Source organism: Bufo bufo, chromosome 7, assembly GCF_905171765.1.
Source record: "Bufo bufo chromosome 7, aBufBuf1.1, whole genome shotgun sequence".
Lineage (NCBI taxonomy): Eukaryota > Metazoa > Chordata > Amphibia > Anura > Bufonidae > Bufo > Bufo bufo.
The window spans coordinates 180,917,031-180,989,119 of record NC_053395.1 but is presented as its reverse complement, the minus strand read 5'-3'; the positions used below and the strand labels follow the sequence as shown (position 1 = coordinate 180,989,119).

Here is a 72,089-nt window from a genome sequence, read left to right as displayed (position 1 = left end):
AAGTTCCCCCAACTCCTAGAAAACCTACTGATCAGACTGTGCACTGTCCAAGTGGCCTCTTCCTAGGTAATTGGTAATGTGGTCTAGTTGTAGCCCTTTCAAGTCAATGGGGCTGAGCTGCAAGTGCTAGACCATGTACAGCACTGTGCTTGCTAAGCTGTGAGGAGAGTGCAGCACTCACCAGAGCTCCATTGAGCCTCGCAACTTCCCAAAATAGCTGATCGGTGCATGTGCCAGGACTCGGACCTCTGATGTGACAATGCTGGTAATCATTATTTCTCAGATAACCCCCTTAGGCCCCTTGCAGACGAGCGTTCCTCCCACAGCGAGTCCGCATCGCAGCACCCGGCCTGACCTCCCAGCACTGACTGGATTCACATAGCATTATATTGATTTATGATGCTATGTAATCCTTACAGTTCTGGAATTATGCCAGTGTTATCCAATACATTCCAGAACTGTAAGGGTTACATAGCATTATATTGATTTATGATGCTATGTGACAGCGCTGGGAGGTCAGGCCGGGAGCTGTGTTGCGGACTCTGCAGGAGAAACGCTCATCTGCAAGGGGCCTTAATGTTCAGTCCCTGTAATTGGTCAGACCAGGAATGGCTAACCTATGGCTCTCCAGGTGTTGCAAAACTACAATCCCTGACTGCCTACAGCAGGGCATGGTGGGAATTGTAGTTTTACAACAGCTGGAGAGCCGCAGGTTGACCAACCCTGCTATAGGATAGCCCAGTGATGGGCAAACTGCGGCTCTCCAGCTGTTGCAGAACTACAACTCCCAGCATGCAAAGACTGCCTACAGCAGGGCATGGTGGGAGTTGTAGTTTTTCAACAGCTGGAGAGCCGCAGTTTGCCTATCACTGCAATAGCCTAATTCCAGGTAGCCAGTGTGGCTAGAAATTTTCTACACCCCCTTTTTTTTTTTTTTTTTTTTTTTTTTTTTTTTGGGGGGGGAGGTTTTCCCAGAAGTGTCTAGAGGTATTGTGTAGCTACTACATAATCATTCTTGTATCGATTGTCCCTTTTATTGGCGACTAAGAAACCAAGTTTGTATTGATTACGGCTATGTATTTAGGCTACTTTCACACACTTGTTTTGGGTGGATCCTTCATGGATCTGCAAAAACTGATCCGTTACAATAATACAACTGCATGCATCTGTCATGAATGATTGTATTATCTAACCTAGCCAAGAAGGATCCGTGAATTCCATTGAAAGTCAATAGGAGACAGATCCATTTTCTATTGTCAGAGAAAATGGATATGTCCCGTTTGGCTCGGTTTCGTCAAGCAGACAGCAAAACGCTGCAGGCAGCATTTGGTCTCCGCCTTCAGAGCGGAATGGAGACTGATCGGAGGCAAACTGATGCATTCTGAGCGGATCCTTTTCCGATAAGAATGCATTAGGGCCAAACTGATCCGTTTTAGGCAGTTTGTGAGAGCCCATGACGAATCTCGCAACCGTAAAGCCAAAACGAGTGTGAAAGTAGCCATAGATGTGTATGAACAGTGGCCATATTCATGTGGTAAAATACCTGTGACATGGTAATAATGTGCACACACTACAGCTATAATCTTATCTATCATATGAAGGTGCCTTATACCATGGAAACGCCCTGGGACCCTAGAGGAGCATCTGGATCTCTTCAGCTGAACAGTGGTAAGTCTAGGACAAGGATATCCAACCTGTGGCCTTCCAGATGTTAAACTACAACTCCCACCATTTCCTGCTGTAGGCTGCCCGGGCATGCTGGGAGTTGTAGTTGTGCAACAGCAAAGATCAGTTACACCAGCTGAACCGTAGCTAGTTGGATGGCACCTAGTAAAGATCCCTCTGCTCTAAATGTAATCCAGCTGTTCACAAGAACTACTGTGCAGTCATGTGAAACCTAGGTTCTACAAGTCAGTACCTATAGGTGATGCTTACCTTTAATTTTCCTAAAGCTGTTTTTTTTAACTAGTCACAGATCACAGCAGTGCCGGCAGAGAGTCCAAGACTCTCCTCCATCTCCATTGCTTCAGGCTGCTGCATCCTTCCACAGCAGAGCTGCTTTTTTCTGTAGTGAATTTGAGTTCACATAACATGCCAGCCAGCTGTTGGCCTTTGCTGGGTAGGATGTGGTACTTAACCAAACTGGCTGCTTATGTAGATTGATTAAAGAGGACTGGTCACCACTCCTAATATGCCTGTTTTAATGGCTACATGCATGCCCTATGTAACAACCATTCTGGAACATTTATTCTTATGGCTCTGTTCCATTCCATTATTATTCCTGCTATGAGTTTTGAATAAATTGCTGCAAGTCTGCAGTAAAGGTAAAGAGGGGTTTTAACCAATTGGGGGATCTACCTGCACAGTCTGACAATGGCAGCACTGACTGGATAGAGTGAGACTGCTGGGACCCCCCAAAAAAGGTTCAGAAGGCCCTTGAATATGTTCTTTTATTCTGCCAAGTGACCAGGAGGCGGAGCTTCACTGAAGTGCTGTCTGTTTAGACCTTCACAGCCCCTCCCCTCTGCTCTGACTACCAGAAGACCAGTACTTCTGGCACTCAGAGGGGAGGAGCAGTGAAGCAGGTCACTGCAGAGAGCACTTCACATTACAGCTCCACCTTCTGGGCACTTGCAGGAACAACCTGACAGAATAAAACCTTGTGTTCACACCACTCCTGGTAATAAAAGCTTGACAACCAAAAAAGTTTGTTCTCCCCAGCCCCTTACTAGTGCTGTCAGCAGTTTAGCATGGTCAAAAGTGCTGACTGCCTCCCTTTAATATAATTGTATATCTGACCTAATATTATCGGTTATATGCAGCTCGGTGACATTGCTCTTCTAATCTGTGTATTGCCAAGTTAAATTTTTTTTCTTTTCCCTCCTATAGTTTTAAGAGACTGAATTTTACACGGCTAGAATGGGGCGAAAGAAGAAACTAATTCATTGTATTTGGAAGCTGGATGTAGATTGATTTATGCCTTTGGTTCTCAACTGTAAATCCAGAAATAAATTCTTTTTTATATCAAACTTTTTCGAAAATTTCTTGGTACATAATGCTTTATAGGCATTTGCCTTACTTTCCTCATTTTCTTGCAGCAGCACTGTAGGACAGTTCACCCGGTAAAGTCTGCATTCTGAGCCTAGTATTTATGGATACATTTTCTAGGTCATATCACGAACATGTACATCTGGTAACTCTCTCAATGATTGTTTAGGTGAGAATGAATGTCAGAAATAAAATGTGTGAAATCAAGGAAAAGTTCTTGAAGTGCAAAGCATTGTAATCTTTGTATGGTGCCTTACACAAGATTCCTAGTAATTTGATGAATTGATAATTTATAGTCTTTACACTAAAGTAAAGCTAGGTCTTGGGGTTCACATCTGCAGCCTGGTTTCTGTTATAAACAAACCCTGGATCTGTCCATGAACATCATTTTAATGGAAAAAAATTCCATATGTGCTCCATTTCTGGCTTTTTTTTAAAAATTTTGGTTTAGGCTTGTTTGCCACTTTCTAAAAGCGAGAAAAGGGGGTGGGGCTTAGCAATGTCTGCCACATTTACTATAACTTTCACCAGAAAGTGGTCAGAAGCTATAGCTGAAGTCTGTCAGCCGGTAGTTAGAGCACAGTAGTTCAAAAATGTGCCTGATTTTAAAGGGGTTGTCCATTTTCACCCAGGCAGCCACCCTGACTTGAGCATTGGAGAAGTTCATGTTCTGATGCCCTCCTTTGCCCTGCGCTAAGTCGTGCAGAGCAAAGGCATTTTCAGCAGTTCCGGTGACTAACTGGGCTCTCCATGGGGCTGCCAGGAAGCCTGTTGATGTCACCGGCACTGACGGGCGGGCTTTAGCGCTGCCCTAGCCAAACGTAATCTCCAAACCCAAAAAACCTTGGTGGAATTTTTTTTTGGTTTTCATTTTCCAATAGAAGACATGGTAAATTAAATGGTGCCATTAAAAAAAAATGCATCTTGTCCCACAAAAAACAAACCCTCATGGGTTTGTGAACAGAAAACTTATGGCTATCGGAAGGGGGGGGAATAAAAATCAAAAACGAAAATAGGCCCAATCCTTAAGGGGTTAAAGGGAACCTGTCATGAAAATGCAACCTAAGCTACAAGCGCCCCATTATAGAGCAGGAGGAGCTGAGCCTACAGAGTCAATCACTGATGGGACCACCTTCTTGACTTCAAAGCCCAGAATAAGCAAGAATTTAAATGAATAAAATATAAGTTTTGCTGAATCTTTTCTCATAAAACTATATATCAATCTGCTCAGCTCCTCCTGCTCTATAACATGTCTGCAGCTCAGACACTATGCTCAACAAGACAAGTCATTGCACCTGCTACTTACAAAGAAATGCGCTTCGTGATGAAGTAATTCATCACAAAGAAAATTTCTATGAAATTCAGCGAGGCAGCTGAATCGAATGTTTGTAAACTTTGCTCAACACTAGTGCCTGCATTCTAGAGAAACGCTTGTTTCCATAGCATCATCACGACGGCATACAAGGAGATTGACCTCTGTAGGGGCAGGAACAGAGAAAGGTTAAATACCCTCCTCCAACACCAGTGTTTCCTGTCCCTACAGAGGACAGTGCAGAGAAAGGTCTCCCTGTATGCAGGGAGATGAAGCTAAGGAAATGGAATTTATTATAATTTTTTTTTCGTTACCTTGGAAAATCGCCGGCATCCTGCATGGCGTCCCCCTGCCCTCTCGCGGTCCAGCACTAACGCTGGGCAGGGGGTATAGGGCTCTATCTCGTCCCGGTAATTCTGGGGCCTGTTCTCTGGACAGACTCCCTACTGAAGCGGCAGCTGGGTTGCACGCCGGCGCATGGAGCGCATGTTTATGATGTCACGGCCTGCGACCCGGAAGTGACGTTGCGGCGGCAGCGTGGGGCCCAGCTTAAACCTGAGGCCTGAACTCGGGTAAACGCTCCCAGGATCGGTCCCCACTGGTTGCGGTACCCTTGCCTGCAGAAGAGGACGACTGTCTGCATCGGAGCGGTCTCCTAGAGCTGAGCCACCGACGCTGCTTCCCCCCCTCTCCTGCTGTAATAGCTTGCTTCTGCCGGCCTCCGACACCCCCCCCCATCTTGCTCTCTCTCTCCCTCTAGTGGTCATACCCTTATGCCCTGCCTTCTCCTCTTTTAGGCTAAAGAAGCCCCGAAAAAGATCAGGAAATCACTCAAATGCATCTCCTGTAATAGCAGACTTCCTGACTACTACCCCAAAAAATTGTGCAAGCTTTGTATTTCAAATATTGTACGAGATGAAGCACCCTCTTTAAAAGAGGAATTAAAAAACATGATTCAGGAAGAGATTCGTTCATCCCTGGCCCACCTGTCCACTAATCCTCCCCCCCCCCGACTTGCCGCAACCTAAGAGGAAGCGGGCTAGATCTCCATCCCCTTCGGACCTAGAAGTTATTGCGGATGAAAGTGCCCACTCCGTTAGGTCATGGGAAGAGGGGGAGAGAGTCTCTGACTCAGACTCAGTGGATGACGGTCGTAGATATTACTTTTCTACGGAAGAAATGTCCGACCTATTGGAGGGAGTAAGGTCGACCATGGGGGTGGAGGAAGTGCCACGTACCCATTCGGTACAAGAAAAAATGTTTGGGGGCCTAAGAGTTAAGAAAACTCGTGTGTTTCCCATCAATGAGAGTATTAGGGATATGGTCCTTGATGAGTGTGCAGACCCAGAAAGACGACGGAGTCCCGGCTGCGTTCAAAAATAGGTTACTGTTTGATCCAGAGGAGTCTAAAATTTTCAATGAAATTCTCAAGATCGATGTACAGGTTGCCAAAGTGAACAAGAAAACATCCCTTCCATTTGAGGATGCCTCCCAACTTAAAGATTCGATGGATCGTAAAGCGGACAGTCTTCTCAGGAAATCCTGGGAGGCGTCCATGTTTAATATTAAAACCAATATTGCGGCTACCTCAGTCGCCAGATCCATGTATCTTTGGTTGGGAGAATTAGAAACTCCTATTAAAGATAAAGCATCTAGGGAGCAAATCCTTAATTCTCTCCCTCTTTTAAAATCCGCCACGGCCTTCCTGGCGGATGCCTCTGCCGAATCAGTTCGATTCTCCGCCAGAGATGCAGCGCTTTCCAATGCAGCCAGAAGAGCCCTCTGGCTGAAGTGCTGGTCGGGGGACAAGACGTCTAAGTTAAAGCTTTGTTCTATACCCTTTTCTGGAGAATGTGTTTGGCCCGGTGCTAGATAAAATTCTAGAGAAGGCCGCGGACAAAAAGAAGGGGTTTCCGGAAGATCGCCCCTCCAGACGCCGGTATCCTTTTCGCTCCTCCTCGGGTCAAGAAAAAAGCTACAGGGGGAAAGGGAAATCAGGGGGTTGGAGCTATCCAAAAGGGGGAAGAGGTCAATCCTCCCACCAAAAATCCTCCGATAAGCAATGACGCCGGAGAGGGGGGAAGACTCTCAAAATTCCTGGGGTCATGGGAATCTATCTCCCAGAACCCCTGGATTTCCAAGGTAGTCGGGGCAGGCTACCAAATAGAGTGGTCTTCAAGACCCAAATTTTCACTGACACGGTTCCAAACGAACCTTTGGCAAGGAGTCCAGAAACTTCATCAAATGAACGTAATCTCACCGGTCCCGCCTCCAGAAAGAGGCAGGGGTTTCTATTCAACTCTATTTCTAATCAGGAAGAAAGAAGGCACTTTTCGGTGCCTGAAACAGGTTCATTCGTTATCAGAAATTCAGGATGGAGACCCTAGCATCTACAATCCCTCTGCTAAGCAAAGACGTCTTCATGTGCACAATAGACCTGCGAGACGCTTATTACCACATTCCCATTCACACCAACTCAGAGTTTTCTCCGGTTTGCAATCCAGGATATATCAGGGAACGTCCATCACTACCAGTTCAGGGCCCTTCCCTTCGGGATTTCATCTGCCCCGAGAATATTTACCAAAGTAGTGGTAGAGATGGTCTCCGTCCGAAGAAAGGGACTTATGATAATCCCTTATTTGGACGATTTCCTCCTGGTCAGTGAAAGTCTCAGCCAAATCAATTCGAATCTGAGGTTCTTTCTCTCCATCCTAGACGACCTGGGGTGGATCGTGAACAAAGAAAAGTCCGTCCTCACCCCCTCAAGGGAAGTTCGATTCTTAGGTATGATCCTAGACTCCCGAAAGCAAGCAGTATTCCTACCTCGGGACAAAATATCAGTTCTCCAACAAAAGATCAGATCCTTTCAGAAAAGCAGATCTTGCTCTATCAGAGAGGCGATGAGTCTGCTGGGCCTGCTAACATCTTGTATTCCGGCAGTTCCCTGCTGTCAAATACACTTCAGACCCCTTCAGTCCTGGATCCTGAGTGTCTGGAACAGGTGCCAATCCTCTCTAGATCATCGAGTAATTCCACCAACACGGATTCTGCAGTCCCTAAATTGGTGGAAAAACCACGGGAACTTATCACGGGGAAATCCCTGGCAGAAGACTCCCCAGGTTCAGGTAATAACAGACGCAAGTCTGTCCGGCTGGGGCGCAAAGGTGGGGGATCGTATGTTCCAGGGCACTTGGCCAGATTCGATCAGATCCCAGTCATCAAACTTCAGGGAACTGAGGGCAGTCTGGGAGGCGTTGAAGGTAGCAGAGGAAATGTTGTGTCATCATCACATAAAAGTGCTTTCGGACAACACTACGGCTATTGCCTACATCTCCCATCAAGGGGGAACACGGTCCGTAACCCTACAAGCACTGACAACAAAAATCTTTGCTTGGACAGAACAGAAGGTGGCCTCTATATCGGCAGTTCATCTGAAGGGAATACTAAATCAGGAAGCGGATTTTCTCAGCCGCCACAGGATCGATCATACAGAATGGTCTCAAGTCCAGAAATATTCGGGCTAGTAGTAAGGAAATGGGGGATACCCGACGTGGATCTGTTTGCCACCAGGGAAAACTCAAAGGTGGAAACATTCTGTTCCCTAAACCCCAGGGACAGACCTCATGCCTTAGACGCCTTCGCCATCCGTTGGCATTGAAATCTGTGCTATGCCTTCCCTCCACTTCCTCTAATTCCGAAGGTGGTACAAAAAATTCTCCAGGACAAGGCCACGGTGATCGTGATCGCTCCCCTTTGGCCAAAGAGAAGTTGGTTCTCATCTCTCCAAAAATTTTCTCTACAGGATCCATGGCCCCTTCCTGTGCGGGGGGATCTACTCCAGCAGGGTCCAGTTCTACACCCAAACCCGCAGTTTCTGAAATTGGCAGCTTGGATCCTGAGTCCCAAACCCTGAAACTTCAGGGCCTGTCAGACGAAGTTATTGCTACTTTGAAAGCCTCCAGAAAGAATGTAACGTCAGCAATTTACCTTAAGATCTGGAAACGTTTTTGTTCCTGGAGTGGGGACGAATCGCCACATTTGCATAAACCCAACATCCAAAGAATACTGGATTTCCTACAGCAAGGTCTGGACCTGGGACTTAGACCCTCTACCTTGAAGGTCCAAATCTCAGCCCTAGGTTGTTTCTTTGACCAAGATATAGCCGGCCATCGTTGGATCAAAAGATTCATTAAGGCAGCGGCGAGGCTCCGCCCAACGATCACCGCCCGTGTCCCTTCCTGGGATCTGAACATCGTTCTTACAGGCCTTACTTTACCACCCTTTGAACTAGGGGTGGGCGATATAGACGATATAGGCGATATGCGATATAAATTTGTGCCACGATATGGATTTTGAGCATATCGCCTATATCGCCGGACCGCGATATGATCCTGAGCCGGCACAGTGGAGAAGGAGAGAGTCCCTCCCTCCCCACTGTGCGCGGCTGCCGCTGACCACCAATGACAAAAGAGGAGGAGGGGAGGGACTGACAGTAAATCATTGAGTTTTCACGATCTCAGTGAGCGCGTGAAAACTCAAATCCGATGGTATATTCTAACCCCCAGGCGTTCCCATGGTGACAGGGACGCTTGCCTGGGGGTTAGAACATACAGGGCCACGCCGCTGACAGTAGAACATTTAAAAACTAATCAGTAACTTTAACTTTATTAATTGGTGATCTCTTTACTGTATACCTTACTAGGTCTTAGCTCCGGTAACTAGTGATGTCCGGTTCATGAACGAATCGTTCATTTGAATCGATTCAGTTCAGTGAACCGGAGGAGTCGATTCACTTGAATGATCCGATCTGTTTGAACCGGCTCTCAGTCCCAGCACACAGACACTGCAGACAGAGACGCTCAGCTCAGCTCACGCTGGCAGCAGGAGCCTGAGGGAGGGACTGGGGAGGAGTCAGTAATATGATCTTAGAGTGGAAGAGCTGCTTCTGCCAGCCCCACCCCTCCCCGCCCACCAACCAATCACCGACCAGAGCTGAGGGGGCGAGGCCAGCACAGCACACTGCAGCTCTGACTCGAGTCCCCGGAGTAGTGCAGGGTCAGGGAGTCTAAAGGAATCGAATGAGTCACAAAAATCTAAAGATCCGACTCAGTCAGTGACTCATTCGATTCATTGAGTTAGAAGAGCCGTGAGTCAGACTGTAGAACAGGTCACACTGAGGCTGTCGGCTCTTGTTGCAGCAGTGATAAGGAGCAGAGATAAGAGAAGGGACAGATGACACAGAGTTTAGATTACAGGATGAATTAAATTAACCCTTTAGAATCAAATTGGCTTCTCAGGAGATATATATGTTAAAGGCATATATAGGCAGTACTACTGAATGAGATGCCTTTAACATATATATCTCCTGAGAAGCCAATTTGATTTGTGGGATCTGTGGATGGCACCGTTTGGGGGGGGGGGGGGGGGGGGGGGAATCTGTGGATGGCACCGTTTAGGGGAGGGGGGGGGATCTGTGGATGGCACCGTTTAGGGGGGGGGGATCTGTGGATGGCACCGTTTAGGGGAGGGGGGGGATCTGTGGATGGCACCGTTTAGGGGAGGGGGGGGATCTGTGGATGGCACCGTTTAGGGGAGGGGGGGGATCTGTGGATGGCACCGTTTAGGGGAGGGGGGGGATCTGTGGATGGCACCGTTTAGGGGAGGGGGGGGGATCTGTGGATGGCACCGTTTAGGGGAGGGGGGGTGGATCTGTGGATGGCACCGTTTAGGGGAGGGGGGGTGGATCTGTGGATGGCACCGTTTAGGGGAGGGGGGGTGGATCTGTGGATGGCACCATTTAGGGGAGGGGGATCAGCTCCCTGCTGTTGTGTGCACAAAGCACAGGGCAGCAGGGAGAGTGTAAAGTCCTATTCACCCTAATAGAGCTCTGTTAGGGTGAATATGACAAGGGTTCTACGTTCTAGCCCTTAAGGAGACTAATAGTTATTAAATAAAAAGTAAAAAAAAGTTTAAACACGCCCCCCCAAATATAGAAAACAATATATCGCAATATATATCGCATATCGCACATGCTTAAAATTATATCGCAATATAGATTTTAGGCCATATCGCCCACCCCTACTTTGAACCCATGTCTGACTGTCCAATAAAATTATGGTCCTTGAAAACGGCCTTCTTAATTGCAATAACTTCGGCCCGCAGAGTAGGAGAATTGCAAGCCCTATCAATCAGGGAACCCTACCTCCGTATTCTAGATGATAGAATTATTCTCCGTCTGGATTCTGGATTTCTCCCCAAAGTTGTATCCAATTTTCATCGGAGCCAGGAAGTTACCCTACCTTCTTTTTGCCAACACCCCTCTAATGACAAAGAATCCGCATTTCACTCTCTGGACGTTAGACGGGCAGTCCTAAACTATATCGCTGTGACGGAAAAGTTTAGGAAATCTGACAATTTATTAGTTCTTTTTGGAGGAAGATTTAAGGGCCAAAAAGCCTCCCGGTCCTCTATAGCTAGATGGCTCAAAGAAGCCATTAGTCTTTTTTACCAAATACAAAATCTTACATGTCCAGTCCACATTAGGGCCCATTCCACTCGGGCCATGTCTTCCTCTCAGGCGGAGAGAGCTGGGGCTTCTCTGGAGGAAATCTGTCGTGCTGCCACTTGGTCCAGCATTCATACCTTTATAAGACACTATCGCCTGGATCTTTCCAGATCATCTGATCTGTCCTTCAGGCGGAAAGTCCTCCAGGCTGTAGCCCCCCCATAACTGATATATTTTTTATATCTCCTTGTATGCCGTCGTGATGATGCTATGGAAAAAACTGAATTAGTCTTACCGGTAATTCTGTTTCCATAAGATCATCACAACGGCACGTTATTCCCTCCCTATGATTTAAATCGTTTGACCTAGTGGGTCCCTAGAAGGTATGGAGTAATACCTTTTTTCACTGTTTTCCACCTCTGTGTTGCTCTGTGTGATTTTGGAAACACTGGTGTTGGTGGTGGGAGGAGGGTATTTAACCTTTCTCTGTTCCTGCCCCTACAGAGGTCAGGGGTCAATCTCCTTGTATGCCGTCGTGATGATCTCATGGAAACAGAATTACCGGTAAGACTAATTCCGTTTTTTTTCTGATATGGAGATTAACGGCTTGGTGCAACAAGGGCATCACCATTGCACGGAAAGCCACGCTCCTTCTTGCTAGCCGCCCCCAGCTTTGACAGGGCCAGGCTGTGGTGACATCATTTTGCCTGCCCCTGTACTCTTGCACCTGTATGTTTGCTTTGGTGAGTATTAGACTCCTCCTGCCTGAGAAGCATGACGCCTGTACTTTTGTAACTGGTGTAAGCTGGCTATAGACATCAGATTTTTTTTTTTCTTTGTTTCAAAAAGTCAGGACGTGACGATGTTCCTCATGTCTTCCATCAGTAAAAGTGGAGGCTAGATTTCAACCCGTCTTGACCAGTTACAGGAGTTGTCCCACTTCAGCAAATGGCATTTATCATGTAGAGACCGTAAAAGCCACTTGCTAATGTATTGTGATTGTCCATATTGCTTCCTTTGCTGGCGTGATCCAATTTCCCATCACATTATACACTTCTTGTTTCCATGGTTACGGTGACCCTGTAATCCAGCAGTGGTGGTTGTGCTTGCACACTGTAGAAAAAAACCACCAGCCTTTATAATGGCTGGGACCATAGGAGCACACACAGGTCTGCACTTTTTCCTATAGTCTGCACACACGACCACTGATGCAGGATTTTAAGGGTGTCGTAACCATGGAAGCGAGCAGTGTATAGCGTGATGGGAAAATTAATCCAGCCAGCAAAGGAGGCAATATAGACAATCACAATACATTAGTAAATGCCTTGTATTAACTTTCTCTACGTAATAAATACCATTTGCTGAAGTGAGACAACCCCAAAAACTGGTCCCAGCGCCGTATCACAGCAAATGCTGATTGTTAGATACTTGCATAACTAAAGTTGAGCTCTCATGCTGGCTTTTACAGTTTTTTTTTTTTTAACCCCTTAAGGACTCAGCCCTATTTCACCTTAAAGGGAGTCTGTCACCACATTTGGGCATATTAGACTGATCAAATAGTGTTATATGTGCCACCCAGAACTTAAAAACGGTACCTTTGATGTATGTAGCTAAAAAGACTAACCGGAAGGGAGTCTATATGCTTTTTACCATCCACATGTCACCCCTGGTGGCCTGAATCCATGAGATCAGTACATGGCCTCACCACATATTACTAAATTATATAGCTAAGACTACTACATGCTTATACAAATATGGAACTCATGTTATTAATGTAAAGAGGTCCTGTCTCCTCCCCTGACATGTCTATTAGATCTATTACGGTCCGCAAAAACGGGGTCCGTAGGTCCGTGATCCGTGACCGTTTTTTCGTCCGTGGGTCTTCCTTGATTTTTGGAGGATCCACGGACATGAAAAAAAAGTCGTTTTGGTGTCCGCCAGGCCGTGCGGAGCCAAACGGATCCGTCCTGAATTACAATGCAAGTCAATGGGGACGGATCCGTTTGACGTTGACACAATATGGTGCAATTGCAAACGGATCCGTCCCCCATTGACTTTCAATGTAAAGTCAGGAGTCCCTTTTATACCATCGGATCGGAGTTTTCTCCAATCCGATGGTATATTTTAACTTGAAGCGTCCCCATCACCATGGGAACGCCTCTATGTTAGAATATACTGTCGGATATGAGTTAGATCGTGAAACTCAAATCCGACAGTATATTCTAACACAGAGGCGTTCCCATGGTGATGGGGACGCTTCAGGTTAGAATATACTAAAAGAACTGTGTACATGACTGCCCCCTGCTGCCTGGCAGGTGCTGCCAGGCAGCAGGGGGCAGACCCCCCCCTGTTCTTAACTCATTGGTGGCCAGTGCGGCCGCCCCCCCCTCCCCCCCTGTAGTTAACTCTTTGTTGAACAGTGCGGCCGGCCCCCCTCCCTCCCCTGTAGTTAACTCTTTGTTGTCCAGTGCGGCCGGCCCCCCTCCCCCCCCTCCCCTGTAGTTAACTCGTTGGTGGCCAGTGGGCCCTCCCTCTCCTAATTAAAATCTCCCCCCCTATCATTGGTGGCAGCGGAGAGTACCGATCGGAGTCCCAGTTTAACTGCCTCCGGACCGCCTAACGCAGGATCGCGTTCCGGAGGCGGCAGCCCTGCGCACAGTCACGCATATATGCGTCATCTCGCGAGACGCGAGATTTCCTGTGAACGCGCGCACACAGGCGCGCGCGCTCACAGGATCGGAAGGTAAGCGAGTGGATCTCCAGCCTGCCAGCAGCGATCGTTCGCTGGCAGGCTGGAGATGTGATTTTTTAAACCCCTAACAGGTATATTAGACGCTGTTTTGATAACAGCGTCTAATATACCTGGTCCTCTGGTGGTCCCCTTTGTTTGGATCGACCACCAGAGGACACAGGTAGCTCAGTAAAGTAGCACCAAACACCACTACACTACACCCCCCCTGTCACTTATTAACCCCTTATGAACCCCTGATCACCCCATATAGACTCCCTGATCACCCCCCTGTCATTGATCACCCCCCTGTAAGGCTCTATTCAGATGTCCGTATGATTTTTACGGATCCACTGATACATGGATCGGATCTGCAAAACACATACGGACATCTGAATGGAGCCTTACAGGGGGGTGATCACCCCATATAGACTCCCTGATCCCCCCCCTGTCATTGATCACCCCCCTGTCATTGATCACCCCCCTGTCATTGATCACCCCCCTGTAAGGCTGCATTCAGATGTCCGTATGATTTTTACGGATCCACTGATACATGGATCGGATCCGCAAAACACATACGGACATCTGAATGGAGCCTTATAGGGGGGTGATCAATGACAGGGGGGTGATCACCCCATATAGACTCCCTGATCACCCCCCTGTCATTGATCACCCCCCTGTCATTGATCACCCCCCTGTAAGGCTCCATTCAGACATTTTTTTGGCCCAAGTTAGCGGAATTTTTATTTTTTTTTCTTACAAAGTCTCATATTCCACTAACTTGTGTCAAAAAATAAAATCTCACATGAACTCACCATAACCCTCACGGAATCCAAATGCGTAAAAATTTTTTGACATTTATATTCCAGACTTCTTCTCACGCTTTAGGGTCCCTAGAATGCCAGGGCAGTATAAATACCCCACATGTGACCCCATTTCGGAAAGAAGACACCCCAAAGTATTCCGTGAGGGGCATATTGAGTCCATGAAAGATTGAAATTTTTGTCCCAAGTTAGCGGAAAGGGAGACTTTGTGAGAAAAAAAATATCAATTTCCGCTAACTTGTGCCAAAAAAAAAAAAAAATTCTATGAACTCGCCATGCCCCTCATTAAATACCTTGGGGTGTCTTCTTTCCAAAATGGGGTCACATGTGGGGTATTTATACTGCCCTGGAGTTCTAGGGGCCCTAAAGTGTGAGAAGAAGTCTGGGATCCAAATGTCTAAAAATGCCCTCATAAAATGAATGTGGGCCCCTTTGCGCATCTAGGCTGCAAAAAAGTGTCACACATGTGGTATCGCCGTACTCAGGAGAAGTTGGGCAATGTGTTTTGGGGTGTCATTTTACATATACCCATGCTGGGTGAGATAAATATCTTGGTCAAATGCCAACTTTGTATAAAAAATGGGAAAAGTTGTCTTTTGCCGAGATATTTCTCTCACCCAGCATGAGTATATGTAAAAAGACACCCCAAAACACATTGCCCAACTTCTCCTGAATACGGCGATACCACATGTGTGACACTTTTTTGCAGCCTAGGTGGGCAAAGGGGCCCACATTCCAAAGAGTACCTTTAGGATTTCACAGGTCATTTACCTACTTACCACACATTAGGGCCCCTGGAAAATGCCAGGGCAGTATAACTACCCCACAAGTGACCCCATTTTGGAAAGAAGACACCCCAAGGTATTCCGTGAGGGGCATGACGAGTTCCTAGAATTTTATATTTTTTGTCACAAGTTAGCGGAAAATGATGATTTTTTATTTTATTTTTTTCCTTACAAAGTCTCATATTCCACTAACTTGTGACAAAAAATAAAAACTTCCATGAACTCACTATGCCCATCACGAAATACCTTGGGGTGTCTTCTTTCCAAAATGGGGTCACTTGTGGGGTAGTTATACTGCCCTGGCATTTTAGGGGCCGAATGCGTGAGAAGTGGTTTGAAATCAAAATCTGTAAAAAATGGCCGGTGAAATCCGAAAGGTGCTCTTTGGAATGTGGGCCCCTTTGCCCACCTAGGCTGCAAAAAAGTCTCACACATGTGGTATCGCTGTACTCAGGAGTAGTTGGGCAATGTGTTTTGGGGTGTCATTTTACATATACCCATGCTGGGTGAGAGAAATATCTTGGCAAAAGACAACTTTTCCCATTTTTTTTATACAAAGTTGGCATTTGACCAAGACCCCAAAACACATTGCCCAACTACTCCTGAGTACGGAGATACCACATGTGTGACACTTTTTTGCAGCCTAGGTGGGCAAAGGGGCCCACATTCCAAAGAGCACCTTTCGGATTTCACCGGCCATTTTTTACAGATTTTGATTTCAAAGTACTTACCACTCATTTGGGCCCCTAGAATGCCAGGGCAGTATAACTACCCCACAAGTGACCCCATTTTGGAAAGAAGACACCCCAAGGTATTCGCTGATGGGCATAGCGAGTTCATGGAAGTTTTTATTTTTTGTCACAAGTTAGTGGAATATGAGACTTTGTAAGAAAAATAAATGAAAAATAAAAATCATCATTTTCCGCTGACTTGTGACAAAAAATAAAAAGTTCTATGAACTCACTATGCCCATCAGCGAATACCTTAGGGTGTCTACTTTCCGAAATGGGGTCATTTGTGGGGTGTTTGTACTGTCTGGCCATTGTAGAACCTCAGGAAACATGACAGGTGCTCAGAAAGTCAGAGCTGCTTCAAAAAGCGGAAATTCACATTTTTGTACCATAGTTTGTAAACTTTTACCCAAACCATTTTTTTTTTATCAAAGACATGTAGAACAATAAATTTAGAGCAAAATTTATATATGGATGTCGTTTTTTTTGCAAAATTTTACAACTGAAAGTGAAAAATGTCATTTTTTTGCAAAAAAAATCGTTAAATTTCGATTAATAACAAAAAAAGTAAAAATGTCAGCAGCAATGAAATACTACCAAATGAAAGCTCTATTAGTGAAAAGAAAAGGAGGTAAAATTCATTTGGGTGGGAAGTTGCATGACCGAGCAATAAACGGTGAAAGTAGGGTAGGTCAGAAGTGTAAAAAGTGGCCTGGTCTTTAAGGGTGTTTAAGCTATAGGGGCTGAGGTGGTTAATCGCTGGGGCTCTGATCGGTAACCATGGCAACCAGGACGCTACTGCAGTCCCGGTTGCCATGGTTACTTAGCAATTTGTAGAAGCATTATACTTACCTGCGAGCTGGGATGTCTGTGTCCGGCCGGGAGCTCCTCCTACTAGTAAGTGACAGGTCTGTGCGGCGCATTGCTTAATGATCTGTCACTTACCAGTAGGAGGAGCTCCCGGCTGGACACAGACATCGCAGCTCGCAGGTAAGTATAATGCTTCTACAAATTGCTAAGTAACCATGGCAACCGGGACTGCAGTAGCGTCCTGGTTGCCATGGTTACCGATCGGAGCCCCAGCGATTAAACTGGGACTCCAATCGGTACTCTCCGCTGCCACCAATGATAGGGGGGGGGAGATTTTAATTAGGAGGGAGGGGGGAGGGCCCACTGGCCACCAACGAGTTAACTACAGGGGAGGGAGTGGGGGGCCGGCCGCACTGGACAACAAAGAGTTAACTACGAATTTGACCGCGCAGCTGCAGTGGAAAAGGACAGAGGAGGGGAGTAAATGGGCGGGCAGAGGCACACGGAGGGCGGGGTTATGAGCCGTTGAGGAGGTGCTGCCTGGGGCTCGGAGGATTGAGACGCCGCCCAGTGCACTTGAGAGGGCTCATTTACATAATCTTAAAAGTTCATTTTCGGCTAAAGGAAAACTCAGTTACATACATCAAAGGTACCGTTTTTAAGTTCTGGGTGGCACATATAACACTATTTGATCAGTCTAATATGCCCAAATGTGGTGACAGACTCCCTTTAAAGACCCAGCCATTTTTTGCAAATCTGACTAGTGTCACTTTAAGTGGTGATAACTTTAAAACACTTTGACTTATCCAGGCCATTCTGAGATAGTTTTTTCATTACATATTGTACTTCATGACACTGGTAAAATGAAGTCAAAAAAATTTTTTTTTATTTATATAAAAAAAATACCAAATTTACCAAAAATTTTTAAAAAATTGCACATTTCCAAGTTTGAATTTCTCTACTTCTATAATACATAGTAATGCCTCCAAAAATAGTTATTACTTTACATTCCCCATATGTCTACTTCATGTTTGGATCATTTTGGGAATGATATTTTATTTTTGGGGATGTTACAAGGCTTAGAAATTTAGAAGCAAATCTTGAAATTTTTCACAAATTTTCAAAAACCAAATTTTTAGGGACCAGTTCAGTTCAGGTCTGAAGTCACTTTGCGAGGCTTACATAATAGAAACCACCCAAAAATGACCCCATTCTAGAAACTACACCCCTCAAGGTATTCAAAACTGATTTTACAAACTTTGTTAACCCTTTAGGTGTTCCACAAGAATTAATGGAAAATAGAGAGACAATTTCAAAATTTCACTTTTTGGGCAGATTTTCCATTTTAATATTTTTTTTCCAGTTACAAAGCAAGGGTTAACAGCCAAACCAAACTCAATATTTATGGCCCAGATTCTGTAGTTTACAGAAACGCCCCATATGTGGTCGTAAACCGTTGTACAGGCACACGGCAGGGCGCAGAAGGAAAGGAATGCCATACGGTTTTTGGAAGGCAGATTTTGCTGGACTGTTTTTTTTTGACACCATGTCCCATTTGAAGCCCCCCTGATGCACCCCTAGAGTAGAAACTCCAAAAAAGTGACCCCATTTTAGAAACTACGGGATAGGGTGGCAGTGTTGTCGGTACTAGTTTAGGGTACATATGATTTTTGGTTGCTCTATATTACACTTTTTGTGAGGCAAGGTAACAAGAAATAGCTGTTTTGGCACCATTTTTAATTTTTGTTATTTACAACATTCATCTGATAGGTTAGATCATGTGATATTTTTATAGACCAGGTTGTCACGGATGCGGCGATACCTAATATGTATACCGTACTTTTTTTTTAAATGTAAGTTTTACAATGATTTCTTTTTTGAAACAAAAAAAAAATCATGTTTTAGTGTTTCCATAGTCTGAGAGCCATAATTTTTTCACTCTTTGGGCGATTAGGGTATGATTTTTGCGGGATGAGATGACTGTTTTATTGGCACTATTTTGTGCGTGTGACTTTTTGATCGCTTGCTATTACACTTTTTGTGATGTAAGGTGACAAAAAATTGTTTATTTAGCACAGTTTTTATTTAGATTTTTTTTTACGGTGTTCATCTGAGGGGTTAGGTCATGTGATATTTTTATAGAGCCGGTCGATACGGACGCGGCAATACCTAATATGTATACTTTTTTATTTATTTATGTAAGTTTTACACAATAACAGCTTTTTTAAAACAAAAAAAAATGATGTTTAAGTGTCTCCATATTCTGAGCCATAGTTTTTTTATTTTTTGGGCGATTGTCTCAGGTAGGGGCTCATTTTTTGCGGGATGAGGTGACGGTTAGATTGGTACTATTTTGGTGAGCAAACGCCTTTTTGATCGCTTGCTGTTGTACTTTGTGATGTAAGGTGACAAAAAAATGGTTTATTTAGCACAGTTTTTATTTTTTATTTTTTACGGTGTTCATCTGAGGGGTTAGGTCATGTGATATGTTTATAGAGCGCGGCGATACCTAATATGTATACTTTTTTTTTCTCCCTATTTTTTACCAATTTTTTTTTACTTTATTTGGGGAAAATGACTTATTTTTACTTGAAACTTTAAATTTTTTGGGGGAAAACTTTATTTTTTCAACTTTTCTTTTCACTTTATTGTTTGTCCCACTTTGAGACTTGAACTTTTGGGGGTCTAATCCTTTACAATGCATTCCAATACTTCTGTATTAGAATGCATTGGCTGTATGAGTAATACTGTGTGCATCACGCTGCCTTCCATGCCATCGGGTCCCCCCTACAGCCGCATGGGGACCCGATGGCACGCCCGATCACCGCCGCAAGCACAGGTAAAAGCCGCAAACCGCAGGTCTGAATTGACCTTAAGGACTCGGGAAACATGCCGTACCGGTACATCCTAAGTCCTTAAGGGTTTAAAGGAAAAATGCCAACTCTATGGGAAATATGAAACGCAGGACACAAGCTTTTTTTTTTTTTTACTGATGTTTTTGTTAATTAGGTGCTGGTTTGGGGGTCTCTAGGATATGCTTATGGTTTATGCCAGGGATGCTTAACCTGTGGCTCTCCAGCTGTTGTAAAACTACAACTCCCACCATGCCCTGCGGCAGGCTCTGATAGCTGTAGACTGTCTGGGAATGTTGGGAGTTGTAGTTTTGCAACAGCTGGAGGGCCGCTGGTTGAGCATGCCTGGTTTATGCAGTTTCTATGGCATTTTGTTGAGTTAGTGCAGAATTCACTACAAGGCCTCCATACTCAACTACGACTGTTGTAAGATCTCAAACAGAGCCTGGGTTCATCACTAAAGATGATACGGTTCCAGTCTGTAGCAGTCCAGGTTTTCTTGTTTACGACACCAGTGCACCAGGAGACAGTTGGCTGGCTGTCAATGGCAGGACATCAAATTTCTATTTGCTAAGTACCTACATATAAATTTATTAAAAATATATTGTGGCTCTCCCGTATCTGGTTTACGGTTAAGGTGCTCTGTTTTTTGGATGAATCACCTATTCATCCCATATGGCATGCACGTATTCAAAGTTCTAAATAAAAACAGGCACTAACCCTCTGGTATAATATAGAATTAATACTTTACTCAATATAATGGTTCACTATCAATTACATATGTGCACATAAAATTTAAAATGCAATACTATAAAATACAATACAAAACAATCTAATGTCGGATAGGTCCTATCTATATATTGGTCAATTCCCACTTGCTACTTGATAAATACTTTGGGGATAGATCTTGTGGTACAATAGACCTGGTGTCTCAATAGTGTTATAAAGTGCTGTCTCATTCACATATAACAGTGCAAATACATTCGTGTTATTCACCCCACATGCGGTGTCATGTGAGTATAGTGTGTCCCAATTATGATCATCAAGTGGAGAGCATTTGAAAAAGGTTTTTGTAAAAGTGAAAAAACTTTTAAAAATTTGGAGAAGTAAAAAATCTCCTGTAGTGTTCAAATTTCGATGAAGTGTCATATACCGCAATTTCTTTCCATATCCCCAATCAGTGGGCTTGTTTATTATTGCCTCTAAGGGTTAGGTATAATGGATATAGGGTTTGCGTCTGGGGCGTCCCCCTGATGTGCTCCCTCTTACCTTGCCCTTTGATTCGCTGTCCAGATGTCTTACTCCAAGTTCCGACCTCCGATTTTTCCGCATTCCACGTGATCACTTGTTTGCGTGTCACCGTCCCGGCAGATCTCGCGCTGTCTCGCGATAGGGAAAACCAGGTGATCGTGGTTGCACTTCAATACATGTGCACGTACGGAAGTCCGTCTTTGTAATAACCAATGCTGTTATTAGTTAATCTTTATGTGGATATTAGTTAAAGGGACAAGTGTGGAAGAAAAAGGTGCACAAGCAGCAGGGATGACCGCAGCCTGGAGAGGATTGTCAGGAAAAGGCCATTCCATTGTGGTACACCTGTCGCAGTGAATTATGTATTTTTATATTTTCATCCACACACCACTACATCTTGTGTAGGATGCCATTGTGGTGCATGTGCTCCGCTGCCGACATCCTCCATTGTATGCATTTTTGCTGGGGATTGCTGTTAGCAACGGATCAAATTCGGAGGAATTGCTCCCCCGGTTATAAACACGCTACAGTGTTTGGGGTTTTTGAGCATTTCCTCCCATGGCCACTTTATTTCAGTTAAAATTAGAATATTACATGAAATCAATAAAAAAGGATGTTAAATAGAAAAATGTAGGACCGCTGAAAAGTATGATCATGCATATGTTCTCAGTACTTGGTGTGGGCCCCTTTTGCATCAATTACTGCCTCAATGCGGTGTGGCATGGATGCTATCAGCCTATGGCACTGCTGAGGTGTTATGGAAGATCAGGATGCTTCAGCCTTCAGCTCTTCTGCATTGTTTGGTCTCATGTCTCATCTTTCTCTTGGCAATGCCCCATAGATTCTCTATGGGTCAGGTCAGGTGAGTTTGCTGGCCAATCAAGCACAGAAATCCCATGGTCATTTAACCAGGTACTTTTGGCAGTGTGGGCAGGTGCCAAGTCCTGCTGGAAAATGAAGTCACCATATCCATAAAGCTCGTCTGCGGAAGGAAGCATGAAGTGCTCCAAAATCTCCTGGTAGATGGCTGCATTGACTCTGGACTTAATGAAGCACAGTGGACCAACACCAGCAGATGACATGGCTCCCCAAATCAGCACAGACTGGAAACTTCCTACTGGACTTCAAGCATCTTGCATTGTGTGCCTCTCCATTCTTCCTCCAGACTCTGGGTCCTTGGTTTCCAAATGAGATGCAAAAGTTGCTCTCCTTAGAAAATAGGACTTTGGACCACTGAGCAATAGACCAGTTCTTTTTTTCTTTAGCCCCTAGCCCAGTTAAGACGCTTCTGACGTTTGTTATTCAGCAGAGGCTATATGACATGTCCAGATCCATATGTGTGTGGTGGCTCTTGATGCACTAACTCCAGCCTCAGTCCACTCCTTGTGAAAGTCCCCAACACTTTTGAATGGCCTTTTCCTGACGATCCTCTCCAGGCTGCGGTCATCCCTGCTGCTTGTGCACCTTTTTCTTCCACACTTGTCCCTTCCACATAACTTTCTTTTAATTTGCTTTGATACAGCAGTTTGGGAACATCCAACTTCTTTTGCAATTACCTTTTGAGGCTTTCCCTCCTTATGGAGGGTGTCAGTGATGGTTTTCTGCACAACTGTCAGGTCAGCAGTCTTTCCCATGATTGTGATTCCTACTGAACCAGACTGAGAGACCATGTAAAGGCTCAGGCACCCTTTGCTCAGGGGGTATGGATTAATTAGCTGATTAGAGTGTGACACTTTGAGCCTAGAATATTGAACCTTTTCACAATATTCTAATTTTCTGAGATTGTGAATTTGGGGTTTTCATAAGCTGTAAGCCATAATCATCCAATTTTTTAACAAATAAAGGCTTGAAATATCTCGCTTTGCATGTAATGAGTCTATCTCCTATATTAGTTTCACCTTTTAAGTTGCATTACTGAAATAAATGAACTTTTGCATGATATTCTAATTTTTCGAGTTTCGCCTGTAACCACTGCTTCCAGCACCTCCAAACTGCTGGGTCAGAATGGCCTAGATGGCGGGCAATTCATCAAAGCGACCATCCTTCTTTCAGTACAATTCTGCGCCCCCTCTCAGCTGGGCAAAAATGTCTTCAGGTGTGCTGTAGAGGCATGTCTAGCAGTCACTGATCTCTAAGAGGTAAACTACTCAGAAGTAGCCTCTGAGAGCCTTTTTATAGGGCAGCGGGGGGGGGGGGCACTTTTACTCCTTTTTGAGTCTAATCAGACCACACCAGTAATCATTTACATATATATGCCTTGATAGGATTGGTTTTGAAAGCCTACCTGTGCAGACCTGTATAAAGTTCCCAGAAGAACAGGGCAGAGATTTCTTGGGCTTATTCACGTCAGTGAATCATGACAGACCTGTGCAGTCCTTGCTCTCTATGGGCAGCACACATATGCATTATTCGATACTGTCCCCCGAGTTTAGACGGCTGATATGAAGCCTTATCTCTGACCTCCTGACCTCATAAACACTTATTTAAAGGGGTTGTCTCGCTTCAAGCAAATTACATTTATCATGTAGACAAATTTAATACAAGGAACTTACTAATGTATTAGGATTGTCCGTATTGCTGCTTATGCTGGCTAGATCATTTTTTTTCATCACATTATATACTGCTGGTTTCCATGGTTACGACCAACCAGCGGCAGCGGCCGTGCTTGCACACTATAGAAAAAAGTGCTGAACTTTGCAAACTCCCTCGGTCTCGGCCAGTGCTTGTTCCTATATAATGCAAACACAGGCACCTCTGCTGGATTACAGGGTGGTCATGACCATGGATACAGGCAGTATATAATGTGATAGAAAAATGAATCTAATCAGCAAAGGAGGCAATATGGACAATCACAATACATCAGTAAGTGCCTTGAATTAACTATCTTTACGTAATAAATGCCATTTGCTAAAGCAAGACAACCCCTTTAGATAAGTGTTTATGAGCTCAGGAGATCAGAGATGAGGCTTCATATCAGCCGTCCTCTGACTGAACTCAGGAGGGACATTATCAATAATGCATGTGTGCGCTGAACAAGGACTACACACTGACGTGAATAAGCCCTAAACCAAGGAAATATATCTGCCTTGTTCTTCTGGGAACTTTATACAGGTCGGCTTACAAAACCAGTCCTATCATGGCCAATAGTGCAGCAGTGTGAGCCTGAGGCCACGCTTGTGTGTCTACCTTCTACATCATCTGTATGGCCCTTTAAATGACTGTGTACAGACTCCGCTCATGAACTTCCAGTAATGAAGAAATCTGAAAAAGGTTTTATGTGGTGTCACTATATTCACAGTATTTATGGTGTTTAATGTGCAAGATATTTACATAAAATTAAGAGTTACGCACAATGTGATTCTTGTGCATTTTGTGTATATTGGTTGAAGCCTGAGAGGATCTTCTTGCACAGGTATGAAGTGGAGCCCTCACCTTTTGGAAATTGATTGTGTTTTGTATCAAAAGTGCAACAATTACATCCAAGTGTTTTGGTTTTTTTACTGATTGGTGTGGGTCCAACACCCAGGACCCCTGCCGATCAGCTGTATGAGAAGGCAGTAGTGCCAGGGCCTTCTCTCAGCTCACCAAGCACAGCGCCGTACATTGTATAGTGGCTGTGCTTGGTATTGCAGCTCAGCTCCATTCACTTCTATGAGGCTGAGCTGTGCCTAGGACATGTGACCAATGAACATGATGTTGCATGGCCTAAGAAAAGCCGGAGAAGGCTGCGGCGCTACTGCGAGGTTGGTGCCTTCTCAAACGGCTGATCTGCGGGGGGTCCCTAGTTTGGGACCCACATTAATCAGATATTGATGACCTATCCAGAGGAAAGATCATCAGTAAAAAAAATTACTTGGAAAACCCTTTTAAAGGGGTTGTCTGAGATAATTACAAATTTCCCCCATGCCACAGAATGCCTTAAAAAAGAAAAAGGCATACAGCACGTGTCCACCGCAGCCATTGTCCTCGTAGGTCACGCACCGTATACCTGCACGTCCAGGGGCGGATTGGCCATAGACTCTACAGGGAAATTTCCCTGGGGACCACCCAAGTCCTCCTCTCTGCCGCTGACCCGGTACTCCTAAGCCCCCCGCAGCCCGCTCCATAGACAACTGGAGGAGGAGGACAGAGGATGGTAGCTATTGATTGCCACCACAGAGGGCCAGATTTTGGGGCAAAATATTGTGCTGCACTGTGTTGTTTGGTTCTGCTGGGATGGTATTTTGCACTGTGGTGACCCTGTCTACTTGTGTTGTCCCGCCTTCTAGATCGGCCTACAACATGGGGCCACTTTTTTTCTTTTCCAGGGCCACTTTAAGTTCCCAGTCTGCCCCTCTGCACGTCACTGCTGAAGTCTGTAAAACCGGAGCAGAACAGAGGGGATGGCGCTGGAGAAAGTATATCATGTTATTGCATTAATAAAGCATTCTGAAGTGTGGGGCAAATGCAGATTCTTGGGTAGTGGGGAAGAAGATGCAAGTTGTTGCTTTAGGATCAGTGGGCGACGAAGCATCCAGAAGTGCTGGTGTAAAACAGATTTATGTAAGCATTTTATTCCAACACGCACACAGCCATTTCACGCTTGTCTTCAGGTTAGGAAACGAGAGGCCTTTCCTAGGTGAGGAGTAGTCACAGCTCATGCCTTGAGGGGCCCCTTTGCCACACATGGTAGGCCCAAGATCTTTAAGTTGCCTCTTTGTAGATGTCATTATAAAAATAGTACTGGCTGCCCCATGGAAACTTAGATCATTATCAAGGAGGCAATGTAATGTGTATAATGATATGTATGAAAGGAGGTGCCCATTGACCGATACTGGTATGTTTTTTTTTTTGTTTGTTTTTTGAGGGGAGTTGTCCTTGATATCCTGACAGATTTCTGTGCGTTTCTCCCCCATATCCGCACAACCAGCGTTTTTTCATGCAGTTTTGCCGCAGATCTCACCCTGTTTTAGGAGATGCTTCTTCTACAATTCTGGAACTTCCTTTCTTAGAACTCTGCATTGTGCCTTTACACTGTTAGGGTATGGACGCAAAGTGTGCCCACCATGAGACAGAGTGCCACACAGTTGTGCAAGCTGCATGGGGATCGTATAAACTGATTTGAACCATATTGCTTACTTAGGTTTCACTGTTGAACAGTTCAGACAACCGTATGCTGTCCGCAAAAATGCGGATCTGTTTTTTTTTGCGGACAGTTCAGCATGTCCGCAAAAAAACTGATTGCATTCAGTTTTTTTGCTGATCCATAGACTTCAACAAGGCCATTTCCTGATTTTCACTGACAAGTATAGGACAGGTTTATTTTTTTTTTTCTGAGCCGTGTAATGGAAGAAAAGGGCCCCATAGAAGTGAAGGGGACAGCCTCTAATCCGCAAAAAAACGGATCTGCATTTTTGCGGACAGCATACGGCCGTCTGAATGAGCCCTTAATCAGTGAAAATGATTTCATGGCAGGAGCATCCTGACCGTGGCACAGCCGCACTGTGCGGTCATACCCTTACTCCTGTTACTTTGGAAAAATTCAGTTTTTATTTGAGCCAAATCCAGAGGTGGATTTGTAAGGTATAGGAAGTATAAATGAAGGACTAGTACTTCTCCTTCCTGCTGGATCGACTTTAGATCAAAGTGCATAAAAAAACTGCAGTGGCATTTTTCAGAAATTAGGGTGCGGCTAAATGGCGACACTGGTCGTGGCCTGTTTCGCCGAGTAGCAGTGATCCCATAGAAATGAATGGGATCCACGTGGCAGTCTCAAGAAATCCGGCCGTGTTGGATTTCTTGCAACAGGCGCAGCGATTCCATTCATTTCTATGGGCTCACCGCTACTCTGCGATCCTGGCCGCGACAGCACCCCCGCGTAGCCCTAGCCTGTGTGTGGAACTGTCAAGGTGAATGGTGGTTTGTTAATTTATTCATACAATTCCAGGAGGAATAACAAACAGCACAACACAGAGTACTAAGAAAAGATGCTTCAGGATTGTTTGATAGCAAATACAAATATTTCCTAAAGCAGACGTGTTAGGACTGGCAGATCACCTTTAATAATTTTATAAAGGTAGAAATAGACTAATTAAATAAGTAAAGGGAACTCCAAACAAAAGTGATTCTATTGAGATCTGTCAGGCTTTTTTTTTTATATTCTTCTTGCTGAGTGAATGGGAGATGGACTGTGTTACTCATACATCAACCAGGATTTCCTGTATGACGACACTACCTGGACTAAAACACATGGGAGTACAATATATATGAACAATTAGTAGATATCTTGGAAATGGCTCACTAGCCCCACAACCATAAGAGGTGCACAATCTGATGAATTCACCCTTCAAATTGTGTAACTGTTAATATGGGATTGGCACACTCAAACATGCAGAGCCCCACGGAGTTGGAACAATTTATTATAACTGTGCTTGATAAAATATAGTGAATAAAATACAAATATGATAAAATGCAGATATGATAAAATGCAAGTGTAATAAAATTGGATTAAACAATAGTAGTAGTTACTTCTATATTGTTCAGATAGACTTATTACAGATACTGAGGTACACAAGTATCCTAAATAAGTATAATGCTCTGAGTATTAATAATAATGCATGGGTTATGACTACTATTCTTCTAGACCTGAAATTTCAATATCTGGATGGTAGACAGTATATAATCAGTATACATTTAATTGCAGATCTCTGGTGATTTTCGCAACAAAATATCGACATAAGAAAATGTCGAGTGCCAAATCTAGGCGTATATATGATTTTTGGAAGCATGATGCCAAAGGGGCTAAACTCAGAGCTTGAAATTTTCGGCTTCTTATAGATAATGGGTCGTCCACCCGTACGTTCACAGAGAGTCACATGCCAGGCTTTTTATCAGCACTGTGACTCTCTCTGGACAGCGGGTGTACGTCCCTCGATTCCTCTCTGAATGTGTCAGACATATCACCATTTGACCTAATTATGAAGTCAATGTTTAGAAAGTTAATGTTTTGAAGGATAGATCTAGAAATTGCCTTATAACTTAAATTTTAAATGCTATTTTAAGAAAATATGACATGCAGTTGACTCAGTAGCAAAAAACGCAACAAATATCGAAAAAACGCATAAATAGAGAAAAAAACGCATCATAGGAAAAAACGCATAAAAACCGCAACTAAAAATCGCATGTATAAAAACACTTGAAAATTTATAAAATCACATTGTTTATGAACTTTGGAACGATCATGGACAGCTAAACAAGAATAATATCTTCAAAAAAGAAGTATACATGAGGAAGATCCACACTGGGGAAATCCATATTCCTTTTCTTTCATGATACTGCTTTCCCATGATACCTTTTTTTCACAAGATCATCGTAGGGTATAAAAACCCACCATTTACTTGTAGGGGGTGATGCCACTGAGGAAGGGGAGAGTTATCCCCGAAACGCGTCTGGCGAAAGTTTCACCCCGGAAAGACTTGAACCCCGATTGCACAGTGCACTGTTAAATCCAAAAGGACAGCGAGGATTCGACCAAGACGCTTCACATTTACCTGCCTTTAATCAGCTGAAAGCCATCATTGGGAATATACCCCATGCGAAACCAAGAGTAAATAGACGCCGACATAGTAAAGACCGGGACGCCGGTCTAAAGTCGGAAGCAACAACTACTCCGAAAAACCAGCGAAAAAAAAGGACAGGTAAGCCCACAAGTGTGGGTTATTGGTACTGACTCCAAACCTATATCTTGCAAAGAAATATTAACACAGTTTCTACATAGAGAACTATTGCATGTGATCTTGCATAAGACTTTTCTAGTGTTGTTTTTCGAATGCGAATATAATCTAAACCTTGTGTGGAAAAATCTTTCCGAATTTTTTTTCCGGTAATCCTTGAAAATTCAAACAAGGATTTATGCGAAGATTCCTATGAGAAATTGAGTACACAACAGCCAGGAAACGCATGGACTGTAATGATAAAGAGTGCGATTTATTTGCATGTCGATATTTTGTTGCGAAAATCACCAGAGATCTGCAATTGAATGTATACTGATTATATACTGTCTACCATCCAGATATTGAAATTGCAGGTCTAGAAGAATAGTAGTCATAACCCATGCATTATTATTAATACTCAGAGCATTATACTTATTTAGGATACTTGTGTACCTCAGTATCTGTAATAAGTCTATCTGAACAATATAGAAGTAACTACTACTATTGTTTAATCCAATTTTATTACACTTGCATTTTATCATATCTGCATTTTATCATATTTGTATTTTATTCACTATATTTTATAAAGCAGTTATAATAAATTGTTCCAACTCCGTGGGGCTCTGCATGTTTGAGTGTGCCAATCCCATATTAACATATATGAACAATTGTTGGGCTAGGGCAGGCATCCTCAAACTGCGGCCCTCCAGCTGTTGCAAAACTACAACACCCAGCATGCCCGAACAGCCTACAGGTATCAGCCTACGGCAGGGCATTGTGGAAGTTGTAGTTTTACAACAGCTGGAGGGCCACAGTTTGAGGATGCCTGGGCTAGGGGGAGGAAATGATTGTAAATCTATCCAGCCAAAAAGACTGTAGAAGCTATCGAGCCTCCCAATAACAGGGGCTTATTAGTAGGAGGCTGGGTATTTTTGGGGCTCCATAGCCCTTTTGTTGGGTATATTGTAGAAATTCATGCACTCGATGCAGAAACAACCCCATTCAGATGACTGAAACTGATTTTCAGTCGCTGAATTTTCTATGACATCTGCTGTGTCTTTTGCCTAGTTCTATGATATAGAAATATAGGGGGTAATCTACTATTCTGAAATCCACCTAAATTAGTTATTTCATGCACCGTTGCGCCGCGATCTGCGACTTCTCCCTGCTCGCGCCAGGTCTAAAATTATGGGAGTGGGCCAGAAGACCAGTCTCATTCATCATTTTCTACGCCTGTTTTAGGCATAGAAAATAGTTTAAATGTAAGGAAGCTGTCTTACATTCAGAACTGGCGCTGCCTGCCCCTCATCATAACTTTGGCAAAACCACCGCCGGCTATGGGCCTTTATTAAGACCGACATCTAAAACGCCGATCTTAATAAATTTGCCCCATAGACTAGTGATATAGACCAGGGACACACATATGCTAAATATCTTATTAATCACAGACAACAGTCATAAGTTGATACGCTTTATTCATGGTTGTTGGACTTGCGTAAAGGAAACAATATAAAAAAAAATCTTGCAAATAAAAATTGTTAAAAAAAAGTTAAAGAAAATTAAGCCTTTTTTTTTTTTTTTATAAAATAACACCCTGCGGCTACAAATGTGGCTGGAAACGAGTGATGCTGTGTGCAGTACGTTTGTTTTTGGTATATCTGTTAACAAATAAAATATGACTTTTTTTTTATATTTATATAAATAGAATGTATTGTAATATTTACAGTTATCTAGAAGACAAGAAAGAAAGACAAGGGTGCATTTGCTCCCGTGTGAACGAAACCTTAGAACAAAATGGTTTGTTGACACTTAGGGTAACGCTCCATGGCGTCCACGATTTGCAGTACAAATCGCTGTAAAACTGCAATATGGGGGAAATCCCAGTTGCCTTAATGAGTGATGAAAGGCCCGCCTTTCTATAATAAAGCCCAGCCAAACTGTTTACCTTAAATCTAGAAGTAGAGACATCTCCACCTATCACTGACTTTTTATAAATGCTACCCATTATACAGTATACAATAGTAAAGCAAGCCTGCAGACCTAGAAATCTTCTAAAATCAGGTATTTCAGATTAAAAGGAACATAGCCACACATACAGTGGAGAGCGCACACACAATCAAATAGATGAAAAGTTAAAACAAGGTTAGGGTAGGTTCACACCTCTGTTTAACCGATTCGGCAGACGGCAGCCTGCCGAAGCTCACCCGCTCTGGCCTGCTGGACACTGCCGTTCACAGCCGGACCCCATTGACTATAAAGGGATCCAGACGCTTTACGGAAAAATGCCAGCTTTTGGCCAGACAAGTACCGTTACAAGCAGCGGTTTTTGTCCAGCCGAAAACTGGCATGATCCCCGCCGGATCCCATTACAACGCGCAACAATGATTTTGCTACTGAGAGAAAAACGTGATTTATACTAAAATGAGCGCGCCGATTTCAAATATGAACTGAGAATTTTCCTGACACGTCTAGATTTTAACCCCTTAAGGACCCTGGGATTTTCCATTTTTGCATTTTTCACTCCCCGCCTTCCCATAGTCCTAACTTTTTTATTTTTCCATTCACATAGGACTTATTTTTTGCGGGACAAGTTGTACTTTCTAATGGCACCATTTACGGTTGCATACCATGTAGTAGGAAGCGGGAAATAAAATTCCAAATGGGGTACAATTGGGGATAAACGCAATTTTGATAAAGGTTTTTATTTGTATTTTTTTTTTACACTGTACACTATACGGTAAAATTGACCTGTTATCTTCATTCTCCAGGTCAGTACGGTTACAACGTTTTAATACTGAAAAAAAACAAAACATTGTAATTTCTTTTTTTTTATAACCATATTCTGACCCCTATAACTTTTTGGTAGTTATGTGTACGGGGCTATGTGAGAGCTCATTTTTTGAGGGATGATCTGTTCTTTTCAGTGATACCAATTTGAAGTGTGTGCAACTTTCCGATCACTTTTTATAAAAAGAATTATTGGGTAGTTGAAGTGACAAAAAATGTCAAATTGGCTGTTTTTATTTTTTTTTCCCCATTACGCCATTTGCCGAATGCCATTGTTATATTTTAATAGTATGGGCATTTTCGCACGTGGCAATGCCCATGATGTTTATTTTTTTTTATTGTTTAAGTATTTTTATTTTAAGGAAAGGGGGGGGGGGTGATTTGAAATTTGAGGTTTTTTTATATTTGCTAAAACTTATTTTTACTTTTTTAAAGACACCTTGGGGGACAATAACTGGCAATCATTATTGCAAATTGTGTTCATTGATGTCTATATAGACACCATTGAACACTTCATTTGCACTATACCAATACAATGCTGCCACCTAGTGGCCTGTATTGGTATAGTCATCTAATAGGTGCCGAAGCCTGCTTGAGGTTCCCCGATCTCAGCCAGGGAACGCTGTTACCATCTGGACTGCGCAGATGCCGTGGTCACATTTGACCACGGCATCTGAAAGTTTAAATGTATGCGATCAGCCGCTGATCGCATACATGTGCCGTGGGTCTATAATATTTAAAATAGCAGAAACCCGGCGGCTATGGCGCTCGCTGCATGTGCAAGCAAGCGGGCGCCATGTTTGGGGACCGGACTTCCACCGTACATGTACAGCGGAGGTCCTTAAAGGGTTAAGTACATGCAAAGCCTATTCAGTTATAATATTAATACATTATATTGGAGATATTCCAATGGACATGTCCAGACGTACTCAGGCTGATGTCAGCAGTAAGTATATAAGGCAAGCTGGACAGATTTTGATAAAGTGATCTGTTATAGTGCTATCAGTTTTGAAACTTAAGATGGATAAACGCAAATGTGTTAACGATCCAGACAATTTCTGCTACATATGTGGCAAATACACCACTTATGATCAGCGCAAGAATCTGACAAAGCGAGTGCGTCTTGCAGCTTGGGATGCATTTGTGCTAGTAGTGCAGATCTTCCTTGGGAACAGACAAGCTGCAAACTATGCTGAATTAGTAGACAACCTGCTTACAGCATATGAACAACTTGGCTGCCGAATGTCATTGAAAGTGCATTTCTTACATTCCCATCTTGACTTTTTCCCACCCAATTTGGGACACATAAATGACAAACATGGAGAGCGGTTCCATAAATATATTTCTACAATGGAGAACAGTTATTAGGACTGCTGGAATCCCAACATGAATGGGGCGGGGGGACGGGGGACTACTGCTGGTTTTACCAACAGGAAAATATGACCGTTCACAAACGCCTGAAGCACTTTTAACAGTACTGGGCCTTGTTCAAGTAAGACTTTTAAATAGAAAAACGAGACTTTCAAATTTTGTTATTCCATTACATTTTCATACACTGTTTACTACACAAACTTTGATGTAGATCGGGTAATTGTTGGAGTAAAACTCGTTCTGTTCAAAATTATTCAATGCTTTCCAAGTGCTTAATTCATTTAGGCATACTTATGCATAGCAAAATTTTGTGACGTGTTACAACAATTCTGACTTCAGATTTGTAATCCGCACACTCGATTTAGTATAGAACAAATGTTTTTTGCCCAGTAGCAGACAAAAAGTTTTTTGTTGTTGCGTGGTAATAGTCAATGGGGTCTGGCGGTGAACGGCAGTATCTGGCCAGGCCAGATCCTATGAGCTCCAGTAGGCCGTTCTCTGCCAAATCAGTTAAACGGAGGTGTAATCCTACCCTTACTGGTACTTAAAATGCCCATCTTTGTTTTACACGGAAGCAAGCAATTTGCTCTCTTGGTAAAACTTTACATTTTCACTCCTAATCCTTCTGCCTAAAGCACAACTTGTCGACGTGCCAGCTGCCACATTTTCTCTATCCTTAAGCAGTTAATTTTAGAGCAGGTATTTTTTTTACAACAATATTTCATTATTGTTACTGCATGTAAGTGCTACAGGCCAAAAATGTTCAGTTCTATAGTGCTGCCTATATTACAACCCGTTTCCCCGCTCTATAGAAGCATAGGATTTAAAATAAAAAATCTAGATTCTAGATCTCTTCCTTCTTAATCTCAATCTTATTGGCTTTTGGGACAAGGAAGACATTGCCATCTTTTGTTTGCTGAAGGGAGTACTCATGAAGAGAGTACGGATTGCCATCCTCGTCACGTAGTTTGCTGAAGACGTCCATGTACAAGGTTCCGAGTTGCTTTTTCAGTAGGCGAAGGCTGTCGTTATATTCACCATTCTCGGCAAGCAACTTCTCTTTCTCATACTTCAGCTTGTCTAGATCACTTTCCAACTCCACAATGTTCTCCATTTTCCTCTTCCGGCAGTTTTGAGCTGCTACTTTATTTTTGCCTCTTCTGCGTATGTCTCGAATGAGAGCAAGCTGAGCCTCGTTGAATTGATGCTTGGACATTAAGACGTTGAAGTCATCCACAGGAAGATTCACAATTTTATCCACAGAGAATGGTACGTTCAGAGCTTTCGCTCTTTGCTCGTCTCTACTGAAACGAGCTTCCTGCTGGCTTACTGACTTATCTTTTGTAAAAGGAGTCTTACTTTGGTCAGGTTTAACGGGGAGATCTTTTTCTGGTGGATTCTGAGCTTCTATGTCAAAGCATGTGTCCAATGGTACAAAGGGCGAGAGTGCATAGAATGCATCTTCTGTAAAGGGCATCGAGAATTTCTCCGACGGATTCTGTTGTACGTCTTCAGTTTTGCTATCCATATCTTCCATTTCAGAGTCACTGTAACCATAATGCGCATCTCCGTAAATGGAGGAACCCATGGACTGGCCAGGTGATGCCGAACAAGGGCTTGTGTTAATGGAGATCCCTGAATCGGAATCATTAAATTCTGCTGGACTGTTCCCTTTAAAGGCTTTACACAATGATAAGTCTGTGATATCAACAGGTTCGTTTACAATTTGAGTGAATGGTTGGCCTGAATTGTCTGGCAAAGGCACGTTGGTCACTTTGGGATCAATAAGGGTAAATATATCATCACAAAATGATTCTACATTGAATGTTGAATTTGTGTTTACTGTGGGTACATTAGAGGCAAAAGGACCTACAAAGTCATTAGCGAAAACAGGAGCGGCGTCCTCTACTGGTTTTTCAATGTTCACCAATGGATTGTGGAACATGTAGTTGTTTGAGGTTTCCAACATGGCATCTGAATTCGAATACAAGCTCAGGTCAACAAGGTTGTCAATCTGATTGCCGAGGCACTGCAAAAAGAAAGGCGAAAAGATGTTAAATGGTAATATTTTCAGATCTTTTCAGCTATAAGAACAAGCCACATATGGAGATGTGTTAAGTGTTGCATTCAGCTATAGTATACATTCCTTTAAACCAGGCATCCTCAAACTGCGGCCCTCCAGCTGTTGCAGAACTACAACTCCCAGCATGCCCGAACAGCCTACAGGTATCAGTCTACAGAAGGGCATAGTGGGAGTTGTATTTTTACAACAGCTGGAGGGCCGCAGTTTGAGGATACATGCTTTAAACCCACCTTATAAATAAAATGATGACGCCTACAATAAATATTCAGCAAAGTCTGCATAATAAGGTAACCTTTTCTGGATGCTACATGATAAACAACCTACATACATTGTGTGGCTTAATGTATTCTTACGTAAACCAATTGGCTACTTGAACACAAATGTCTGTCTAAGCACAGTGATGTCCAACTGGAGGACCTGAAGTTTGGTCCCAAGAGAATGCAAACACAGAGTGCTGCTGCCAGGATAAGGACTAGGTGTAAAAGACTTTGTCCTGGCCCTGGGTGAATGCAATGTGTGACCTTTTGTTGGAGTCCAAGGCAGCATTTGAGACACCCCCCCCCCCCCCCCCCCCCAGTGTATTGGGTTGACCACTACTTGTCTAGCCCATGAGATTACATCCAATAATAGATGTGCTGCTTTTCACCACAGTGGACCTGGACACAGGATATGTAACATACATCTTTAAGGACATATGTGGCATCCATTAAAGAACAGCACGTATACTAATACTGCGATTACCATGATAAGTTTCCCAAAGTCAAATGGTGCTTCCCTACATAGACACAAAAGAACGGAAAAAGTTACCTGTAGCTCTGGGATGGACAGCAGTTCTTCCCATGCTTGCTCCATTTCTTGCAGGTTTTCTGGACTGGCTGTAGAGTTTTGCAAACTGTCTGGAGCAGGGTGTTGTTCTGTGGTGAGAAAGCTCTGGCTGGTATCGATCTGAGCATCTGGTGCCATTGCTATTTGGAAGGTGGTTTCAGGGTTCTGGAAATGAATAAGAAATCATATGTTTAGTCTAGGAGCATGATTTCATACACTCTCAGAGAGAGCCCTAACGTTGTGGGCACTGGCCTAGGATACCCTAAACCCTGTCATGTTTTATCTGAGCACTCCAGTTCAGAGTCCTCTGCTGATCATGGAAACAGTCTGAAAAGAGCAACCAGAGCATTCATTGCAATCAAGAAGGCAGCAGTCACATGATTAAACTATGTGACCACTGACCGCCGCCCTGGGCGCATCCTCTTATGCGCTTGTGCTGAAAGCATTCAAGCGCAGATATATTTAGCGGCTTGCTTTCTGCCCTGGGCAGCGGTCACGTGGGTAGGATATATGACTGCTGCCATCTTGATTGCCATTGATGCAGCAACAGCCAGCATACACGGTTTACGGACCAGATCCACTTATTTTCCCTTTAAAGAGAGTCTGCCAGTAGTTTTGACTCCTCAGAACTGCTGACTGCACTATATGGACGACGTGCATACCTGGTGTTATGGTCATAGAGGTTGTATAACTGAGAAATTTCTTGGTTAATTTCATTCAATTTCTGTGACCATCACCCCAAGGTATGTTTACACCGCTGTCCATGTCACCTGTATAGTGCTGTCAGCAGCTTTGACGGGTCAAAACTGCCGACAGACTCCCTTTAAAGGGAAAGTCTGTCCAGAGGCTAAAAATATCATAGGTCTAAAGCCAAGGGTGGTTTGTCATGCTTGTTCTTAAAGAAGATTTCAGAAAATTGAGATAAGTGATCAATTTAAAACTTAACTTTTAATAATCTATTCATAGAAAATTTGCCCCAAGATAAATAGATAACATACATGGAAGATACAACAAAAAAGAAGCACGGAACGTCACCCCACAAATGATTGTGGCACTCGGTGACCAGAGCACACTTAGATTACAATAGGTGCTCGGCGGCACCAAAAAAGGTAACCAGGTGGTCCTACCGCTCTGAGATGCTCCTTGGTACAGCGATTGCCTCACCGGTGTTAGATGATGAACGTACACCGTAGCTGGAGGCAGTTGCCAAACACAGGGTTAGGGACGCTAGGTTATCTAGCCCTAGTGATACCCTAGGGCAGTGATAGGCAAACTGCGGCTCTCCAGCTGTTGCAGAACTACAACTCCCAGCATGCAAAGACTGCCTACAGCAGGGCATGGTGGGAGTTATAGTTTTGCAACAGCTGGAGAGCGGCAGTTTGCCTATCACTGCCCTAGGGGATCTACACTGGCCTAGGTGACCTGATCACGGACCCCCGTGACCAGGCACAGTCAGGAACCTAACCCTGGAATTAATGCGCCCTATAAAGCCCTCTCCTGCCTAGTCCCTACACGTATGTTTCGCTAAAAAGATGAGTGTAAAGCTCATCAGGGGAAACAAGGGAGTTTGGGCTATATAGCTGAGCGGGGTACACAGGCAACGATGCCAGCTGTGTCCCCTAAACATCAAAGTAGTATGTCCACGAACCTGATATGGACTCAAGTGGACAAGCTGGCAGTAAAGAAGGAAGAGGACCCCTGATACTCGACCCCCCTCCTCCTACCAAAGTACTGGCGCATGGACTGATGTAGTCTGAGGCAGCGGTGAATACCGCCACCTTTTGAAACGCCGGCCTCAGAGTGAGGTATGGCTAAGACACTCCTACTTCACATGATGGTACGGGTCACGCCCGCGCATGCGCGGGGAAGTATATCGCATTGCTAGAAGGAGAAGTCGCTGGACGGACGCTCGTGAGTATGGTGGCGTCACTGCGTCCGATCTCGTCCATTCTCGCGAGATGAAGATTTCACCACAAAATGTAAAACATTGTTATAGTTTATACTGTGATAGCGCTTTATTGGAAAATAGAACATTCTGGACGTTGAACACTTAACTATGTAAGAAATATTTGAGGGAAAACATTATTTAGATCTATAACATCTGTCTTACCTATATTAAAAATAAATGTAATATGACTGAATATCTATTATCCAAAAACGTAATATTTACCACAAGGAATGTATCGGCTAAAATCTTCATGCATTCATCAAAGGAGAGTTGTTGCCCGAGATCAGATTTACTCTACAAAGACAAAGCATTTCACTACAGTTAGATTGTCACTCATGAAAGGAGTCTTGTGACATGCTGCTTTATAATCTGGTTAATTACCTGCAGGGAACTTGTGACTATATGTGTGACTACTGCCGCCTCCATGGGTGCCGGCGGCTGAACAGGAATATATTCCCCAGTCTCCTCATCTAATTGCACATGGGCATAGAATGCTTTTTCCTGTTCCTTTAGGAGCTGTTCTTGATGCTCCTTTTCAAGCTTCTTCTGCTTTTCCAGTTCATATTCCTTCTGTCTTTGGCTGTAGTCAAAAACTTCACGGCCAACACCTAGATCAATGTCTTGTTTCCACAGGATGTCAATGAGATCCATATCCTAATGATAACAATACAAAAACCATGAAATATATTGAACAAGGTCTAACATGATCTATCAAATATACTGGTCATCCATTGTATCAATCTTATGGTTATAATAGATCTTTATGTGGAAAGCTCCTAAAATCTATCATAATGATGTATCAAACCACATGGACACGTATAGTAGTCCTCACATGGTACATACATGTTCTACTGTGGAGGCCACTGGACATTACAGCTGAGTTTTGGTGGCCAAGAGCTACGATGAATAGTGACGTAGCTATGGGACAACACTCCATCCTATTGTGTAACCCAAAGGTCCCCAACTTATCGTGTCGAGCCAAGTTCAACATTAAGTGGTGATCAGAAGCCACATTCAATAAAAAACATTTTTTGTAAAACAGATTTTAAAAAATATACATTTGTGACTGGTGCTGTTAGGAGTTAGGATATGTCTGCAATATTTGTCATTGTGCACTTTGTATTGTAACCACTGCAAATCACCCTAATTGAGCGCGCCTATATGAGGCACACGACTATAGTTGGAGACCAATAGTGTAACGTCACCAAGTAGTTCTAGGAAATCCTCAGACACTATCCCAATTCTGAGCTGTGTGCGAGAATCTTGATGGCGGCACACCGTGTCCACTGTGTCACTACTTAATGGAAAATATGCCACAAGAATTAAAAAATCCAGTTTTGGTTATTTTTTAAGCAATACTTAAAAATAGGCTCTGCCACACAGCCAGCACTGCCCATAACAACACCCAGCTAGTTTATAGCTTCTCCCACCCAGCTAGTTCCATTCCCCTATCACTGAGACTCCCATGGACATAACATCACAGAGATGCACGGACATGGTCATGTGACCACAGCCCAGAACGGGAGACAGGAGCGATAAAGGTAAAACAAATAAATTATATACAAGACGTAGACACAACCAGCTGGCCGCCATGAGGTGGTAAATCCATTTCACGAACCACCCTCCAGCAAAATTGTGCAAAACCCCAAAGAAAAGTGGTCCAGCACACGGATTAAAACTATTCCATCTTTATTATGTTAAAAGTTCCAGTGGCCTAGGCCGCATTACGGCCAACGCGCTTCGATTGTGACACGGATCTTAGTCATGCCATCCTGATTGAAACATGTTGGCCGTATAATACGGCATAGGCCACTGGAAATTTTAACATAATTAATAAAGATGGAATAGTTTCCATCCGTGTGCTGAACCAGTGTCAGACTGAAGTCCCTTGGGCCCACCCTCTGTGTATATAGGATCTTAAGGGCCTTGTTTTACTAGGGGTCCATTATTGTCAGAGCTTGGGCCCACTGGAGGATCCTCTGGTGGGCCAGTCTGACCCTGCACTGGACGACTTTTCATTGAAAAGAAATACATTACAGAATTACAGCCACCTACATAAAAAAAATATTTTAAAGGATGTTGATGCAAACTGGAAAACCCCTTTAAGATTTGGTGAGCTTCCCATTATTTACTGCACATTTTATTTGCCCTTAGGAGGACAGAAAAAAAAAAGAAAGGTCTTAGCCCTCTTTATCTTTTGCAATCACATAAAATGTGTCATGTGAAACCGCCAACAATAAGGAACCATCGGAGGAACTGCTCATTTCATTTCCTGCCGAAATAATATTCCATGGCAAACAATGGGCTGCAAAAAACAAGCCGTCTATTAACCAATAGCTCACACATCAAGTTCCAAGTCGAACGGGCAAGAAAAAAAAAATCTTCGCATATTCCATCCTGTAAATTATTAACTGTACGTTAGACGAGGATTTTCTTTGAGCCTCTGGAAACACAGTGGCACCTTACTATATATGGTCCAAATTTTTGTCCAGTATTAAAAATGTTTTTTTTTATCCAGGAAGAGCACCACTCTTTTATATGGGCTGTCTCTGGTATTGCAGTTCCGTTGCATTGGTATTAATGAGAGTGAGCTGCCATACCAGATTTTACTGTTCAAACACTACAGTAAGCACAGTCTCAATGGGCTGGGCTCCATTCAGTAGAACAAGACCGTGCACATTCCCTTCCAGATTCCACAGGGTGCAGGAGACTTCTACTCCACATAGAAGACAATGCTAGTAATGCTCAAGATGATTGTGTTTTTCTAAGAAGAAAAAAAAGCTGCAGTATAAAGTTTTATACAATCAAACTAACTAAAATGCCATATAAAAAAATAAAAAATAAAATAAAATGTAAGGATACGTAATAGAACCTAAAGAGAGGAGCGAGAGGGAAAGGCCCGTTTGAATTTCCCGACTTCAAAAATAGTCTCTGGTCTCTGATGAATTACGTTCACGGAAAACAGGAAGAGGAATTGTGAAGACAGATGGCAGGTAATAAGTACGGACATTTTACCATCACCCTTATGAGCTTGAAAATTCTACTTCCAAAAAACAACAGTAGGTAACATGCAGATGTCAAGGATGAGATCTTTGTTCTATCTTCTGGTCGGAAAAGGACAAGGACCACATTGGAATCAATATCACAGAATTTTACTGGGAGCAGACATCTGGCATTGAGAATACGTGTGTGCCTGACATTCACCGTGTACTCTCTCCATATAGGAATGTAGTTTACTATGCAGCTGTTCAGACATCTGTTCCCTCTAGGGAATCAATGACCCCCTGGACAGACTTTATGTCCCAAATGCTTCTCCACCATCTTCCAATAAACTGGACAGAGCAAGAACTCCAGCCCATTTAATGACAGTATTCAGGCTTATGCACATGGTTGTATTACGGTGTTGTGCAAGACCCTTATATTATATGTCGAAGGAGTTTCTTGGGCAATATTTTTTTAAAGGGTCAAAATGGCTTCAAAATTCATACTCCGATTCCGTTCCAGAGTGCCCTGCCAGTCTTTATTACCCGGTCCCTCTCAACCTGAAAGTGTGACCGCTCGGCCAGTCAGTTGCAGAAATATATATATATATATATATATATATATATATATATATATATATATATATATATATATATATATATATTTATTAAAAAAGAAAGTTACCAGACAACCTCTTTAAAGGGGTTGTCTATCTTTTTTTAAAGTGATGGTCTTTCCTCAGGATTGGTCATCAATGTCTAATCGGCAGGGGTCCAATACCCTTCCAATCAATTGTTCTGTGTTGGGGCCGGAACAACACGGCACTGTCAGCACTGTGGTGAATGCACTTGTGACTGCAGTACTATTCCCATTGACTTTAATGGGAGCTGTGCCGCTGTGATGAGCATTGTCCACTACAATGTTGACGATGCAGTCTAGTCGGCACCAACCTCCAACTGAGCTACACCCAAACAGCTGATCAGTGAGGTGTTGGACCCACACTGATTGAGTAGTGATGGCCTATACTGAGGATAGGGCATTATGTAAAAAAAAAAAAAAAAAAAAGGCTGGACAGCCTCTTTAAAGGATAGGATTGGATTCCATCTTGGTAGATCAGGAAAGAATTTCCCCCAAAAAAAGTCTTTGAGATCAGGTTCCATCCAAGCATGGAGCAGAACTATGGTCGTGCGCTTTAGCTATTAGGCTAGGTCTACACGACGACATTTGTCGCGCGACAATTAGTCGCACGACATATAGGGCAGAACTACACTGCAACATTTGTTGCACCAATGTCCCGCAACAATTTTTACAATGGCAGTCTATGGTGTCGCACTGCAACATGCGACATGCTGCGACTGCGACGCGACAGTCGCAGAAAAATCCATCTCTAATGGATTTTCTGCGACTGTCGCGTCGCAGTCGCAGCATGTCGCATGTTGCAACGCGACACCATAGACTACCATTGTAAAAATTGTCGCGCGACATTGGTGCAACAAAATGTCGCGCGACAAATGTCGTCGTGTAGACCTAGCCTTAGGCAGCCTTGATCCTGATTCATGGAGTTTTAAGACATTTCATGCAGCATAAAAATGGAGATCTAAGATAAAGCATGAATGTTGCACTGTTTTTCCTTGGAGAACGGAACAATAAGATAAAAAAAAAGACATGAAATAAGCTTCTAAAAAGATCTGATTTTCAACGCAACCAAGATTTTGGTCCATATATAATGCTTGCATCTACTTTACTAAGTGCATTATTATCTTATTTCTGTGATTTTCTGCAACCAAGATTTGAATGAAGTTTCACCTACAACCTGAAGCTATCACTTACATAAGTAAAACCTTTGGAGACAAGTGTTATGACAACCCCGTAATTTGGTAACGAGTTCTTTGCACGCTGTGAACTCTATTGTTTTCACAAGCTGTGCTCATTATTAAAGCTTAGAAAGACATCAACACGCCATAACCAGTTGAGAAATCCTGAGTATAGTCTATTAAAATGGTAAATCCACCAGCCTCACCTTTAACAGAGTGTGTAAAATGAAGCTTTATAGAAAAGTGCAATTCAAGCAGTAGTGAACTCTAGTTAAACAAACAATAAAAGTACAACATGGGGCCAAGTCCTTTACTCTAGATATGTTAGAAAAAACACATATCCTAGTACGGTCCCGATAGTTAACCAGCAAGGCTTGCATATCTCTCATATGAAGACAGTATGACCAACCATATGTGACCAATTAAGGGTAAAAGTGGACATACACAGATTAAGGTCTGCCGGTTTTGGTAGGACTGGCCAACCATCTAATTTGAATGGGGGTAACCTGACTTTCCCCTGATGCAGATTTCAGAGGGAAAAAAAAAAACCGGCTGCTGAACATGACCAATACTTTTGTTCTCAGGTTGCCATCCAGAACACAAAAAGTGTATGGTCAGCTTGAAAAATATTCTACATTTTTCAAAGTAGCACCTGTATTTTAACAGTTTTGTAATTGCATGTAATTAAAAATGTATTATAGCCATTGAGTTATTCAATGAAATCTATCTGTATAGCGCCACCTGCTGTTTTTCTTATTTGTCTGTCCAGCTCACCAAGCTGGACGCACATGCTCAGTTCCATCCTTCAACTGTAGTAAAAAAAAGGGGTATGCCCCATAAACTGCCAGCTTGAAATAAATCTAGCAGAGCAATTGGAGAAATGAATGTAGGGAGTTATGGATCCATGTGAGGTACAGAGGTTTTTACATTAATCATAGAATAAGCCCTTTAAGGGTCAGGAAAGACTCATTCTCTATTTTAGTGGAGCCTCATCTGCTGGACCTTCAATGACCTGACCATCACGAAGGCTTAGAGAGGCTGACCCGATGTTCTTCATCAGGATTACTGACAGGAAGGCCAGAAAAATCCCACCTTCATCAAAACAATTTTATCTGAAATGTCTCAAGTTTAGAGAACATTTACTAGTGCACGTCTGGAGAGGAGTCACTAGTTTTGTCAGATCTGCTCCTTTACATTTTTCCCAACATGACAGACCTGACCATCCTGTTCGTGCAGGTCACGTTTTAATGAAAATGAATTGTTAACATTGTAAATGCTTGCCGTACATTTCCAGATCCTGTAGCGTGAGTAGACGGTGAAAAGACAAGCTCATGTTACCGCTGGAGAGATTAGTCAAATCAGGCAAAGTGCAGCCCCGCGCCCTCTTCAGCTGATCAGATTGCATTTATAATTAGATTTAAATTTCTGCAGGTAGAAGAAAATAATATACACAGACCTTACTGTAAGGTCCCCCAAACACATTAGTATATCGTCAGCTGAATATGCCGTTTTTGGTAGGACCAGCCGACAGTCTAAGGCCAGACACACGAGCGAGTTCAATGTGCGAAACTTGCAGCGTGTGGCAATGTGAGGTCCCGTTCTGCCCTCTGCTCCTCTGACAGGCTCTCACAGTATTAGGCCTCATGCACACCACCGTTGTTGTGTTCCGTGTCAGTTGTTCCGTTTTCCGTGATTTTCTGCGGACCCATTGACTTTCAATTGGTCCGTTGAAAACTCGGATAATGCACCGTTTGTCAGCCGCGTCCGTGATCCGTGTTTCCAGTCAGTCAAAAAAATATGACCTGTCCTATTTTTTTCATGGACAACGGTTTGCGGACCCATTCAAGTCAATGGGTCCGTGAAAAAACACGGAGGCACACAAGAATGTCATTCGCGTCCGCGTCCGTTTTTTTTCCTATCATTTGCAAGGCAAACTTGACTTAGATTTTTTTTCACTTTCCTTCATGTCTGGTGATCCTCCAAAAATCAAGGAAGACACACGGAAACAAAAACGGAAACGGATCACGGAACAGCTTTTTGCGGACCGCAAAAAAATACTGTCGTGTGCATGAGGCCTTATACTGACTTATAATGCTGTGTGACCCTGAGAGACCTGGAATCTATTGTATTACACTGACAGGATTATGTCAGTGTAATTCAGTATATTCCAAGACTCATAGGGACAGACAGCATTATAAATCATTACAACGCTGTGCGCTCCTGGAGCAGAGGTCAGAACCGTAAATGTTAACCTAGCCTAACCATTTGGACAGTACAGCACGCTGCACAGTTTTTTCCGGTAAAAGGATGGAACCCAACGGACGCCATTATGTTAGCGGGGTCCCTTAGGCTCCATTGGTGTCTATCGTGTGACAGATCCATCAGAGCTTAAATTCTGTTTTCCTACGCCTACCACAAAACAGAAAAAAAACAAAACAACGTAATTTATAATGCAGATGTGAACAGAGCCATACAGATGTTTTCCATCTGCATGTAAATCAACACAAGGACAGGCATTGTAAGCAGATCCTACCATGTGGACATAAATGCCTGGCAACCTCTGTATACAGTGTCAGCTTCTCAACGGATAAACCCTCATACATTAGCACTTAGGGGCCATATGCTGCACTAAATATCTGCCATATGCATGTATTCAAGTAGAGATGTAGAAAAAAAATACTACAAAGCTAACAGCAGAGATCAAACAGATAACCAGAGCTCTGAACACACCGAGCGAGCAGCTCTGCCCTTTGTACTGGTCACATAGTTTAATACCTAATCTTCGGGTTGCACAAGACACCATCAGCATAAAATCATTTCTAGGACCATAAACAGAAAAAAACAACTGGAAAGAAGATTTAATGCTCTGTAAAAAAAAAAAAAAACACAAAAAACAATGTGCTAATCACACACACATGTAGCCATAAAATGCATGTAACAATAAAAATAAAACTGCTGTTTTTTGGACTAAAAGTAAAAAAAAAAAAAAAAAAAAAAAAAGCCTAACAAAAAAGATGTGTGAAGGAGCCCTACAGCGACATATATTGAGGGGAACAAGGACTAGGATCCACCTCCTGGGGCTGGTTCACACAAACACTCCTCCCGTTACAGGACAATCAGTTCTCCCATCTTCTCAATCAAAGGTTGGCATGGACCTTGATTCAATTAAGGCCTCATGCACATGGCCCTGGCCGTACTGCGGCCCACAAAGAGCGGGTCTGCAATATGCCGGCAGTGTTCTCTCCGCCTCACAGATCCGGACCCATCCACTTGAATGGGTCTGCAATCCGGAGCTGCGGTGTGTAACGGAGGTACGGAACCACTACGGAGTGCTTCCGTGGGGTTTCTGTCCGTGCCTCCGCACCGCAAAAAAAAAATATAGAACATGTTCTATTTTTTTTAAGGTGCGGACGGATCACGGACCAATTCAAGTTGAATGGGTCTCAATCCGTCACGGCCGCCGCATGGATGTTGCCTGTGCATGCAAATTGCGGTCCCCAATGCACGGAACGGCCGCACAACAGCCGGTGTGCATGAGGCCTTACTTTTGAGAAGGCAGAGTTATATGGCTCAATTTTCTAATATACATCTATTTAACATTTTGCTCAGACTTATTATATAGTATGGCCTGTTTTAGTCCTGTAAAATGAGAGCTGGGTGGGACTTAACATGGTGTCAGTCATATGATCCTCACACGTATCATGTGACCTGGCTTTCAGTTAACTGTCCAGATTTCTAACAGGTGAATAATAGTGTATGGAGGAGCAGACCATGTACAGAACTACTACCTGGAGCAAGATCTAAACATGTCTGCCCGTGTGATCTCGGTTTTGTTTTTTTACACTAAATTTTGTTAACAACTAGACAAAATCACCTAGAGACAAGCAGCCATTTTACAACATCACATAGAGACAGGCGGCCATGTGAATACACACAGTAAAGCTGCTTTTGGGGGGGGGGGGGTTTACTCCTCCTCAGTACAGAGCACTTAGTTAATTAGACGAGAAGCTTTTGATGTACGAAGACAGCTTTCCTTCTTCTGGGAGACAGTTAATTTTGAGGTTTGTGAAAGCGTGTGACCGGAAAGCTTAGCTTAAAGGTGTGTGCTATGATATCAACATATTCCTTTATCCACAGTACCACACTCCAGCAGTCCCATAAAGAATGAATGGTGCAGCAACATGCATTCTCAACCTGCTGCTCTATTAATGAAGATGCACAGTACCCACGTTCTCATGATTGATGATTGAGTCTCAGTGGTTGATATCATGGCACAACCCTTTTAATGACAGCCACTACATCCTCATGCCCGAACAGCCTACAGGTAGCCTACAGCATGGCATTGTGGGAGTTGTACAACAGCTGGAGGGCCGCAGTTTGAGGATGCCTGTCATAGGTAATAGTATTCTGAATCTTTACCTTGGTAGATGGGTTAGTTAACAGCTGGTGACTCTCCTCCATGCACATTTGGCTCAGTGCACTTAATTTTTAAGTGCATATATATCTATCAGACATCACTTATCCCAGGATACTAAGGGCAACATAAACCTGGTTTCCTTCAGCAAGAAACCTCAAGGACTGGTTGAGAATTCCTTAAAAAGAGATTATTCGCAGATCCAGTCTGCTGTCTATGGTCAGCTTCAGATACCAACAGGTACCTACAAAGAAGAAGCTTTACCAGACACACAGGTGTATTCCAACTCCATACATCCTCAGAGTTTTATGGATAAAATAAGGACCTGTAGACTTCAATGGGTTTTACTATACCAACATGAACTCAATTTGGAAGAAAAAAATATTACGGCCAACAACTCTACTGTATGCAGCTCTGCAGGCTCTTCCATTAGCTTCATGCTAAACCCTTATCAGAGCCAACTCATCTGTTTACTTTGTATACAAGATAGCAGTCATTACCTAGCAGTGGTCTGGTGACCCATTTCCAAGAAACATTCACATTTTAATCACTTATCTTGGACTTAGTAGTCACAGTGTTACAGGACTAGCAGTCCTGAAGGCTTATAAAGTCCCAGAGAACTGACCTTCGGCCTTACGGTAGCTCAAGTTGGATGATGCAACGAGTATCCCCATGGAAGTCTAATACAATTCTACCCAACAGATACACAAGTGTGTCCATTTCACTTTGCTTCACTTCTCTATCATGGGCATTAAGAATCACCCAGCAGACTTCACATCATAGATGGTCATGTATGGAAGGTTTAAATAAGGAACTGAGAAGATGACTCCATGGGTTGCCCAGTTACAAGCGAGGGGATTTTCATGACGCCATGAAACCTAAAACTTTTTATTCCCATTTATGGATTTCACAATAGTAACAAAAAATAACTACAACCGCATTACCCTGAGATACTTCACTGGCACGTTGATTGTTTTGTGCGGAATTTAGCCGTGGCTTTCACTCGTTGCAATGAGTGGAATAATAAGTGGTGAAAGTCCGAGGCTTTTCCGCAACTGATGAGACACATTCAGGATTTGAAAAGTCACAGTATGGTCCATTTTACACAGCGTCTTTTGCTGCTGAAATTCTGCCAAAAAATTGGTGGCGGCCACGTGGTGTCTGCCTCGACATTGTTTTCAAGGGGGGGGGCTACACTCCCTTTTGTGGTTTATAGCCATGACTGCGCCAAGAAAGGAGATGTCCCCTTCGTGGCGAAGCATCTGGACAGATGCCACGGCAGATGTCCACTTGCGAGTAAGCTCCAATGTGAAATTCGGTGTGTATTAAAAATGAAAAGCTGCAGCAGAAACTGCAGATGCAAAATCTGCCGTGTGAATATGCTCGGGGCAGATTTTTTTTTTAAAATTAAAACACTGTATGGTAATTTTCTGCAGAATTTCAGATTCCGCAAAAGTACCAATTGCACAACCGAAATTCTCCATCAAGTTCTTGAAATGTTCACATCAAGATTTTTTTTAGGAGGAGGTTTTCAGGCAGATTTTCCTGCTGGTTTTTCAGCCAAAGCCAGAAGTGGATTCAGCAGGAAGGAGAAGTAGACGTCTTTCCTTTATATTTTTTCATTCTCATGTGCACGACCGTTGTGTGTTTTGCGGTCCGCAAATTGCGGATCTGCAAAACACGGATGGCATCCGTGTGCGTTCCGGAATTTGCGGACCAGCGCGGACACCCATTAATATAACTGCCTATTCTTGTCCGCAAAACGGACAAGAATAGAACAGGTTATATTTTTTTTGCGGACCACGGAACGGAGCAACGGAGGCGAACAGCACACGGAGTTCTGTCCGCATCTTTTTCGGCCCCATTGAAGTGAATGGGTCCGCATCCAAGCTGCAAATACTGCCGACCGGATGCGGAACAAAACAACGGTTGTGTGCATGAGGCCTTCGGATGAAAACCTGAGGGGAACCCTCGTCCAAAAAAGTCAGCGTGAACCTACCCTAACAGTATATGGGACTGAACCCTTAAATCTGAAGGGCGGCAAAATAGCATCTGGTTCACTCAATCAATAGGTGTATGTCAGATAACCGACTCCGAGTGGTGACATATGTCGTAGTCATTACTCTAAGTAATCCATTATCTTTATGACACAAAGTGATCTCACAGAAATAACTCACATGTACAGAGCTCTAGCTCCATCTCCCAAGGGTTTCTGAAAGAAGCACTCCCACAAAAATCTTTATTCTCTGACCTGAGTGAAAGTAATCTTCTTACCAGTGACTGTATTTGTGAGTTATAACCTCCCTTCTGATCCTCAGCTGTGTCATGTGACCAACACTCTGATCTCCAAATAACACAGCATCTTATGTGTGGACAGGAAGTCAGTTTCTCTATGTGTTCCTATGGAAGCCCCAATGTCAGTCTCATAGGAATGAATAGAGAAGTCCTGTCAGAGAGTTGGTCACATGACACAGCTGAGGATAAGAAGGGAGGTTATAACTCACAAATACAGTCACTGGTGAGAAGATTACATTCACTACAGATAACATAATGTACCTTTCTAACAGGTCAGAGAATAACATTTTTGTAGGAGTGCTACTTGAATTTTTTGTGGTGCAATTACAAGTACTAATATGACCCGACGCAGAAAAATCTCCCAGTAGTACTCGTTTCTTTTGTATGTATTTAAGGGATTGTATAAATTTCAAAAAATGCTGTTTTATTCCAGAAAGCGCCACTCTTGTCCGTGGGCTGTGTGTGGTATTGCAGCTCTGCCACAGTCCAGCATCCAGGAAAGACTCTTCAGACATGTTTGGTACAAGTGCCGTTCCTTTAATTTTACAAGGATGGGATAAATTTATGGTCTTTCGTGTATATACTGGGAGCTTCCCATAGTGTGCCAACAGACTAGGGAAAAGTTTCCATATCCATTACTGTAAGAGCTGCAGGACAGCTGTGTGCCTCCGCTCCGTCTGCTCAAGTATGCAGGATTATGCAATCTGACGGTAAAGTTACATTATGCGGTTGGCTGCGAAATCCAGATGTAGTCGGAAAATAAAATAAAAGGCTGCCCTTGGCAGAGGGAGCGGAGGGGAAGTGCACAGGGCTGGTTGTGCAAGAGCCTCAGCCCTCCCAACAACTCCCTGCTGTGAAGGCTGTAGAGGAGCTCACACGCACAGGAACAGGGATCCTGCAAGGGGACTGCGGACATCCAACGCGCATCGACAAGACGTCCTCACACACTTCAGCTCCTCCAGATACATAGGCTGGGAGGAAAGCCGCGTGATCTCAGAGTGGTCACCGACAGCTAGAGCCGTTCTACAGACACAGGGGTGTACAGCCCGGATCTTATATAAAGTTATATAGCGCTTTAATATTCTGAAACATACATGATATTACGTGTCCATCACAATGATTCATTGAGGGAGATTTCTCAAGATTGGTGCTCCCAGTGAGATGCCTCTTAATAAATTAGGCACAACTCTGCCCCTCTGTGCGCCAGAAACTCAAGTCTGTGCCAGCTGGGGCAGAGCCATAGGACAGAGCTATGATTTATGCCAGTTTCTGGCACATAAGTATGGCGTGTGCTATAATTTGTGGCTTTTTAGCACCACATTTGTGGCATTACCATGGTATTTAAAGGGGTTTTCCTGGATTACTACGGTTTTTCACAAATATGTTCCTGTAGTTGCTTACCCATCTTCCCCATGATTTTTTTTTTTTTAGTTTGGACTCTCCTGACCCATTTTCACCATGTAAACCAATCACTCGGGTTTGTTCCTATCTTGTATGTAGCACTTCCTGTTGCTGTATCCAACCAAACCCATGATGCAATTCTCCTTCCTCTGCAGCACCTCCAGCCCCGCCCCTAACACCCAGCTACTTTACAGCTCCTCCCACCCAGCTATTACATAGACACTCCCCTATCACTGCCTCAAACGCCCAGCTAGTTTATAGCTCCCCCCATCCAGCTAGTTATAGACACTTCCCTATCCCTGACCCTAACTACACCAATCTAGTTTATAGCTCCTCCCACCCAGCTATAGACACTCCCCTAACACTGCCCCCTGTCGCCCCCATGGACATAAAATCACAGGAAGTAAGAAGGACCTGCATGGACATGGTCATGTGACCACAGAATAGGCATAGGTTGTAATAGATTGACGGGGTTTGTGCCAAATGTTGCGACTTTGACACCAGATTTCTGGCATACAAGAGACGATATATATCCCCCTATGTGTATGTATGGACAACAGTATAAAGGAGACTGTACATATTACATCTGCTTATGTCTATGGAGGAAGGGAAGCGGCCCCCTGAGGCACTGGAAACAAAACCCAACAAGATTCTCAAGATTCTGTAAAACAGAAATTGTCTAAAACGTGGCCATACGTTGTTTTTTTTTTTTCGTTTACATTCCGTTTTTTGCGTTCCATATACGGTCCGTATGTGGAACCATTCATTTCAATGGATCCGCAAAAAAATGCCTTCTGTTTTTCCGTTCAAAGATAGAACATGTCCTATTATTGTCCGCATAACGGACAAGGATAGTATTGTTCTATTAGGGGCCAGCTGTTCCGTTTCGCAGAAAACGGAATGCACATGGACGTCATACGTATTTTTTGCGGACCGAAAAATACTGAACAAGCCAATACGGTCGTGTGCATGAGGCCTTAGGCCTCTTTCAGACGACAGTATGGCTTCTTCAGTGTTTTGCGGTCCGTTTTAAACGAATCCGTTGTTCCGTTTTTTGTTTCCGTTTCGTTTTTCCGTTCCGTTTTTCCGTATGGCAAATACAGTATACAGTAATTTCATAGAAAAAATTGGGCTGGGCATAACATTTTAAATAGATGGTTCCGCAAAAAACGGAACGGATACGGAAGACATACGGATGCATTTCCGTATGCATTCCGTTTTTTTGCGGACCCATAGACTTTAATGGAGCAACGGAACGCGATTTGCGGCCAAATATAGGACATGTTCTATCTTTAAACGGAACGGAAAAACGGAAATACGGAAACGGAATGCATACGGAACACATTCCGGTTTTTTTGCGGAACCATTGAAATGAATGGTTCCGTATACGGACCGCAAAAAACGGCCCGCAAAACGGAAAAAAAAAACGGCCGTGTGAAAGAGGCCTTAGACTGTATGCAGTGCTCCCCTGAAAATACAGGACCTTGCTGACAATACGAGCATGTCTTATAAATTACACATCTGACTTCTCATAAAGGAAGCAGATTCCCAAGAAAAATCCCCTTCATATAAAATTATGAAACTGAAGCAGTAAGAGATAATGGTTTAATTACTGGCCCCACCCATCACCATTTTGCTTCTGAGGTACAATCACGTGTGCATCCTGTGGCTGCGGAGAAACTCCAACTCCTAGCATGCCCAAACACCAGCAGGCTAGGAGTCGTAGTCTCACAGGAGCAACAAGTTGCCGATCAGGGCAGCTCAGTGGGTGGCGTGCCTTACTCAGATGTTGTGCGAGAGGAGTAACATCAGGCGTGGCAGTGGAGGTTTTAGGCCTAGGGCCTATTATATTAAGATCTGGATGGATTTAATTTTCTTTTTCCCCCCTCGCATATAAAAGGGTCAGATTTATCAAAACTGGTGTAAAGTAAAACTGGCTTAGTTGCCCATAGCAACCAATCAGATTCCACCTTTCATTTTTCAGAGCTCTTTTGTAAAATGAAAGGTTAAATCTGAATGGTTGCTATGGGCAACTAAGCCAGTTTTCCTTTATACCATTTTTGATAAATCTCCCCCACTATGAAAAGTGGTTGATAACAGGTCAAAATAATACAAGATGGCTGCTAAAAGCACAAAATGGCTTCCTCGTCCAGCGACTGTGCTTTCTCCGTCTGTATTTTCTATGGGTTGTGCTGTGTACTAGGTAAACATGGAGTCTTTCCATTTTCATGATTTTTTGTTTCCATGCAGCAGCTATGGAACCCGCGAGGTGGAGGACGAGGCCAGAGGACCAGTAACCCCATATGTGCGGTTCTGAAAATCTCTGAGGTAAAAAGGTAAAAAAAAAAAAAAAGCGTGAAGCGTGTTTCTTACAATGATAAGCGAGGTCAGAAATGCCTGCAGCCACTTATCTCCACTCTTCCTCAGGAGAAGTAGTGTGTTCTTCAATGACCACCATATATTGCATTTTCGTAACCCCTTTAAAGGGGGTTGTCCGATACAGAGGATCCACCTGCAATAAAGTTATCATTACTTACCTGCCAAATCCCGTCGTGTAGCCCAGGATCTGTTCACCTGGCTGCAGCAGTGACATCATATCGACAACACATTACCACTGCATCCAATCACTGGCCTCAGCAGTGCACTGAAGAAGCCAGTGATTGGTGCAATGGTCATATTTTGTCACCGCATCAGCCAGGTAAACAAATCCCGGCCAGTAGAACCGTTGCTGCACCGCGGGATCTGCTAGGTAACTAATGATCACTTCTTGCAGGCGGATTTTGTGTTTCAGTGTCCGGTTTCCTCCTGAAAGTGGAAACCCCCTTAGGGACTGGTCCATAGCATAAACTGGCTGCCTGCACTACGTGTCCTCTCTAGCCTTACAGGTCTTCCATGGATGAGGTCATTCAGGGTTCTATTAAATTTTCAGCCCATTAATGATGGAGGATAACGGCATGTCAACCAGTTAGTCTGGTGGAGAACCAGCATAATACAGTTTTCACAAGATACTGCCACCAGCAGCCTAAAATACATCCCCAAAAACTTCCACTGGTCGGCCATGAGGAGGGGTCAGGCGGCCCCCGGGGCATCGGCCCACCGGGAAACTTCCCAGTAAGGTCTATGGCCAATCCGCCCCTGTTGGTAGCATATTTTCTGATCACCCAGGTTCAAGATGCCACCAACTAATGATCTTTAAGATCCGATCATTCAAAGTGTCTCCTCATCTGTTGGGTTATATCCTTCAAATAACCTTCAGACTGTGACTGCTACTAATATCAACCTGTACCACATTAGTGTCAAGACCCATGTTATCCTTCAGGAAAGATATGGAGCACGCCCATATATGTACATACGCGGGCACAGCTAAACACAACAGGCAAGGAGGCGTTCTCAAGATTCTCCTAGGGCATATTCACACGTGCAGGCTTGGATCAGGATTTTGGTGCAGTTTCTGAAGTCAAAACCAAGTGTGGATCACAAAAGAAGAGAAAGTCTAAAAGGACAGATTTGACTTCTCTTTTTTTTAATCCATTGCTTCAAAAACTGGATACAAATCCTGAACATAACCTGATCACGTGAGAATATATCTTTATAGGAATACAATCACCCTTAAAAAAAACAAAAGACATAAAAAAACGCAAGTCTGTTATTTTTAACTACTTCATAATTATAACAGTTTCAGCGAAAGCACAACATCAACCAACAGCTCCTGAAGGGTTGTCACGCGGCGGTCCTAGACTCTGGAAGGGCAACACCACCCAATTGTTCCTCTACGGTTCCTTATCAAGTTTACCCATCAGGACCCTTCATTGTAAGTTAGTTATTCTTGACTTGTTCCTCTCAGAACCCCCTAAGGGACCCCTTGGTGACTGTGCACATTCAGTTGTCTAGGAGAGAACAAGCACACCCCCAACTACAGAGCACTAGTATGGAGATGGGATGTGAAGCTCAGGAGGATCACCATGAGCGTTCCTCTGCTGAGAAAAACCAAGAAAAACATTAACCACATCGTTGATATTCATCATGTAACTGCCCGGTTGCTCTTCGATGGCCTACTTAGAACTTCCAAAAAATTCAACCAACTAATAACAAAACATTATAAACTTCAACAAATGTCTCCAGGCTGGAAGACTCTTATTCAACCCATAATTTGGCCGGTCAAGTTTGTGTTTCTGATGTCAAAACAGTGTCTTCTAACCTACAGAAAAACTTTTCTGCAGTTGACCCATAGGGTTGTGGATTACACATGGTTTTTCCACATGGATTTTCACCTTCTGTTCTTTTCAATAGGAGGCCGAGGCACCGTTCATGGAGATGAGAAATTTTCCGGACTACGTCCGCGTCCACTTTTCACACGGACATCCCTGGAAGCAGCGCTCATGGTTTTGTTCCATTCAATGGAGCTAAACTGAGATTGGAAACGCACCATTCAAAGTGAAAACCCACCGTTGGGACATGGGGCAGATTTTGACGCGGTCATAACCCATCATGTGAACATACTCTTACGGTTTTTCTCAAGGAACAGCTGAAAAGTTCTCGATGTGAACCTCTAATCACCACCACAAGACCTTCTAAGCAGGGGCGTAACGATCAACGCCGCAGAGGGTGTGACCGCAACCGGGCCCAGCGGGATGAGGGGGCCCGCAGCCCCACAAGTGCTTTTAATAGCCAGTCGGGCTTGGGGCCTCTCTGTACAATTTATTTTTATAATGCCTATAGTGCGGCTGGCTGGCTGCGCTCCCTGCGCAGTGCACACATTAAATAACCCATACCCACCTACCCACACCCTCTCCGGTGCTGCGCCACCAGCTGTGACACCCGGCGCGAAGGTCTCGCGGTATGACGGTATGACAGGATTGTACTGACAGGCGGCCGGAGCGGAGCAGAGTAGGTAAGTATTTTTTTTATTTTTATATGAACACACCGGCTTCACACGTGGGGAGGAAGGAGGGCACCTGGCAGTGGCGGCAGTGTGGCACAGTGAATTCAGAAAGGGGAGCCCAAACCATATGAGGGCAGGTCCACTGGCAGCAAATCCTTCATTATCATGAAATATATACAGAGAGGGGCAAAAAAACACCTACCTCTTCTATTCAATATTGTACTACAACGAATTCAAACCCATAGTGGGGGGGGGGGGGCATAGAACTCTAGTTACGTCACTGCTTCTGGACCTTTACAAACATCTAAAAGACCAGCTACAACCTTGACCCTCAAAGCACATCTCCATGATGTCACAGCCCAAGAGGTTCTGCAGCATCTGAGGCCACCGGATGTGGAACCACAAGTTCCAGCTGGCAGGGCACAACTCTCAGCTCATTCTCCTCCCCGACGCCTAATTATTTCAAATATGTTTTTCTCATTCCTCCAGCGAAAGAAGAGGAAACTGAGAGGTCAGTCTCAGGCTGATGAAAGTATGTGACCCCCCCCCCCCCCAGTGTAAGTGATCAGTAGATCCTCCGATCACATGAGCTGCCTGCAGTCGGGGGATCACTGGTATCATCATTTTCAGGAACTTTGGACTGATTGTCCGTAAACTAAGGAAGTAATGGAGACAAGCAGAACTTTACAGCAGAACATGCTGGGACTCACAGCATTAAAATAAAAACTTCTTCCAACACTTTTACATATACACAATCAATATCGCATCGCATGCTACTGACCGATAATTGTCGGCCAGCTTTATGTAAGCGCACCCCTCCCTCCCAGGCTGTGACACCAAGGTGACATCTCTGCGCCGCCCCCAGGTGTCTTCTCACCTGCTGTAACTGCTTAGCGGGGGGTAGCTCTACTTGCATCATGATGGCCCCTGGCCCCGGCCCGGTAGATCCTCCTTGAAGTTGTCGCAGTGTGTCCTGGTGTGCCGTGGCCCCCCCCCTTCGGTGTTAATCTTCCCGGACCGGTGACTCTCCGCTCCGTTCTCAGGACCGTCCAATGCAATATGACGGGAAAGTCCTGAGCAACACGGCCAAAGTCGCCTGTCAAACCCTTCCAACCAATGAGCTCAGGCTTTCTCAAAGCCACGCCCACTGCCGATGACGCAAAGCATCACGATGGAACAGGCGGATTCGCTCGTCGCCCACCACCCTTCGACCACGCCCTCTTTACTAACCCTTCGACTGCCGGCAGATTTCTAACTATTAGGGGTGCGCGAACCTAAGTCCTGCTCCACAGGTACAAACACATTACAATAAATAAAAAAAGTAAAGTAAAAGTGTAAAATAAATAAAAGGTGTCAGTGTCGCCCAGAGGTCTTTTAATCATCTCTTGGGGGATATGTTATGTGGAAGGGGAAAAAAATAAAATAAAATAAAATAATAAAAAAAGAAATATATACCGTATATATATATATAAATAATAAAAAAAAAGTGCAAACAAAAAAAATTAAGAAAAAAGGGAAAAAGTGTAAAATAAAAAAAGGGAAAAAGGTGTCAGTGTCCCCAGAGGTCTTTTCAAGCCTCATTCGCACGTCAGTGTTTCACGGACGCGTGCTGTACATTTTCTCCGCGGACAGCACACGTCCCCATTCATTTTAATTAATATGTGTATTCAGACATCAGTGTTTTAGCACAGTCCGCGGGTCCGTGTTTTCAGTACGGATGCATGCTCTATTTTGTCCATGTCCACGGATCCATAACGTCCATGATAGTCTATGGGTCCGTGAAAAGCACGGATGGCATCACTGTTTCACGGATCATTAAAGGGGTATTCCCATCACAATGATCACTGTTAAATCTCTTAATGATTTGACAGTGATCATTTTTGTAAATACATTTAATTACCCAATTCCCACCCTCAAGTCCCCTCTTACCTGATCGTTACCAATGGTTACGGCCACCTCTCCTGTCGAATCCCGCCGAGCCGCTATTGCGCAGAAGACTGAAGATTTTCTCCCGGCCGGGCCGCGCAATGTCCTGAACGTGCACGCCGCCGCGCGTGCGCCATGATGACTTCTTCCTGGCCAGTATAGTACAGAGCCGCAAATGCGCACGCCGCCGACTCTGTACTATACAGGCCAGGAATAAGTCACCATGGAGCATGCGCGGCGGCGTGCGCGTTCAGGACATTGCGCGGCCTGGCCGGGAGTAAAACTTCAGTCTTCTGCGCAAGCGCGGCCCGGCCGGGAGAAGACGTCAATCAAGCCCAGCCGAATCTAGGAAGTGAACGTCGCGCTCAACGAAGGTAAGTATGAAAAGTGAAGATGGGAATACCCCTTTAAGAAGAGATACTTTAAAAAAAAAATTTCAGCTGTTCAGTGTCAGTGAAACACGGATGCAACACGGACAGCAAAAAAAACTGACACACGGACCCAACATGGATCCTTCACGGACAGCTTCACAGATGCATCACTGACCACCTGGTCACGGATTTGAGCACGGACACGGACGTGCGAATGAGACTTTATGTGGGAATTATTTATTTTTTTATATAAAAAAGGTGTCAGTGTCCCCCAGAGGTGCCAAAAACATAAGTAAAAAAAAAACTATAATGGAATATAAAAAAAAAAAACTACACCAACCTAAACCATCTGCATTATTTCCCAGGTCACACAAAACTACAAATATATCAAAATGACCAACACAATATAGGGAACTTACTATAATATTTTATTTTTGTGTGTGTGTGTCATTGGGGCTCACTGCGCAGGCACTGAAAACAAGATCAACAGCGCAGGCGCAAGCTCTCTTGGGTAATCGCACATGAAGAGAAAAAAAAGGCCATTAATCAAACGTGAACGTGCAAGAAGGGGGCGCAGCAAGCTTCATTTCAAGCGTTAAGGCCGCAGCCCCCTTGACTTCAAGCTCCTCAGTTGCATATAGCGTTCAGCGGAATAAGGGCGCCTTTACACGGGGCAGTTTTTGTGGCAGAAAATTCCGCAACTGAAAATCAATTTCTTTCAGGCCTCCTGCACACGAACATGTGCTTCCCGTTGCCGTATTGCGGACCGTATTTGCGGATCCGCAATACACGAGTGCCGTTCCGTGGGCATTCCGCATCACGGATGCGGACCCATTCACTTGAATGGGTCCGCAAATCCGGAGATGCTGAATGGTGCGGAACGGAAGCACGGAACGGAACCCTACGGAAGCACTACGGAGTGCCTCCGTGGGGTTTCGTCCCGTACTTCAGTTGCGCAAAAAGATAGAACATGTCCTATCTTTTTGCGGAACGTCCGGATCGCGGACCCATTCAAGTGAATGGGTCCGCGATCCGCTGCAGCTGCCCCACGGACTGTGTTCGTGCATTGCTGCCTGCATTTTGCGGGCCGCAGCACGACCCTGGGCGCACACGTTCCTGCGAAGGGGGCCTCATTTGAATGGGGCAGCGAGCACATGGATTTCTGCAAGCCTCAGTCAGGTGGATGGAACTGACGAATTAGCCAAGGACACGATTAGAAACCAAGGGACTTCTGCTGTGAGGTACTGCGAGCGATTTAGCGGGCATTCTGGTGGTGACAGGTTCCCTTTGATTAAACTTTCTTCCGCAGGTCTGAGGAATGCTTGTATTTTTCATAACGCCTAGAGATCCCCTTTAGGGCCACATTTTTTGCGGGTCGGAGGTGGACCCATTCACTTCAATGGGGCCGCCAAAAATGTGGACATCATACAGTGTGCTGTCCGCATCCGTATGTCCGCTCTGTGGCACCTGCAAAAAAAAAGCAGAACATGTCCTATTCCATAGGACTGTTCTATAGAGAGCCTGATGTTCCGTTCTGCAAAATGCACAACACCCGTGTCCGTGTTTTGTGGAATCTGCAAAAACAGGCCACGGTTGTGTGCATGAGCCCTTAAAAGATATAATAGAGCTTTAGTTTGAAAAATAAATATGCTTTCTTAAACGTTTTTGCAGTTTTTCCCAAGCAAAATGTTCAAAGAAAAAAATTGCTAAAAAAGCTTTTAAAAAGCCCATTTTGTCACATAAAAAATGTTGTCCAGCAATTAAAAAAGTTACAGTTGTTAAACCACCGCATGTGCTAAATCACACAAAGTGGTCCGACTCCCAGCAAGCCCACCGATCAGCTGTATGAGCTGGTGAGTGCTGCAGCCTCTTCCTAGGTCATGTGATGTCACGTTTATCGGTCACATGGCCTAGGCGCAGCTCAATCCCATTCAAGTGAATAAAGCTGAGCTGCAATACCATGAACAGCCACCATACAATGGATGGCACTGTGCTTGGTGAGCTGCGAGGAGGCCACAGGGCTTACAGGGGTTCCAGTGAAAAGTCTGAAAAGTGGCGTGCCAGGGGTTGGACCTCTGCCAATCTCACATTGATGACCATTCCTAAAGACAGAACATCAATATGAAAATCTCGGAAAATCCCTTTATGTTCTTTTCAGGCCTGGTCATTAGAGGGTTAACCGATGAGCACTTTCCCCCTTAGTCAGGGAAAGTGCTTATTGTTTTTTCACGACACCTGTCACACCGCCGATATAACCTATAACTGAGGGACAAGAGGCGGTAATAACCAATGAGCGCCATCCTCTGAAGTAAAACAATGTGACAATGTGGCCCCCTGACCCAAAAAAACGGTTGTGCACCAGTGTACTAGATCATTCTCAGTCTGCTGGGGAGTTCACAGTCTCGCATAAGGCTGCATTCACACGACAGTATTTTTGGCTCCGCATCCATTCCGCAATTTTGTGGAACAGGTGCTGACTTATTCATTTCAATGGGGCCGCAAAAGATGCGGACAGCACACAATGTAGATCCGTTCCCCGCAAAAAAGATAGAGCATGTCCTATCCTTGTCCACAATCGCGGACAAGAATAGGCATTTCTATCATAGGGCCGGCTACATTCACACGGCCGGTCGTATCTGTAAAACGCTAGGGCAGCGCTAAAGCCCGTCCATCAGAGCCGGTAATGTCACCGAACACACTGCCGGGCGGAAGCCTCCGCCCGGCAGTGTGTTATTGTAAACAAAAGAGCCTTTGCCCTGCGCGATTTAGCGCAGCGCAAAGGAGAGCATCGGAGCATGAACTGCTCCGATGCTCAAGTCAGGGGGGCTGCCTGGAAGGAAATGGAGGTTTGTCCGGGTTCAGCTCGGACAACCCCTTTAAGGTGCAAGGAGAACTGGAGTATAAGTATACAAAATCTTAGATTTCAGGAGAGTACAAGCTGCAGTACAATATTTGGTCCATTGGAAAGGTTATGTACTGGAGGAGGAATCATGAGTTTATGCTGAGAAGATAATGAAGAAATTTCATGAATCTCATCCACGTCGGTTGGTCCAGTGGCCCCTCATAAAAGAGGAGGTACTGCCATGTAATTACCTGCCTTGCTTTGGCACCGGCGGTGTCAGCCCTTCTGACAGAGCCACTCATCAGCCTATCAGAGAGCAGGGAATCGGGGCCAATCAAGCTTAGCACTGGCATCATGTGCTTCCTGTCTGAGAGCTATTTAAACAGGCAGTTGCTGGCCACAGTTGCCTGTGATTGGTCTTCTTAGCCTCACTAGCGTGTACTGTACTATTGTTTGGATCCCTGGTATTCAGACTTTTGGATTGTCCATGACCTTGTTCCTGACTGCGTGCCCAAGTCAGACAGTAAGGTATTTGCTGATCAAAGCTGATAGATGTTACTGTTGTGACACCCTTCACACTGGCATATGACCTGGCCAGTTGTATCTTTAACTTTGTATCCTTCAGTTGGAATTGCAACTGCAATTGTTATGCAGTATGTAATGTATTGTTATTATGGTAGTGCATGAGTATGGTTGACAGGAACAGGGTTAACTACCCTGTTCCTCCCCTCTTGGTAGAAGTAGTCTGGTCCTGCTTCCTGCCAGGAGGGAGAGTTCTAGTCTAGACAGTGTGGAGGAAGGAAGCACATGCTAGAGCTCCTTCTCTAATGAGCCTTAGCCTATTCTTCTGTGAGACCACTACTCCAGAGAGATTAGACAGAACCAAGACTACTTCTATCTTAAAAGCTACAGCCTGCTCAGTACCCAGCAACCCCAGCTTTACAAACCCTCCTGCAGGTGAGGGAATACAGTTTGGACACCCATCACCTAAACCAGTGGTCCTCAAATCCAATCCTCAGGGCCCACCTGCCAGTCATGTTTTCAGAACTTCCATAGTATTGAGCAGGTGATATAATTAGTGTCCATGCATCAGGGCTTACCACAGGTAATTATTCTGAAATCATGACTAGCAGATGGGCCCAATGATGACCGAACCACATCCAGGCCAGACTAACTCCAATCCTGCATTACACAGTGGTCATCTATACCCACAAGTCCCAGCACACTGCTTTTAGCTAGAAGAGAGAGAGAGAGACATCAGCAAGATAGCATATCTGAGGGGCAATTAAATTGCCACTTATTCTGCCACCACACCTCATCATGTTGTGACAGAAAATACACTTTGTATCTACTACTTACCACAAGTTATGCTTTGCACTAGGTAAAGAGAGACTTTTATACTTTTACTACCTGCCTGATTCTTCAAATCACCTTTCCACTGCACAATCCCCAGGGAGCAACAGCCTGAGGGAGTACACCATGACACACCATATGATCAGGGCCACTACTACTCCCATTTTCTGCACTGGCTCCTTAGGGGCTCACTTCAATTGTTGGAACTGTGTTTTGATACCGTTGGATATACTACAACTCCCATTCTGCACTTTAGTAAAGAGAGATGTTTATTTTCTACATCTGGCTCGATTACTGACTCCTGCACCATACGCCGACCACTGCACCCTACACCTCCTGCTTTGCACCTGCACCAAACCTACAACATCAAGGACACCCCAACTATCATCAGACAGGAGCCCCAACATCAGGGTGTGCCCCGAGGGAAGAAAGGGTACACCTTCCTCTCAGTGCCCTGGCCCTAGAGAGTAACGGTGTTAGGATTGCTACTGTGATTGACTGTTACAGCCAAAGCCACTACCACTGCCATCCTCCGCTCTGCTCCTCCTGTGCCGCTCAGTCCCATTCAAGTGATGGTCCTGGCCTGGAAAACCAAGCAAAACTGCTATCCATTGTATGACGCTGTGCTTCGTATGTTGTGAGAAGGGAGCAGCACCATGACTGAAGCACCATGGACTCTTCAAACAGCTGATCGGTGGCAGTGCTGGGAGTTGGGCCCCCACCAGATAATGTTGACCTATTCTGAGGATAGGTCATCAATATTTTACTCCAGGAAAACCCTTTTAAGGGTTGACCAATATGGCTGATTCTAAGAGACGCCTAAGAAAGTCTGTCTCAACACACAAAAGATCATTCAGTTGAGATTCTTGACCAAAATCCAGCTGAAGGACTAGAATTAACAACTAGTGAAAGGTACTGAATGAGTAAAATCTCTGTACATAAGGAAATCATCAGGGTAAATGGTAATGTAAGCAATGACGCATCCAGCATAACCACAAGAACTACTCATGTCTCCAATCCACTACATCTTCTTGGCAAGTTTTCATGAAAACAGGATCTTTTTTGTGTCAAACAATACTATACTAATACAGCTTTACTTGTAAGACATTTGTAAGGACCCCCCCCCCCTACACACACCTACACATAGCAGAAGAAGCTATTAAGCATGCAGAAACACATTATTACTTTCAGGGGTGATAATAATTGCAATTGTGCCCCAAGGGATCAGGATGTCTGGGCTTGAATAGCTTGTTTCTTACTCAACCCACCTGGGACACGTCACGTCAACTTCTCTCTATTAGACCTGGGTCATTTTTAGGGTATCAGACAGGGTCAGACTGGTTATAGACCCTAAAGGGAAAGCTCCCAGTGGGCTGATGCCCAAGGGACCATTGAAGCCCTCCTCTATGCCACTGGCTGGATACATAATGAGCTCTCTGCAGTAATTAATGCTGTGAGAATCAGGTACTTATGTACCCTGCCAGCGACCACCCATGCCCTCCTGAATTCAACTACTGTGGCCCGATCTTAATCAGAGACAACTGCAGGGGGACAGAAAATGGCAGCTATTGATGGCTTCCACAGAAGAACAGCTTTGTTTGGCAGTATATTGTGCTGTACTGTGGTATTTGGTTCTGCTGGGGCGGTATATTGCTGACCCTGCCTACTTGTGTTGCCCCACCTTCTGTTAATTTAGACCCGCCTACAACATGGGGCCAGTGGCGACTCTAGGAACAATATATAGGGGGGGGGGCACATAATATACCACAGTCAAAAATGCGGGGGCACTAATAATTTTCATCACTTAATCATACTACTGAAAATAACAAAATAAGTATATATAAATAAGATTACGAAATACGAGAGTATTGCGGTATGCAGGGATACCTGATGTTTCCTGATGTTAAATCCCCAAGCCGCATTCTTCTCTGCCTCTGCAGGCCCTGCTAGGCTAAAATACACAGGCAGCCAATGGCAGTGCTGTCCTCTCCCTCCCAGCCAATAGCAGCTGAGGTGGGCGGGGAAAATTCACTTGGCTGCCGACTGCCGAGGAGTCCGTAGTGAAGCGGGTGGACAGCATGGGCTGTACTTTCAGTTTGGCAAAACTGACAGATCGCTGTTAGCAGCGGCCAGCATTTTAAAGCGGAATCAGCGGGCAGTGGCGTAGCGTGGGTTGCCAGCACCCGGGGCAAGCCAAGTATTGCGCCCCCCCACCTGTGGCCAAGCCCCTTTTTACAGATAATGCAGTAGCGATCACCTGCAGTCCTATGTGGTGTGAGGCCCCAGAATTCAGAACACACACAGTGTGACCTGAACTCTGGGGCCGGGCTGAGGCAGTGTGGGCCAAATTCTCTATACCCTCTCCCCCCCTACCCTACCGTGAAACAGATATTTGGATGGACATTACATACATTGCTACGAAATATACAGGAGAATACAGCAGCACATACCTCTTACATCCAGTGACATCTCCTGTCATTTAGACTTTCCTCAATGTCTTCATTCGGAGATTAGACCGCCATGACACCTTCTTTCAGCCGTGTCTCATCTCTGCAGAGTTTCACAGAATTTGTTTTTTAGATTCCACACTTTACTATCATCCTCCCTTCCTGGTGCCTAAACACTGTCATCCTGCTGCTACCTCCAATACTGAGCTAGTTTCATTCAAATAATCCCCCATAATAATATGCTCCCAAACTGTTCTTAATGGTAATAGTGTTCCCTACAGCAGGGTTCCTCAACTCCAGTCCTCAGGGTGCCAGTCATGTGCTCAGGATTTCCTTAGTAATGAGCAGATGATACAATTAGTGTCAGTGCTTTAGGACTTACCACAGGTATTCATTCTGTGGGATACTCTCAAATCATGACCGGCAGGTGGGCCGTGAGGACTGGAGGTGAGGAACACTGCCCCACAGTACCTCCAATAGTATACCCATTAATATGTGCTCAATAATAATGCCCCCAGCAGTAACAAGACCCCTCTATAAGATACCCCTATAAGAGCATGCAGTAGTAATAAAGTCCCCTATACTGTCTGCAGTAGTTCTAATACCTCCTATAGTGGTTCAAGTATTTATAAAGACCCGCTGCAGTGCCCCATGTAGTAATAATGACCCTCTGTAGTGCCACTAGATAAAATACCTAACCTCCCTCTGTAGTGCCCATATGTATAATGCCCTCTGTATTATTGTAATAATGGCCCCCATCCTTTCCATAAATGATTGCCTCCTTTGTATAATGTCCCCCACCCCATAGTACCCCCAGTCCATGGCCCCCATCCTTTCCATATATGATTGCCTCCTTTTATAATGTCCCCCACCCCCCATAGTGCCCCCAGTCCATGGCCCCCATCCTTTCCATATATGATTGCCTCCTTTTAAAATGTGCCCCTCACTCATAGTGCCCCCAGTCCATGGCCACCATCCTTTCCATATAATATTACCTCCTTTTATAATGTCCCCCACCCCCATAGTGCTCCCAGTCCATGGCCCCCATCCTTTCCATATATGATTGCCTCCTTTTATAATGTGCCCCACACCCATAGTACCCCCAATCCATGGCCGCCATCCTTTCCATATATGATTGCCTCCTTTTATAATGTGCCCCACACCCATAGTACCCCCAATCCATGGCCGCCATCCTTTCCATATACTGTATGATTGCCTCCTTTTATAATGTCCCCCACACCCATAGTGCCCCCAGTCCATGGCCTGCCTATTAAAACAATAAATAAATACTTACCTCTCTTCCTTACTCCGTCACCGCTTCTGGCCTGTCTTCAAGCGTCACGGCGCAGGCGGTCATAAACACATCACCGTGACCTCCTGCGCCGCGTCATCATGTCATCTCGCGAGACCCGGCGCAGGAGGTCACAGTGAGGTAATTGCGATCTCCTGCATCGCTCTACTGCCTCATAGGCTTCAGGTCCCTAGCCTGAAGCCTATGAGGCTGAACGGAGGGGACGGGAGACATAAGCTCCCATGGCCCACATTGAAATTCCTGCTGCCTGGCGCCCCCTGCAATTTTACGCCCGGGGCAACGGCCCCCCGCCCCTCCCCCCCCCCCCCCACACTATGCCACTGTCAGGCACGCCTATGCATAGGGCCCCCTTTTTTTCGCCATGGCCACTTTAAGTTAACAGTCCGCCCCTGGTATCAGGCCCAACTAGATCTGTATCAGTTCCTGACCATTTTGAAGATCTCTGCTTCGAGTCATTGAATGAGAGCTGCTCTGATAGATTTAGCATGAAGCGGAGAGCCTGCTTGTCTGCAAATGCACTGGCACTAAAAGCTGTAAAAGAAAAAGTGTTGAATTTTTTTGAATAAAGACCAGATGAAAAAAATATTTTTTTGCCCAAAATGAGTATAGTGCAATAATAAGAATAATAATTTGTACCCAAAGTTGTCCATAGATTTTAATGATGGGCGTCAGTATAGCCATAGCACTTGCCAGGGGGCCCAGCGATTGGGAGGGGCCCATATCGGCTATAAGAACATTGTACCTTTTTGTTGGGAATAACAATATGGCGGCTTTTTACGATAATGTGGGTTTTATGATATGTGATGCTATTATACATATCTTTAATTATTGCTACTTCTGCTGCTGTTTTAAAGAGGACCTGTCACCTCTCCTGACAGGCTTGTTTTTACAGCTTCATGCATTCCCCATGTAATAATAATTCTGGAGCATCTATTCTTATGGCTCCATGTTGTGCCATTCCTTTATTATTTCTACTAGAAGTTATGAATGAATTGCTAGCAGTCTGCAGCAAGGGTACAGAGGGGTGGTAACCAGTTGGAGGTGTGTACAGAAATTGCGGGATGCAGACGCCAGGTATGCGGACCACAAGATTCATACGGCCGTGTGCATGAGGCCTAATGCAGTGAATAAGCTTTATTTGCTGGAACCAGAATACCCTTTTAGGATATAGTCACGCCCCGAAGTTTTGTTGCATTTTTCAGAATGCAGAAATCCATGCGTCTCCTGCAGAAACAACCTCATTCGGAGGTACGGAACTGGTTTATATAAGAGCTATAAAATGCCATGAAATGTTATACCAGGAGTTCAGGGGGTGCTGTGTGCTACTTCCACAATCTTTCAGGAAAGGACACGCGGGCAGTTTTATATTTGTTTTTAAAGGGAAAAACTGAAGTGAAAATCAACAGTGATACATATATTATGTTGTAACTTGCAATTCTGGGTTTATTCTGAGAAACTGTTTAATCATCAGTAAATTTTTTAATTCAAAGAGGAGCTGGCAATCGTTGCTATAAGTTTCGGCTCCTGATATGCCATTTAGGCCATGGACTCTCGAGGAGGCGGTCAACAGCGCCGATTTTTATTGGGAGGTGAACTAGAGCACTCAAGCACTGTCCAGTCACAGAGCCAGTGACCACCCCATGACAGTACATGGCCCTAATAGTATATAAGGAGCTCCTTTAACATGTATATTCTGCATTGTATTGTATGAACCCTGTTCTATCCTGTATTCGAACAATTAGAAGTGGTGTGAGTTACAACATCAGAGATTTCGCAACGTGCAGTCCATTTATTCTGCTTTACCCCTGTCCCTATACAAAGCACAGAACAACCAAAAACTCCTAGAAGCCCCTTTAAAATCTAAAAAAGGAGCCGTGACTGCAGTGAACCCCAGTGTTCCACTGTCGGAAAACTACAATTTCAATCATGCCCTGATCAGGGCATGATGGGAGTTGTAGTTTTGCAACAGCTTGAGAGTCACAGGTTGGAGAACATTGATCTAGACCAAACTGGTCTTCTGCCTTTCCATTCCAGTGGCGTGCTACATCTCACTTATTTAAGTGTCTCAGCTACAAAATCCACGGCATCTTTATGGCACTAACATTAAACATTCTGTCAACCCTAGTGGGAATGCTTGACCATTATCTTATGTAGGTGGAGACCATCTTATAAAGATAGTGGAATTTCCTTGCCTTTTGTATCTCCTCCTCTTGGTGCCAATTTATATTCGTCCCAAGACGTCCAAGGATTACTTTCCGTGGTCTATAACAGACTAAACATAAAGGGTTTGTGCAAGAATGGGGGGACTTTGGCAACTCCTCCCCCCCCCCCACCCAAACACACTTGGCTGGACCTGTAAAGGGAAACTTACTTACTTCCCGCCGCCAGCTCCCCACTCTTTCTTCTCTTGGTCGGTGTTGCTCCGCTGGGCTTCCTTGCTTTAAACATCCAGTTTGACATCGCTGCAGCCAATCGCTGGCCACGGTGGAGACTGGATCCTCTTGCGTCATGTGACCATTTGTCATGACATAAAGAGATCTAGTCAATGGCAAACCAGATGTTTACAGCGAGGGAGCCCAGCAGGCTCAGCTGGGGGGGTTCAGGTTCAGCTAAGTGTGTGTGTGTGTTGCCCACCTCTCCCCCAATTCTTGCACGACCCCACTAATGAAGGCTTGGACGTTCCTAACATTCAGACCTACAATATCCACTGCACAACCCATTTCATTAGCAAACTTCTTCTTCCACTTTGCTCTTATAAACTTCCTACATCTCAAATATCATATTATCCCTAACATGTGCAGAAATAACATACTATAGCAAACTGTTTTTTGACCAATACTCTGAAGTGCAAGTGTGCAGAAATAACTCACTTTTGAGGACTATATGAGGAGTCTAGCAGAAAAATAGATGTATTCTCCTGATTGTTTGATAGTGCTGAAAGACCAGACAGCATGCTGATGGTGCCATGAGCTTCCTTCTCGACATCTTAATTAGAAACTACTGGAGGAGGATGATAACAGAATATGAGAGCTACCATTTGCCACCAGAGAGGAGAAGCTTCTGGGGAGGTACTTTATGCTGCTGGGTCAGTATTTTGTGCTGCACTTTGGTTTTTGGTTCTGCTGAAGCAGTATTTTGTGCTGCACTATACTTGTGTTGGCCTTGCTTCTTGTGTTGGCCCCATCTTCTGGTAATTTGGACCCACCTCCATATCATCCCCCCCCCCCCAACACACACACACAATCTTACAGAATTCAAATTCAATGTGTTCCCTAAAGATAAATGCATAGAGTAAATTTTTTTCTGTTGTATTGGAAAACTATGATTCTGCTTTTCCACCGATATATTTTTATGTCCCCCTCAAACAACTATCTGGAGCCATATGGTCACTAAGGCTGAAGGAACAATTGTATGTCCTTCTGTCTACTATTCGAAAGTAAAAAATACCCGCCTTTTTTTGGAGGACCTTGTTATGTTTGATGCAGTAGGATCTCTTCTATTTTTGGTTATAAAACTAAAAGAAATACAGTTGGCACCAGTTCCACTCATACTGGGTTGGGGGGGGGGGGCAGGTCTCACTTGATTGGGGAAGCCCATGACAATTTAGGAAAACTTACTCTACACATACACCTGAAGCCAGCCCTGGAGAAGAGATGGACCGATTTACCTTTGATCTGATAATAAGGAGCAGCAGCACTGTTTTTTTTTATTTTCAGAAAAAGTTTTGTTAGGTTTCCTGAGGAACATTCTCCTAAACAAAACACACAAAAAATGCTTCACTGACCCCGCTTGACTAACCTGCTCGCTTAGTCTGATCAGCAGATACACTAACATTAACCTTACCCTACAAAAAAAAAAAAAGCATGCCAACGTGTGCTGCAATCCCAGGTCAGTATAGACTCCATGTTCCAGTAAAGTGTGAAAAATTATTTGGCTCAGTGGACGATTTTTAAGGACTCTGTGCCATAAATCCAGTAGCGGATTAGATAGACCATAAGCCGTGGGTTGTTCCTCAAACTTTAACACCACCCTTTTACCTGCTACCTATAGTCAACGCTGCCTTTCTGTGCAAACAGGTTTAGTTCTAGTAAGCCTTTATAACTGGGTGTTACCATTCCTCATGTCAAAGGGCTTTGTCTCTATGAACTGACGTCCAATCATCACTGACAGTATCAGACTGTGTATGGACATCTCGACAAGCAGAATCTTACCACCCAGTTGTCAATTAGATTACAGCTCAGGGCAATTTCTAGAAAAAAGTTGCTGACAGGTCGAACATCAAAAAAGCACCCACCCCACTGAAGAATGGCTGTATGTACATGTGAAGGTCCCTGCATGCAATGATCCCTGAACCAAATTATTCTGTTTGGGCATGCCCCTCGGAAATCCCGTTAAATATGTAAGCCACACCATCAGCACATAAAGTCAGGGACCAGTGCATATATTGAAATATATACTGCCATATAGTGGTCAAATACTTGCTGTACACATGCGGTCTGCAGAGTATTATCACATTGAAGACTGCACAAGAGCATGAAGCACTGATCAGACACAGTCACAGGCAGAATACACAATACAGCAGCTCACAGGCGTTGTTCACAATCCTTTTCTTTTCCTTCCGGGCCTGACTGCCATGATGACTTTTCCCAAATATCACCTTCTGCAATATCATCTTAATAAAGAAGTCCTTTTCGATATCTACTGGCTTATCTTCACCAAGACGAGTAGCGAGCGGATCATTTTTCATACTGTCCTTTTGCACTGATCTACTAGGTCAGCCCGGCCTTGGACCAATCAGAATGCGCAGCAAGACCGTGGTGTATCCTTTTTGCTGGCACAACCATACTAGGTAAGCCTCTGATTTACCAGCCCCGGTACCCCTCCAGATGGTCCTAACTATGTGGGTGTGCATTTTCCCACTGGCTACTAGGCGCCACTTCTTGGTCTGTACAGATCACTTTACTGCAGTTACCTGCTTATTTACACATATAGGTGCTATAATTACAGGCAGTATTAGGGCTCATTCACACGGCCGTTGTTCACTTGAATGGGTCCACAATCCGGAAGGGTCAGTGCGGAAAGGAGGCACAGAACCCCGTGGAAGCACTACAGATTGCTTCCGTGGGGTTCCTCTCCGTGCCTCCGCACAGCAAAAAAATATAACACGTTGAATGGGTCTGGATCCGTTGCGTCATCTGCACGGATGGTGCCCGTGCATTGGGGACCGCAAATTGCGGCTCCCGAACGCACGGAACGGCCATGTTAATGAGGCCTTAGAATGACTAATTAGAATGAATGTTTAGAGAACAGGGAGGTGCCTAAATGTAAGGCAGACAGAAGCAAGTGGGGAAAGCCCTTTTAATTAAAACATAGCTTCATAATTCTGTGTGTTTAGGATGATGAAATTAATGCAAACCACCACTACTAGGTCATCTTGATCTGTGCAAAGTGCGACTCAAGTTGTATTGCAGAACAAAGGCAAATGTCATTACTTTTGATAAGACAAAGGGTATCGCTGAAATGCTGCCTTAATTATATCAAGAAATGACATAAAATATTGTTTTATAGCTTTATATTGTGTCAGTACAAACATTAGGAGACAAATACTAACAATAACGTGTGATAATACTCCTTGAGTAATGTTACACAGTTAAACACATGCTCCAATGAAAGCCTAGCAATCTAGCAATATCCGCTGTATATTTTACCACTGCTCCATATTTACTAGTGTTTTGGATCATTAGCTTTCGAACTGTCGGGATCTTAAAGCATAAATGTAAAAACTAAAAACATGAAAAATGTTAACATCTCCTTGCCAACCCAAACTGAATCAAATCATTTCCTGCATGATAGATTGTAAGCCCTCAGAGGCAGTAACTTCGTCGTTACTAGTATTTCAGCTATTTTGTCAAGTTTATTTGACTTGTTTTTTATCTTATGTGATGTACTATTATGAAACCTTTTTTTCATACATTCATCACCTTGAAATTAATGGTGCTATATAAATAATAATTGTTCGTGGATATCAGGACTTCCAAATGAAGTGGATCCACCATGAGATGAGTTCTACTTACACCCCTGTGGGTGATATAGTAGGGGTAAGTGCATGTACTCTGTGCTACAGGGCACTGCATGAGAGAAACTGGGTCCTGGGGAAGGAATTTATGAAGCACAGGAAGTGGGTGGAGTCTGATGTACAGCATGATCCTGTGTGTATGAAGCAGACAGTTGAGCATGGTGTACATCGCCAAAATTAGGCTACTTTCACACCAGCGTTTTTGCTGGATCCGTCATGGATCAGCAAAAACGCTTCCGTCATGATAATACAATCGTCTGCATCTGTTATGAATGGATCCGGTTGTATTATCTTTAACATAGCAATGACAGATTTGTCTCTAAAATCATTGTAAGTCAATGGGCGATGGATCCGTTTTCTTTTGTGTCAGAGAAAACGGATCCGTCACTGTTTACTTACACTGTGACGCACCCCAGGACGCAC

At 44.1% G+C, this 72,089-nt stretch overlaps 1 protein-coding gene and 1 long non-coding RNA gene across 2 annotated transcripts in view; one reads left to right on the top strand and one right to left on the bottom strand.

The window, feature by feature from the left end:
- Positions 1-3,029, top strand: part of LOC121008198 — a 6,300-nt gene extending 3,271 nt beyond the window's left edge. Inside the window, exons 3-4 of the long non-coding RNA XR_005780527.1 lie at positions 1,602-1,668; positions 2,890-3,029. This is a non-coding gene — a long non-coding RNA (uncharacterized LOC121008198). The remainder of the gene's footprint in view (positions 1-1,601; positions 1,669-2,889) is intronic.
- A 30,376-nt stretch (positions 3,030-33,405) lies between these two features.
- Positions 33,406-56,420, bottom strand: NFE2L2 (nuclear factor, erythroid 2 like 2). Its single transcript, XM_040441942.1, has 5 exons — positions 56,217-56,420; positions 37,933-38,205; positions 37,774-37,845; positions 35,586-35,768; positions 33,406-34,724 (listed from the first exon to the last, which is right to left on the bottom strand). Exons 1-5 carry the CDS (start codon positions 56,256-56,258, stop codon positions 33,540-33,542), a joined length of 1,755 nt encoding a protein of 584 aa, XP_040297876.1. The 5' UTR covers positions 56,259-56,420; the 3' UTR covers positions 33,406-33,539.
- Between the last annotated feature and the right edge of the window lie 15,669 nt (positions 56,421-72,089).

Coding starts and splice junctions, on each gene's coding strand:
- NFE2L2 (XM_040441942.1), bottom strand. CDS start 56,258: ATGATGCAAGTAGAGCTACCCCCCGCTAAGCAGTTACAGCAG. Junction 37,846..37,932: donor TAGTCACAAGTTCCCTGCAG/GTAATTAACCAG, acceptor TTGTCTTTGTAG/AGTAAATCTGATCTCGGGCA. Junction 35,769..37,773: donor TAGCCGATACATTCCTTGTG/GTAAATATTACG, acceptor ATTCATTTCCAG/AACCCTGAAACCACCTTCCA.